Source organism: Delphinus delphis, chromosome 16, assembly GCF_949987515.2.
Source record: "Delphinus delphis chromosome 16, mDelDel1.2, whole genome shotgun sequence".
NCBI classification, from domain to species: Eukaryota; Metazoa; Chordata; class Mammalia; order Artiodactyla; family Delphinidae; genus Delphinus; species Delphinus delphis.
The window spans coordinates 74,442,268-74,514,356 of record NC_082698.1 but is presented as its reverse complement, the minus strand read 5'-3'; the positions used below and the strand labels follow the sequence as shown (position 1 = coordinate 74,514,356).

The following is a 72,089-nucleotide window of genomic DNA, read 5'->3' as shown; positions in this document are numbered from 1 at the left end:
ATAAGTGGTGCTGGGAAAACTGGACAGGTACATGTAAAAGAATGAAATTAGAACACTCCCTAACACCATACACAAAAATAAACTCAAAATGGATTAGAGACCTAAATTTAAGACTGGACACTATAAAACTCTTAGAGGAAAACGTAGGAAGAACACTCTTTGACATAAATCACAGCAAGATCTTTTTTGACCCACCTCCTAGAGAAATGGAAATAAAAACAAAAATAAACAAATGGGACCTAATTAAACTTCAAAGCTTTTGCACAGCAAAGGAAACCATAAACAAGACCAAAAGACAACCCTCAGAATGGGAGAAAATATTTGCAAACAAATCAACAGACAAAGGATTAATCTCCAAAATATATAAACAGCTCATGCAGCTCAATATAAAAGAAACAACCCAATCCAAAAATGGGCAGAAGTCCTAAATAGACATTTCTCCAAAGAAGACATACAGATGGCCAAGAAGCACATGAAAAGATGCTCAACATCACTAATTATTAGAGAAATGCAAATCAAAACTACAGCGAGGTATCACCTCACACCAGTTACAATGGGCATCATCAGAAAATCTACAAACAACAAATGCTGGAGAGGGTGTGGAGAAAAAGGAACCCTCTTGCACTGTTGGTGGGAAAGTAAATTGATACAGCCCTATGGAGAACAGTATGGAGGTTCCTTAAAGAACTAAAAATAGAATTACCATATGATCCAGCAATCCCACTACTGGGCATATACCCAGAGAAAACCATAATTCAAAAAGACACATGCACCCCAATGTTCATTGCAGCACTATTTACAATAGCCAGGTCATGGAAGCAACCTAAATGCCCATCGACAGACGAATGGATAAAGAAGATGTGGTACATATATACAATGGAATATTACTCAGCCATAAAAAGGGACGAAATTGGGTCATTTGTTGAGACGTGGATGGATCTAGAGACTGTCATACAGAGTGAAGTAAGTCAGAAAGAGAAAAACAAATATCATATATTAACACATATATGTGGAACCTAGAAAAATGGTACAGATGAACCAGTTTGCAGGGCAGAAATTGAGACACAGATGTAGAGAACAAACGTATGGACACCAAGGGGGGAAAGCGGCAGGGAGGTGGGGATGGTGGTGTGATGAATCGGGCGATTGGGATTGACATGTATACACCGATGTATAAAAAATGGATAACTGGGCTTCCCTGGTGGCGCAGTGGTTGGGAGTCCGCCCGCCGAGGCAGGGGACATGGGTTTGTGCCCCGGTCCGGGAAGATCCCGCGTGCCGCGGAGCGGCTGGGCCCGTGAGCCATGGCCGCTGAGCCTGCACATCCGGAGCCTGTGCTCCGCAACGGGAGAGGCCACAACAGTGAGAGGCCCACGTGCCAAAAAAAAAAAAAAAAAAGGATAACTAATAAGAACCTACTGTATAAAAGTAAATAAATTAAATTAAATTTTAAAAAATAACTACCTTCTTTTTTAAAATTTGTATTTTAAAAAGATGGCAGAGGTAAGGGTTTCTGAGAAGATCAGATAGGACATTTGTATCTCAAAGATACAGGCAAGTTTTTCCTCAGATGACTGTTTCCCCTTTGTTTAATATTTACAAGCCTCTTAAGATCACCTGTATCTATTAGAAAAGCAATCAACTCGTTCCCCACTGTCAATGTTACCCTGGCTCCTGTGGGGAAATCAGAATCGGACGCCTCAAGTGCACGGAAGTCCCCTGGCCTCTTACAGGATATCGGGGCAAGGGAAATTGCCCTGCTCAGAAGTGGCTCCCGGTCCAAACTGGGTGCCCTGTCAGGTCTTACGTGGTGATACTAAACCAGGTCCCTGTGCCCCAGAGGTTACCATAGAAACTTCTATTTGATCCCCATGGGTAGGGGAAACAGAAGGCGGGGAATATGTTGGCAGCGTGTGGAACAACTGCCGGTGCAGCCTGCTCGGCCACTGGGGGAGCTGGATAGGCTGGAGGGGGGGGTGAAGTTTTGAAATGACATGTCCCCATTCTCATTTTCTCCCTCTTCCCTTGTAGAACAGGTTTTCCTCCGTGTTTCCTTTCAGATTGCTGCACCATAAGGGGGCAGCCCTCTGACTCCTTTCCCCCTCATGCAACAGCATAAATACTCCTACATATGGGAAACTTATCTCTTTTCCCTGCTCTTCTGCAGAACATTTCTAACTGGAAGATTGTATAGTAGTTGAGTGAGCCATTCAGGGGCCATCGTTCTTCTGATCCTAACATATATTGGGTCCACACCCTATTACAATAGTATATCACGTCTTTCTTAGTCATAGGCTCATGGCTACGTTTTGCTCATTTATAATATATTCCCCAAAAGGCTCTCCTTCAGGATAGATGGAGTATTTTCCATTTTCAAAAGTTTGATAACACCAAGACACAAAAGGCGCAAATTCCAACACAAAAGGCACAAACAAACTCTAGCACTGATGCACAAAAAAACAAGACAAAACCAAAGAACCAGTTCCTAGATCAGGTAGACTTACCCTACAGAACCAATGAACTCGTTCCCAGCGAACCGGTTCCCAGAATCAGGTAGAGTCTAACAACGATTCTCCCCTGCAGCAGGGTACCCAACCAGACTGGCTCGTCCCGTAAAGGCAAAGCCCAGATCGAGGGGGGAATATGTTCCCGGCGTGCACGCCGGAGTGACTTACCCTCCAGAATCAAATCGAGTCCGTCAACTCGTAGCCCCAAATGGGAGTTGGTCGGTTCCTGGCCTCAATCGCTAAGCGCTGGGGTAGCTGGTGCCGCTTCAGGGAACTCTGAAGGGAAGGTCCTCAGGACAAACTGTCCTGGCAGCTGCTAGCGCCTTGCCCCAATATTCCCTGCTGGGGGCCGGCTAGCCAAGAGCAGCAGGCCTCCTGCTGGCTAAGCCGAGTGCGTTACTGAGTCCAAGGTCGCTCTGCTCGCCACACAACAGGCCAATGAATCGGAGACGAGGTGTTGAGGCAGGGAGTAAGACTTTGTTCGAGAAGATGGCGGACTACTGTCTCTGAAAAACCAACTTCTCGGGGTTTGGATGCCGGTTTCTTTTGTAGAACAGAGAGAGGGAGGAGATGAGGAAGTAAAGTAAAAAGGCCATAAGATTTGCAAATGTCCCCAGGAATGGCCAGCCTCGGGAGGGGATGTGTTAATGTCTTCTTTCTTGCAGCCAGCCACAGGCGGTCAGGGTCAGGAAGCACAAAGGCACTTTGGTTTAACATTCAGGCAGAGGGGCAGGGTTCCCTGAGGCAGAACATTCTGTATTATTATAATAACAAAAGCAATGAAAAGCAAAGGTTAAAGTCAAAGAAACAGATCAGACTTGGAGTCTGATTTAGCTCTTCCCTGTTACAGGGGTGGGGAGCTTTGTCAGGGCCTGATGGAGGAACCAGGCACAAGATCGGGCTTGGGCCAGGGCTGTGGGTGTAGAGGAGAATTAGCCTGGGGACTGGCCACAGACTCTGGAGGACGAGCTGACAGTCACTGGGGCACAAAGAGAGTGGGAGCCAGGGAGGCGCCAGTGTTGCCAAACCAAACTTGGTTCCACGCACCCATGCGTGGTAAAGCCAGTCTACTGACACCAGGTTGTGGTGAAGGGAAGTGCAATGTTAATTGTAAAAGCGCCAACACATGGAGGACGGGCAGCTTGCTCTAAAAACCGAACTCCCTGAAGGGTTTCAGCAAAGCAATTTTAAAGGCCAGGTGAGGGAAGGGGGTCGCAGGGTAACTGATCATCTGGTGCACAATTCTCTGGCTGATGGTGAGGTAACAAGGCGGTTAACATTATAAAGTCTTAGGCACGAGCAGCTCTGGGGCTACGTGTTCATGATCATCAAGTAGTTAATTTCTTCCATTTGGTGGTGGTTTTAGTATCAGTGAAACTCTGGAAGTGTGCATCAGATACTATTATCTAGGTACTTCATAGAGGAGTTACAACAAAGGATATGAAGGAGGGGTCTGTCCCAGGAAGGCCCCATAGGGTCCTGCCTGGTTAGACACCTGCAGGACCCCATAGGGTCCTGCCTGGTTAGACACCTGCAGGTGTCTGGGCTCAGCAGCCAGGGGAGGTGGGGCTCCCTCGTGGGTTGGGGAGCTGCAGGATCACAGTCCTCTGAGGGGCCTGTTAGCCCCCAAGGTGAGATGGGGATGCAATGGCTGGACAGCGGCATGTGGCCTGGAAGAGGGGTCCAGGCTGGAAACGTCCCTGGAATCATCGCAGGGAGAAAGAGGAAAGGCCAGGTGGAAGCAGGTGGGTCACAGCAGACTATGTACAGGTGACTGCGGTCCTGATAGAAGCAACTCAGAGCCAGAAAGGAGTGGCCATCAGGGGTTCAGCTTCATTCTCTTGTTCCTTTGTAAAACTGCTATGACAGTTTGAAACACCACCAGGAGACGTCTGGGCCCAGTGCTGCCATGGCTTCATCAAAGGGGCCCGGGTGGAAAACAAAACCACTGCAGGCCCTGCTCGTGTCCACACTGGGAATGAATCCCATCAGGGCACCAGGGCTCACAGACTTCAGTGAACCTCTGCCCTCAGGACTGGTCTTCCTCCTTGCTCTCACCTGCGGTCAGAGGCCCAGGAACCCACATCCTGGCTCCGCCCCACCCCCAGGACTGAGTAGTATTCCATTGCATATCTGTACAACATCTTCATTCTTCTGTCAGTGGACAATTTGGTTTCTCTGTCTTGGCTTGTAACTAGTGCTGCCTTGAAAACAGGGGTACACTTGTCCTTTCCAATTATGATTTTCTATGGATCTAAGCCCAGGAGTGGGACTGCCGGATCCAATGGGAATTCTATGTTTTGGTTTTTAAGGAACCTCCATACTGTTCTCTACAGTGACTGCACCAACTTGGATCCCCACCAACAGTGTAGGAGGGTTCCCTTTTCCATATGCCCGGTCCACCATTTATTCTTCGTAGATTTTTGTTGGCGATGGCCCTTCTGACCAGTGTGAGGTGATACCTCATTGTAGTTTTGATTTTCATTTCTTTAATAATCAGTGATGCTGGATGTCTTTCCATGTGCTTGTTTTCTATACAGTGTGAATACAATTTTCCTCTTGCAGTTGCTTTTTGTAAGTCGGTCCTGTTTTGAATTCTTTTCCGATGATTTACCCCAGGGCATTTCTTGAGGGCAGGTGACATTTGGAGCCCTGCAAGGCCTTGTGAAGATTAAGTGCCCATCAGCACCGGTTTTAAAGTTGTTGTTATGGGAAATGGCCACAAGGCGGCAGCATTTATCATGCCCAACTCTGGTTACTCGGGCAACCAGAGACTGAGGGAAAGTCGGCTTCCAGGATTGTCAATTAGGGTGGAACGTGCCTGAAGAAACACCCGAAGCTTGTGTCTCATTGTTTCTTCCCCCTTACCTTTTATCCCCGGGACAAATCCCAACTCCTGAAACACCACTCTGCTGAGGGTGCTGTCATCCATAGGTGGGGCGACCCTAAGGAAGGAGGCTGGAGGTGGGAACCCCACCACCAGGAGACGTGGAGCCCAGGAAACCTTTCAAAGCTCTTCCAGCCCCGAGGCTCCATCATCCTTTGGGTGCACTAGGCTTGCTTTCGCTGTAGGAGGGCCCACCTGGATCTGGAGACTGTGGGCTCACGCAGAGGGGAACAGGAACTCCAGGGGCTCAGTGGCTCACTGGCATCCTCACTGGCTCACTGGCACGTCTTCCCCAGCTCCCTCAGCCCCACGACAGTCCAGCTTTGGAACACAAGCCTGCCCAGGCTCCAGGGATGTGACATCAGCCCAGATCACCAAGGACTGACGGGAATAGGGTCAGCATTTCTTTCTTTTCTTTCTTTCTTTTAATGTTTATTTTGAATTGGAGTATATAGGTGGTTTACAATGTTGTGGGGGTTTTTTAAAGTGTACGGCCACTTGATTCACTTATACATAGACATATATGTGTTTCTTTTTGGGTTCTTTTCCCGTATTGCTTATTACAGAGTGTTGAGTAGGGTTCCCTGTGCTATACAGTGGGTCCTCGTTGATTATTTTATAAATAGTAGTGTGCATATGTTAATCTCAACCTGCTAATTTCTCCCCGCCCCGCACCTTTCCCTTTTGGTAACCATGAGTTTTCTTTCTAAGTCTGTGAGGTTGTCTCTGTTTTGTGAAGAAGTTCACTTGTATTCATTTTTACGTTCCACCTAGTAGTGATATCATATGATACTTGTCTTTCCCTGTCTCACTTACTTCATTTAGTATGATCATCTCTACTTCCTTCCCTGTGGCTGGAAATGGCATTATTTCATGCTTTTTTATGGCTGAGTAATATTCCATTCTGTTTATGTACCACATCTTCTTTATCCATTCATTTGTCCTTCTACCCTTAGGTTGCTTTCTTGTCTTGGCTATTGTACCTAGTGCTGCCATGATCGTGGTGGTGCAGGTGTCTTAAAATTTTGGTTTTCTCCGAATCTATGCTCAGCTGTGGTTTTGATGGGTCACGTGGTACTTCTATGTTTAGTTTCTTAAAGAACCTCCATACTGTTCTCCATAGCGGCTGTACCAGTTTACATTCCCACCAACAGTGAAGGAGGGTTCCCTCCTCTCCACACCCTCTCCAGCATCTATTGTAGATTTTTTGATGATGGCCATTCTGACCAGTGAGAAGCGATACTTCATTGTTGCTTTGATCTCTATTTCTCTAATAATTAGTGATGCTGAGCATCTTTTCATGTGCTTTCTGGCCATCTGTATGCCTTCTTTGGAGAAATGTCCATTTAGATCCTTGGCCCATGTTTTTATTCAGTTGTTTGTCTTTTTGATATTGAGCTGCTTGAGCTGTTTGTACTTTTCAGAGATGAATTCCTTGGGGGTATCTTCCTTTGCAAATAATTTTTCCCATTCTGAGGGTTGTCTTTTTTGTTTGTTTATGATTTCCTTTGCGGTGCAACCACTTTGAAGTTTAATTAGGTCCCATTTGTTTATTTTTGTTTTATTTTTCATTATTCTAGGAGGTGTATCATAAAAGAATTTGCTGCGATTTCTGTCAAAGAGTGTTCTGCCTATATTTTCCTCAAGAGTTTTATAGTATCCGTCCTTACTTTTAGATCTTTAATCTATTTGGAGTTTATTTTTGTGGGGGGGGCGGTTAGGGAGTATTCTAATTTCATTCTCTTTTTAATTGTTTAAGGAGCCTCCACACTGTCTGCCACAGTGGCTTTTACCAATTTATATTCCCAGCATCAGTGTAGAAGGGTTCCCTTTTCTCCACACCCCCTCTAGCATTTCTTGTTTGTAGACTTTTTGACAATGGCCATTCTGAGCGGTAACCTCCTTGCAGTTTTGATTTCCACTTCTCTAATCTTTAGCGATGTTGAAAACTTTTCATGTGATTTTTTTTTTTTTAAAGAGTGTGAGTAAAAGTTACCTCTTTCAATTGGCTTCTTGAACATCTGCCCTGTTTTGAATTCTTTTTTGATGACCTACCCCAGGACGTTTCTTGAGGGCAGGTGCTTTTTTAACTTACAGCCCCGCAGGCCTTGTGAATATTAAGCGCCCATCAGCACAGGTTTTAAAGTTGGTGTTACAGGATAACGGCCACAAAGCAGAAGCATTACTTCAGGCCCAACATTTTTTTTCTTTTGTAATTTCATTTTTATTTTATATTGGAGTAGAGTTGATTTCTGATGTTGTGTTCATCTTAGGTGTCCAGAACCTTGCTTCAGTTATACATAGACATATATGTATTTTTTTCAGGTTCTTTTCCCATATAGGATATTACAGTGTTTTCAGTAGAGTTCCTTATGCTATTCTATAGGTCCTTTTTGATTATCTGTTTGATATATGTTAGTGTGCATCTGTTAATCCCAACCTCCTAATTTATCCCTCTCCCTACCTTTCCTTTTTGATCATCAGAAGTTAGTTTTCTAAGTCTGTATCTGTTCTGTAAAGTAGTTCATTTGCAGGAATTTATAGATTCCACCTGTAAGTGACATCTTAGGATATTTGTCTTTCTCTTGCTGACTTACTAAACCTACTATGATTATCTCTAGGTCCATAGGTGACCGCAAAAGGCATTATTTCATTTTTTTCATGGCTGAGTCATATTCCATGTGTACATGTCTCATTTCTTTATCCATTCATCTGTCGACGGACATGTTGTCTGCTTCCATGCCTTGGCTATTGTAAATAGTGAAGTGCACACTTGGGTGCACGTGCCTTTTCGAATTCTGCTTTTCAACGCATATACTCTTAAACCTGGGACTGCCGGATCATACGGTAGCTCTCTTTTCACCTTTTAAAGGCATGTCCATAGTGTTCTCTATAGTGGCTGTTACCAATTACATGCCACTAGCACCATAGGAGGGTCCCCTTTTCTTAACCCCTACTTTAGCACTTATTGTCTATAGTCTTTTTGATAATGGCCATTTTCACTGGTGCATGGCGGTGTCTCTTGGTAGTTTTGATTGGCGAGTCTCTAGTAATTTGCCATGATGAGCATCATTTCATGTGTTTTTTTTAAAATGGTGTGAGTTGTACATAGTTGTTGATATTTTCTTCTTGATAGTTTGCCCTGTTTTTAATTATTTTCAATTACTTGCGACTGGAAATTTTTTGAGGGCAGGTATAATTTAAAGCCCAGCAGTCCTTGTGAATATTAAGCGCCCATAAGCAATAGTTTTCAGATTGCTGTGGCCGGAAATGTCAACAAGATGGCAGGATTTCTTTGTTCCGAACTCTGGTTAGTCCGTCTCCTGGAGCCTTAGTAGAAATCCTGCTTTGGGGCTGTAATTTGAGTGGAAATTTCCAGAACAAACACCCAATAGCTCGGGTCTCATCAGGTCTTCTTTTTATTAATTTCTATTTTTCATTGGAGTAACACTGATATGCAATGTTGTCTCTGTTGTAGGTGTACACAAACTTTCTCATTTATACACACACACATATCATCTCTGGATTCTTTCCATATAGATTATTATAGAGTGTTAACAGACATCCCTTGGTATATATAGGTCCTTGTTGATTATCTATTTTCTATGAAAGAGTTTGTGTTTCTTAATCCAATCTTCAGAATGTATCAATTGCCCCCTTCTTTAAACTTAGGTAACTTTTTTTTAAGTCTCTGAGACTCTTTATGATTTCTCAATTATTTTATTCATGTGCATTTTAAGATTCCTCCTATAAGTGACACCTTCTGATATCTGTCTTTCTTGTTCCGACTTACTTCACTAGTTTAATTATCTCTAGGTTTCTCTATGTTCCTGCAAACGGCATTATTTCATTCTTTTTCATGGCTGAGCCATACTCCATGTGTACAGGCACCACTTCTTCTCTATCCATCCATCTGTCCATGGACATTTTGTGTGCCTCCACGTCTTGGCTCTTGTAAATGGTGCTACAGTGCACGCTTGGGTGCATGTGTCTTTTCGAATTCCGGCATTCTCTGCATATAGTCTCAGGGGTAGTACTGCCGGATCATACGGTAGCTCTCTTTTACCTCTTAAGGGCACTTCCGTAATGTTCTCTAGAGTGGCTGCTACCATTTACATCCATAAAAGGGTTCCCTTTACTCCATGCCCTCTCCACCATATATTCATTGCAGATTTTTGATGATGGCGTTGCACTCTTGCCAGTGGAACCCTCGTTGTAGTTCTGATTAGCACATGTCTGCTAACTGCTATTTTGAGCATGTTCTTATGGGCCATTTTTACTCATAATCAGTGTGAGTAGAATTTACCTGTTGAAATTGCCTTCTTGAAAGTGTGCCCTGTTTTCAAATATTTTTGAACACTTAGGCCTGGACATTTTTAGAGGGCAAGTATCATTTAGAGCCCAGCAGTCCTTGTGAATACTAAGTGCCCAGAAGCAATCGTCTGGAGGTTGCTTTTGAGGGAAATGCTCATAAGGCGCAGTATTTCCTCGGGCCCAACTCTGGTTAACTCGGCAACCAGAGCCTTAGCGGAAATCTTTTTGGGGTTGTAAATTTGAGTGGAATGTGCCAGAACAAACAGGCAAATCTTGTGTTTCATTACCAATTCTTTAATTAGATTAATTTTTAGTTTTTTATGGCAGTAACATTGATATACAATGTTGTATATGCTGTAGGTATAGAGGATCATTTTCAGTTATACATATACAGATATCTAAGCATGTTCGGCTTTTTTCCCCATATAGGTTATTAGAGAGTGTCGATAGACTTCCCAGGTATAAATAGGTCCTTGTTGATTATCTATTTTATATGAAAACAGTTTGTATTGGTTAAGCACTAAATCCTCCTAATTTATCCCTTGACCCCTTAAGTACCCTTTGGTAAACACAGGATTACTTTCTAAGTCCCTGAGTCTGTTTATGTGTTCTCAATTATTTCAATGGTGGGTATTTTTAGATTCCACCTGTAAATGATATCATATATGTGTCTTTCTGATTCTGACTTACTTTACCTGGTATGATTATCTCTAGTTTTCTGTATGTTCCTGCCAATGGCATTATTTCATTCTTTTACGTGGCAGAGCCATACACCATTGTGTACATGTATCACTTTTTTTTAATCCATTCATCTGTCCATGGACATTTTGAATGTCTGCACATCTTTTGTATCAGTGCACGCATGGGTCCATGTGTCTTTTCGAATTCTGGTATTTTCTACATATAGTCTTAGGCACTACCTAAGTAGCACTGCCAGATCACGTGGTGGCTCTATTTTTAACTTTTAAAGGCACTTCCGTAATGTTCTCTATTGAGGCTGTTACCATTTACATCCCACCAGGACCATAAAGTATCTCCTTTCCTCCTTGCTCTCTCCACCGTTTATTTATTCATTATCGATTTTTGATGATGGCCTTCCCAATCGGTGCAAAGTTATGTCTCGTTGTAGTTCTGACTTGCATGTCTCTGCTAATTTCTATGTTGAGCATGTTCTTATGGGCTGTTTTTATTCATAATCAGTGTGAGTACAATTTACCTGTTGAAACTGCCTTCTTGAAAGTGTGCCCTGTGTTCAATTATTTTTGAACACTTAGGCCTGGACATTCTTTGAGGCCAAGTATCATTTAGAGCTCAGCAGTTCTTGTGAATATTAAGTGCCCATAATCAATCGTTTTGAGTTTGATTATCCAGATTTCCTCCGGCCCAACATCTTGCCCAGCAAACAGAGCCTTAGGGCAAATGCTGTTTGTGGCTTGTAAACTGAAGAGGAGTGAGCCAGAACAAACACCCAAATCTCGTGTCAATTTTTAAATTAGATTAATTTTAGATTAATTAATTTTAGAATAATTTTTAGTTTTTATTGGAGTAACAGTGATATACAATGTTGTGTATGTTGTAGGTATAGGGAATCATTTTTTTGTTATACATATAGAGATATATATGCATGTTTGGCTTCTTTTCTCATATATATTATTAGAGAGTTGATAGCCCTACCTTGGTATACGTACATCCTTGTTGAATATCTGTTTTATATGAAATAGTTTGTATTTGTTAATCCCATCCTCCTAATTTTTCCCTTGTCCCCTTCTGTCCCCTTTGGTATCCATGGTGTTTTTTTAAGTCCTTGAGTTTGTTTATGTTTTCTCAATTATTTCAATGGTGTGTATTTTAAGATTCCACCTATTAGTGATATCATATAATATTTGTCTTTCTGATTCTGACTTACGTTACTTACTATGATTATCTCTAGTTTTCTCTATGTTCCTGCAAATCGCATTATTTCATTCTTTTACATGGCAGAGTCATATACCATTGTGTACATGTATCACTTTAAAAAAATTTGTTCATCTGGTCATGGACATTTTGTTTGTCTCCATGTCTTTGTAATCAAATTTACTCTGATAAAAATACAAATTTAATTTTAAAAATTCAAATGAGAACTAATGAGATGTAAGCTTTTGGGGGTTTGTCCTGGCTGATTCCACTCTAATTTACAACCTAGGAACAGGACTTCCAGGAAGGGTCTGTTGCCATAGTAACCAGAGCTGGGAATGGAGAAATTGTGCAAACTTGTGGCTGTTTAGCAGCTTTCAATCCAGTGCTAATGGTCACTTAATATTCACAAGGACTGTAGGGCTGTAAATGACACCTGCCCTCAAAAAACATCCTGAGGTCTGGAATTGACAAAAAATTTCCAAACAGGGCAAACTTTCAAGCACATAATTTCAAGAGGTAAATTTTTCTCGCTGTAATTTTTAAAGAAAAAAAAGGACATGGAAAAATGGTCAATATAACGAATAATTAGAGTCATGCAAATCCAAACAACAAAGAGGTATCACCTCACAGCAGGCAGAATGGCAATCAGCAAAAAGGCTACAAACAATAAATGCTGAAGGGGTTGTGTAGAAATGCGTGCCCTCCTATGCTGCTGGGGATATGTAAACTGGTAATAGCAACTAATGAGAAAAGAACGGAGCTGCCTTTAAGAGGTAAAAATTGAGCTACCATATGATCCAGCAGACCTATTACTGGGCCTATAACCCGAGAAGACCAGAATGGATAAGGCAGAGGCACCCAAAAGAGCACTGCAGCCATATGTACAATAGCCAAGACTTGGAAGCAAGCAAAATGTCCATCGACACATGAATGGACAAAGAATAAGTGGTACAGGTACACAGTGGAATATTAGCTACAAAAAAGAATGAAACATAGCCCTTTGCAGCACCATAGATGAACCTAGAGATAATCATAGTACGTGAAGTAAGTCAGAAAGAGAAAGACGAACATAATAGGATATCATTTGTAGGTGTTATCGAAAAATTGATACCAATGAACATATTTCCATAGAGAAAGACACTCACAGGCTTAGAAGACAAACTTATGGTTAACCAAAAAGAAAGGTGGGAGGAATGGATAAATTAGGATACTGGAGTTAACATACATATACTAATACATGTAAAATATATAATCACCAAAGACCACCTTGTACCAAGGAATGTCTACTCAACACTCTGTAATAACCTACATGGGAACAGGATCTGAAGATGAATAGGTATATGTATATGTATAAATAAACCAAATTCTGCACACCTAAAACAAATACAGCATTGTAATCAAATTTACTCCGATAGAAAATAAAAATTAAATTAAAAAAAAGAAACAACAAGTCATGAGACATAAGATTGGGGTTTTGTCCTGCCACATTCCACTTCAATTTATAACCTACGAACATGAATTCCAGGAAGGCTCTCTTGCCGTGGTGACCAGAGTGGGGAATGGAAAAATCCTGTCACCTTGTGGCGGTTTCCCACAACAGCAGTTTTAAACCCAGTGCCAACAGTCAGTTAATATTCACAAAGACTGCAGGGCTTTAGAAGACAACAGCACTCAAAAATGTCCTGGCATCGGGAATTTACAAAAACTTTCAAATCAGGGCAAACTTTCAAGAAGATGATTTCAAGAGGTAAATTTTTCTCACTGTAATTTTTAAACAAACAAACAAAAAATGACAGAAAAATGCTCAACATCATGTATCATTAGAGACATGGAAATTTAAACTAGAAAAAAAATATCACCTCACATCAGTCAGAATGGCCATCAGCAAAAATCTACAAACATTAAATACTGAAGTGGTTTTGGAGAAAAGCATAACCTCTATGCTGTTTGTGGGATGTAGTCTGGTAACGGCCACCAAAGAGAACAGAATGGAGGTGCCGTTAAAGGTAAAAATTGCGCTACCATATGATCTGGCCGACCCACTACTGGGCCTGTAACTGGAGAAGACCAGAATCGAATAGGCAGAGACACCCCAATGGGCACTGAAGCAATATTTACAATAGCCAAGACATGGAAGCAAACAAAATGTCCATTGACACATGAATGTACAAAGAAGCGGTACATGTACACAGTGGAATATTAGCCCCTAAAAAGGATGAAATGATGTACTTTTCAGCACATAGATGAGCCTAGAGATAATCATACTATGTGAAATCAGTCATAAAGAGAAAGACAAATATCTTATGACATCATTTATAGGTGTTATCTAAAAATTGATACCAATGAATACATTTCCACAGATATTTACTCTGTTAAATAAAAATTAAATTTAAAAAAAAGCAAGCAAGAAGTAAGGAGACATAAGCTTTTGGGGGTTTGTCCTGGCACTTTACACTCCAATTTACAACCTCGGAACACAACTTCCAGGAAAGTTCTTTTTCCCTAATAGCTAGAGTTGGGAATGTAGTAATCCTGCCGCTTTGTGGTCATTTCCCGCAACAGCAGCTTTAAACCTAGTGCTAACAGTCACTTCATATTTCCAAGGACTGCTGGGTAATAAATGATACCTGCCCTCAAAAAGTGTCCTTAAGTCGGTAATGGAAAAAAAATTCAAAACAGGTCAAATTTTCAAGAAGAAAATTTTAAGATGTAAATTTTACTCACACTTTAAAAAAAAAAAGGACATGGCAAAATGCTCAATATCACGAATTATTAGAGACATGCAAATCCTAACTACAAAAAGGAGGGGAGAAGGAATGATACACATGCCCTGGGGTGTTTGTCCAGGCACATTCCACTCTAATTTCCAACCAGGAGAAGGACTTTCCCTAAGGCTCGGTTTGTTCCAATTACCAGAGTGGGGCATGAAGAAATCCGGCAGGTTTGTGGCTGATTCCCGAAACAACAACATGAAAACTGGTGCTTGGGGGTCCTGCATATTCACAAGGCCCTCAAGGCTGTAAATTACACCTGTGCCTTAGGGTTAGTTTTGGAAAACAAATTCAAAAGGAGGCAGAATTTCAGGAACCAGATATCAAGATGTAAATTTCCCTCACAGTGATTTTATATTTTTTTAAAAAAAGCACACCAGAAGCTACTCAACATCAGAAATTATATGCTAGTGCAAAAAAGACTACAACGAGGTATCACCTCTCACCAGTCAGAATGACCATCACCACAAAGTCTCTGGAGAGAGCGTGAAGAAAAGGGAACCATGTTACACTGCTGCTGGGAATGAAATATGCTAACATGCGCTAAAAGGCACTCTGGAGAACAGTATGAAGGGTCCTTAAAAACAGAAAAATAGAGCTACCTTAGGATCCATCAAAACCACTCCTGGGTGTAAATCTGGGGAAACCCAGAAATCGACAAGACACACGGACCACAATGCTCACTGCAGCCCTGCTTACAAGAGCCTAGACTTGGAAGCAATGAAAGTGTCCATCAAAGGACGAATGGATAAAAAACATGTTGTACATATATACAATGGAATATTACTCAACTATGAAATGAATGAAATAAGGTCATTTGCAGCAACTCGGATGGACCTTGATACACATACTAAGTGACATAAATCAAACAGAGAAAGGTAAATTTCATATGATATCACTTATAGGTGGAATCTAAAAATTGATACAAATGAACTAACTTACAAAACAGAAACAGAGGCACAGACTTAGAAAACAAACTTTTGGCTGCCAAGGAGAAAGGTGGGGGGAGGGAGGCTTAAATTAGGAGGTTTTAATTAGCATACATACCCTTACAGAGAGAAAACAGATAATCAATAAGGACCTACTGTATAGCACAGGGAACTCGACTTAACACATTATAATTTCGTCAACGGAAAAGGAATCGGAAAAAGAATATATAGATGTCTCCGTGTAAGTGACTCCAGCTGCTGTACAACAAAAAGCACAACACTGTAAATCAGCTGTATCCTGTTATATGATTAACATTAAATTAGCAAAACAAACAAACAACAACAACAAAAAGAGAAATGGTTACTAAATTGGTTCAGGCCCAGTGACCCAACACAGCCTCACATCCCTGGAGCAAGCGCTGGCTTGGCTCTCAAGGCTGAGTTGCCAAGGGGCTTAGGGAGCTGGTGAGGATGTGCCAGCCAATGCAGCCCCACGGGAGTTGTACTGCCTGATCCCCACTCCATGCGTCCAAAATCTCCAGGTGCAGCGGAGCCAACCTACAGCTAAACATGCCTGGGACACCCAAAGGATGGTGCACCCTCTGGGCAGGAAGAGATATGAAAAGTCACCTAATCTCCACATCTCCTGGTGGTGGGGTTCCCACCTCCAGCCTCTTTCCTTAGAGTCTCCCCACCTGGGGAAGACAGCACCCTCCAACAGCCAGTTTTGCACAGATTGGTATTTGTCCGGGGTTGAAGGGTAAGGGGGGGGGGAGGAATGAGACACAAGTCCTGGGGTTTTTGGACAGGCACAGGCCACTCTAATGTCCAGTCAGGAAGAGGACTTTCTCGAAGGCTCAGGTTGCCCCAGTAACCCGAGTGGGGCTTGAAGAAATCCTGTCCCCTTATGGCCATTTCCTGAAACAACAACTTGAAAACCGGTGCTCAGGGACATTGCCGCTCACAAGGCCTGCAGGGTTGTAAAGGACACCTGCCCTCGAAAAATGTCTTTGGGTAAGTAATCAAAAAGGACTTGAAAACAAGGCAGAATTGCAGGAACCGGATTTCAAGAGGTAGATTGGACTCGACATTAAAGTCAAGTCACTGGACATCGCCAATGACTGGGTTGGCCCTAATGGGCATTGGGGTTTTTCCGTAACACCTTATGGAAAAACCCCAACGCCCTTTATGGCCAACCAAATATTCGCGAAATGCAAATCAACACTACAAACAGGTATCACCTCGCACCACTCAGAATGACCATCATCACAAAGTCTAAAAACAGAAATGCAGAGAGGGCGTGGAGAAAAGGGAACCCTGCTACGCTGATGGTGGGAATGTAAAATGCTACCAGCCACTCTGGAGAACAGTATGCAGTTTCCTTAAAAATCTAAAAAACAGAGCTACAGAGGATATGGCAATCACAACATTGTAAATCTGGTATACTCCATTATAGAAATAAAGTAGCCTAACGTGAAGTATTTAGGTATGAAATTCTTCATTATTTTTTATTTTTTTAATTTTAATTTTTTCTAATTTTTTTTTATTTGCTTGACAGGGTCTATTTCCAAATCGAAAAACAAGACTGTCCTTTTCCAAAAAGCAGCCTTTAATTGTATCTGTCAAGCATAGTGTTTGCTCTACAATTGGTTATTTTAGGTTTTCCATTTTAAATTCGTCCTCCATTTCCATTGTTTAAAATTTTGTCTTCCATTCCTAGGTTCAATGTATGTTTTTTGTAATTAATACTTGTAATTTAAAACTTCAAGTTTTTACTGAAAAAAATAAAGCACAGCTGCCATAAGTGAAAAAAGACACAAGAAATGAAGTTATAGTAAGTGATAGATGGAAGAATATATTTTCCCCATAGATAAGACAAAGAGTTAAAATCAATTACATACAAAGTTACCACAAATTAAGAAAAAAGAATAGAAAATCTGACAAAGGGCATAACAAAAACTCACATCTAAGGAATTGCAATTGTCAGTGAATTTCAAATTTATCCCTGACCTTAGCTAGCCATGAGAAAAGAGCATTTTAAATGACTTCCAATCACTACTTTTATACAAATTTTTAAAAATTGCAGCATGCTTTACCTGGCACGAAATGCACCTCTTTCACAACAGAAACAAGCAAATACCCTTCAAGATGAAAGGCTAAGCACACCTCTTTGTGCTTCTTTCACAGGTTATAGGGTCTTGATTGGATAACTGCAATAGCACAGATTCTATGGAGGAGCCATTTCACCCATCAGCTTACCTTTTTCCCAATTAATCAAATGATCTAAGATGCTGGGGGGCTGAGAAGACTCCTTCAAGGAGAGACTGGTAACAAACCTTCGTTATATGTTAGTTAACCATCATGTACTGGTGTGAAACACTAGGAAACAGAAGACTTGTGTTCCCCTGGCTGTTGATGGCGGAGTTTTCGTTAGGAGGGAAGGCCCCTTCTCAGCTATCACCCACTTCATACCAGTGTTTCCCAATTTCCCTGAGCATGAGAGTTCCTGGGAGCCTTGTTCGAAGCAGAGTTCACCTGGTGCTTCACGGAAGCCTCAGCAGCAGGACCAGGAGCATGGACTTTTCACAGCACGAGGGGCTTCTTAACATCAACAAAGACTGGGGAAACACTCTTCAAATCATTCACTCTGTGCTGCTTTATCGACAGCTTCATGGGTGTACCAATGAGGTACAAAAAACTGCACATATTTAAAGTATACACTTCAATGAGTTTTGTCATATGTATATACACAGTAAAGCATCAGCCTAATTAAGATAAAAAACATACCCATTGCCCCCAAAAGTTTCCTCATGTCCCTTTGTAATCCACACCTCCCTCCTTCCCATCCCCAGGCAACCACTAATCTGATTTCTTCTACTAGAGATAACACTGCATTTTATATGAATGACATCTTTCTGTATCTGGCTGCTTTCTCATAGCCATAAATATTTTGAGATTTACAAGGAAATAAATAAATAGCTACAAGGATACACTGTACAACACAGGGAATACAGCCAGTATTCTAAATAACTTTTTCTTTCTTCTTCTTTTTTTTTTTTTTGGCTGAACCACACGGGATCTTAGCTCCCCGACCAGGGACTGAACCCATGCCCCCTGCAGTGGAAGTCAGGAGTCTTAAACCACTGGCCCAGCAGAAAAGTCCTAAATAACTTTTAATGCTGCATAATCTATAAAATTTTGAGTCACTATGTTGTACACCTGAAACTAGGATAATATTGTAAATCAACTATACCTTAATTTAAAAAAAAGGAACACCATTGTGACCACCATCCAGGTGAAAATTTTACTTTTCCATCCATGGCAGAATACCCTCCCTGTGCCCCATCCCAATCTCAACCACCTCCCTACTTCCAAAAGGACTCACTGTCCTGATTTTTATAGTCATTACTCTCCTTGAGTTTCTTTTAGTTTTTTATCACCCAAGTGTGCTCTCTAGAACCTACAGTTTAGTCTTGCTCACGTTGTTGATGTCTTTTAATCCTCTCTTAGCCACTAAGTTCCTTCTCCATCCCTTTCTCTTTCTTACACTGTATCCATGGAAGAACCCTAGCCCTGCCCCCATGGGATTTTCCAGTAAGAATTTTGTAGACTGTGTTCTCAGGATGCAGTTCAACACATCCCTCTGTTCTCTATTTCCTGCAAATTTTCAACTGTATTCAGAGGCTTGACCAGACTCGAATAAATATTTTTGATGAGACTCTAGGTATTGATGTGCTCTTTCATCAAGGGGCACATAATCTCAGGTTGTCTGTCTTTACTGAGATGTCAGCAGGGATGATTTTCAATGCTTACATTCATTAATCCATTGGGGGTGGAAAATTATGATATTCTAATTACATCATTTTTTTATTTATCAGCTGGATTAATCTAATAAACAAATACTTCCCTTCATCTACTATTTCATCACCCAGTAGAACCATTCATAAAGGAAAGGCAGATTAGATGCTTCTTTCATTTATTTATCCGTTACCAAGATAATAAATTTCTACCCTGTCATACTCCAAAGATGATGAATTAATTTAAACACACCGGGATGAAGTGAAGAATTAAAACATATGTGACAGATTTCAATACATGGCCGTTATTATATCTGTTGATGTTCACATTGTCCCATCTTTTACATGGTGGACCCTCTTCAGGTTAACTCTTAAGTCCTTTTGACATGCCCCTAATAGTCTGAATACTTCCATGATATCTCGTTTGGCAAGATGTTTCAAGTTCATCTTGTATATTTCCTTCCCAGGACTAGAATCAGTCATTTCTCCAAGAAGCCTTTGTTTCCTTTAGTGGGAAATAATATTGAATATTAAATACTGAACACTGTGAAGTTAGGAATTCTCTTTGCTTCTGGTCTGATCACTGTTTCTAGTCTTTTCAGTGGGAAGAGATAGATTTTACACATATGAGACAATACTCTGGTAGGTTATACAGATATACCCAATTCAAATTGAGAACTGTAAGGTTTTTACTTAACCTCTTCTGTGACATCTGTATTTCCTTTCCTCCACACTGGGAAATCTGGTTCTCAAGGACACAGTGGAATAACTGAATTAGAATATCCAATTAGTCATTTGTTTCATCTCAACTGATGCACACACAAGTTCAGATTAACAGTATCCATAATAGCATACAAGACACAGATGAAAGAAGTTGAAGAAGACATCACTAAATGGGAAGATATTCCACCTCATGGATTGGAAGAATCAATACTGTTAAAATAACCATGCTACCCAAAGCAATCTAAAGATTTAATGCGATCCTTATCAAAATTCCAACGGAATTTTTCACAGAAATAGAAGAAACAATCCTAAAATTCTATAGAACCACAAAGGTCACCCAATAGCCAAAGCGATCTTGAGAAAGAATAACAAAGCTGAAGGATTTACACTCCCTAATTTCAAACTATATTACAAAGCTATAGTAAGCAAAACTCTATGGTGTTGGCATAGAAACAAACATATAGATGAATGGAACAGCGGGGAGAGCCTAGAAATCAACCCATGCTTATATGGTCAGTTAATTTATCACAAATAGCTAAGAATATACAATGGGAAAAAGGACAATCTCTTCAGTAAATGGTGATGGGAAAACTCGACAGCCCCATGCAAAGGAATGAAACTGGACCACTATCTTACAACAAACACAAAAGTTAATGGATGAAAGCCTTGAGTGGAAAACCTGAAATCACAAAAAAAACAGGCAGTAAGCTCCTTGACTTCAGTTTTGGTGATGATTTTTTGGATCTGACTCCAAAACAAAGGGAAAAAAAGCAAAAATTAATAAGTGGAACTACATCTAACTAAAAAGCTTCGGGACTTCCCTGGTGGTCCAGTGGGTAAAACTCCGCGCTCCCAATGCAAGGGGCCTGGGTTCGATCCCTGGTCCAGGAACTAGATCCCACATGCATGCCGCAACTAAGAAGCCTGCATGCCCCAACTAAAGATCCCACATGCTGCAAAGAAGATCCCACGTGCTGCAACTAAGACTGGGTGCAGCCTAAATAAATATTAAAAAACAAAAACTAAAACTAAAATGCTTCTGCACTGCAAAGAAAACCATCAACAAAGTGAAAAGGCCCATTGGAATGGGAGAAAATATTTGCAAATCATGTATCTGATAAGTGGTTAATATCCAAAATATATAAAGCACTCATACCACTCAAGAGCAAACAAAGAGGCACTCTGATTTTAAAAAATGGGCAGAAGAGCTGAAGAAACATTTTTCCAAAGAAGATACACAGGTGGCCAATAGGTATTTACGTGAAAAGATGCTCAACATCATTAATCCTCAGGGAAATGCTAATCAAAACCACGAGATGTCACCTGTCACCAATTAGAAAGGCTATTATCAAAAAAGACAAGAAATAACAAATGTTGGAGAGGATGTTGAGAAAAGGGAACCCTTGTGAGGTGTTGGTGGGAATGGAAATTGGTGCAGCCACTATGGAATATGGTATAGCATTTTCTCACAAAATTAACAGTGGAACTACCATATGGCCCAGCAATCCCACTTCTGGTATTTATCCAAAGAAAAGGAAAACACTAATTTGAAAAGATATATGCACCACTATGCTCACGGCAGCACTATTTACAATAGCCAAGATAGGGAAACAACCCATTGTTCAAAGACGGATGACTGGATAAAGAAACTGTGGTATAGATAGATATACAATGGAATATTATTCAGCCAAATAAAAAAATGAAATCTTGCCATGTGATAACATGAAAGGACCTTGAGGACATTATGCTAAGTGAAATAACTCAGAGAGAGAAAGACAAATACTGCATGATCTCCCTTACACGTGGAATCTTTAAGAAAAAAAACAAAAATCCTAGCTCATACATAGAACAGACTGGTGGATGCCAGAGTTAGGAGGTGGGTGGGGTGAAATGACTGAGGGTGAAAAGGTACAAACTTCCAGCTATAAATAAGTCATGAGATGTAAGAAACATCATGCTGACCATAGATAATAATATTATATCGAATACATGAAAGTTGCTAAGAGAGTCGACCTTAAAAATTCTCATGAAAGAAAAAAAAATGTACTTATATATGGTGACAGATTTCATCTAGACTTATTGTGGTGATTATTTCACAATATATACAAATAACGAATCCTTATGTTGTACAGCTGAAAGTACCATAATGTTATATGTCACCTATACCTGAAAAAAATAATATCCTTAGAACAATAAAATATCAGAACTAGTTGTGACTTCTGAAAACAGTTAAAACTTTTTTTGCATGAAATTCTCTCCTTCCCTTCCCCATTTCTTTGTTTGTACCATATCTATATTCTTAGATCATAAAGCCATTATGAGATGGGTTGGGACATGGGACCCTCTACCTGAGCGCTTGTACCTGCACCTGGACAAACGTCTCCTCCAGCAACAGAATAGAAGGCAACTATAAGGGACTAAAAATAGCTTCATGCCAGCCAGGTAGAGGCAATTAGGAACGATAAGATACTAAAAGGCCACAAACCAACCACCACTTCTGAGGTGCCAGGAGCAAAGGCAGGGTACTGCACATGATCATTGCACACAGCACCACAAAGGGGGTGGACAGGATACCTAATCCACACCTCAGTCCGACTTACCAATCCTCCCCCACCCTCATCCCATTGAAGGAATTGGCCCCCCACTGGAGAGCTGGCAAGGGCACCTGTTACTTGTTTTTATCCCTTGTGCTTCAGCATGAGTCCCAATAAAGGCTTGCCTGAATTCCTTGTCTGGCCTCTTATCAATTTATGTTGATTGAAGAGTCCAAGGGCCCAAATCTGTATCAGTTACATAGTATAACCTCTTCTTTTTAACCCGCATTTAATCTTACTTCTAGAGGTAACTATATATTTACTGCTCACACTAATCCTTATTGCAATGTCTCTTTAGTTATTGTGGTTTCTGAAGCTGGTTCTTCAGTAGATTCCTCAAGGAGGGCTCCTGGAACACTCTCCTGAAACTGTAATAAAGACAGGGTCAGTATTACTGGCACTTCCTTTTGCCTCCAGTTCCAATATGGCTCAATATGGGACTTTTAATGATTCTATCTTTATTTCAAAGTTTGATATTTTGTTCATCAAGGACTTTTTGGCATTGAATTTGGTTTTCGAAAAATTATTGCATTAAAATTTCAGTTATCTTGATTACTGAGTTGTTTGGTGTCCCTGAAACTTTGTGCCCAATGCCAGTGCCTTTCTCACCTCACCCTGGCTCAAGCATTGAGTTGAGCTTCTCTGTCCTTCCTCTTTACTGTTTCCATCGTACTTATTTTGATTACACACCTTATAATGGATGTCAATTGTGGGGTGCAGTCCCAGTGGAGCCCTGGGGGATCAGTGGGAGAAGTCAAGGACTTTCATGCCTTACCTTAGACCTCTGCCTCACTCACTGGTGGAGTGAACCTAGTCCTTCCAGTCTCAGCTGCGGCTCCCGGCCTGGCTCCTGCTCTGCACAAGCTCAAGGCTCTGCGGCGGGTCCTCATTTAGCTCCTGCACCGCGCATGCGTGGGGCTCTCCTGGGAAGGGGGCGGATGCGGGCGCACCTGCTCCTGTACTGAGCATGCGCAGGGCCCTCAGGCGTCCAGTTACGCTGTTGCTTCCTTCTGCTTTCCCAACACTCATGGTGATATTGCGCAGGTCTCATGGCTGTTGTTCACTTGTATTTTGTGGTAACAGGGGGATACCTTGTCATCTAGTCTTGTTGTAAATATTGCCCATGGGTTTTGTTTTTAATACCGCTCTGTGTTTATGTGGGGATTCTGGAAGACAAAGACTATGCTTCCACGACAATTGCCATCTTCCCAGAATTCTTAAATTAATTTTATTTTTAAAAGGATACTTTAAAAGAAAGCAATGGAGAACCAGAATTATTTTCTACACACAGAAAGCTTAAAAAAAAAACAAACTACATAAAAAAATCCACAAGAGTATTGTTAGCTAAAGGCCTACACATGTTCTCATTGTTAACAAGGGGGACTGCAGCTGCCAAGGATGTGACAGCTCCTGGTCCAGGAAAGATGCAGACCACACAGTCCAAACACCCTTGTGCTACAAACACCCAGTCGTGTGATGGCCTGGCCAAGCTCAGAAGAGAGCAAGGGAAAGGCTCTGGGAGTGAAGAGAGAAAGGAAAGCTGGGTGCAAGTTTGTGATCTAATGTTTCAGCTGCCAGGTGAGGTTCCTGCTACTGGTCCACAGAACCAGGTGAGGGACTGAGTTTCACTGCCTTTTGGTGGGAGAGGAGGCAGGGATCAGGGATGGACACACACAGAAAGCCAGGTCTGCTGGTGGACTGTGCCCCTAACAGAAGGGGGACTAGAAAACATTCTACTCACTGAGGAAGCTTTACTGTCTGGGCTCTGGGTGAGCAAGAAAGAGACCCCCCTGAGGGGAAAGCTACTAGGCCTTTGCTATGGACTGAATATTTATGTCCCCCCAAGTACATATGCTGAAAACTTAACCTCTAAGCTGATGATATTAGGAGGTAGGGCCTCTGGGAGGTGATGAGGTCAGAAGGCAGAGCCCCGATGAATGGAATGAGTGCCCTTGTAAAAAAGGCCTGAGAGAGCCCCCTGGCTCCTTCTCACATGTGACAACACAGCAAAAAGAGGGCCACCTATAAACCAGAGGACGGTCACTCACCAGACACTACATCGGCAGACACCTTGATCTTGGACATTCCAGCACCTAAAACTGCAAGAAATAAATTTCTATTGTTTATGTGCCACCCAGTCTCTTTGTATTTGTTATAGCAGCCCAAACAGAATAAGACAGCCCATGATTCAGGCAGCCAGTGTCTGATTATAAGGCCAGCGTCTGAACATAAGTAAACGGAGGAACAGGGTGGAGGTGGGGAGTGAGGGACATTTTGTTTTACTGAGGTGATAAGTGAGGTCCATGTACTTTTCATTCTAAACTATCGCTCAAGAATAAAAGCAAAATAAGAACATCTTCAGATAAAAAAGACTAAGAGTCTGCCTCTCTCAGGCTCTCACTGAGCGTGAGGAAAGATGTATTGAAGGAAGAAGTGAGTGAATCCCAGAAGGAAGGAGTAGAGTCTGAGAGACGGAGGCAGGAGATGGGGGGAAGCAGGTCTCAGTCAGACAGTCATTGACTGTGTGAAACAACAGTCATGGATTAGTAATAACAATAATCACGACTAATTAGAGGCATAAACTTCTGTGGTTCAGTGCTGTGTCCTGGCCATCACCTGCCACTCTACCAGGACTCGGGAAGGCTGAGCTGAGGTTGGGAGCACACATACATCTATTTATATAATAATCAGTTATAATTACTTTGTAATAAGAATACATACCATGAACAAGTGGGATTTATTCCTGGAATACAAGAATGTTTCAACCTAAGAAAATGTACCAGTGTAATGCACTACATTAACAGAATGAAGTAAAAAACATGATCATCTCAGTTAATGCAGAAAAAGCAACTGAAAAAAATTCAACACACTTTCATGAGAAAAAACGCTCTAAAACTACGTTTGTAGGAAATTACCACAACATAATTCAAGCCATATATGTAAAACGCACAGCCAACATCACACTCAATGGTAAAAGACTGAAAACTTTTCCTTTGAGATCAGGAAGCATGTACGAATGCTGTGTTTTATCAACTCTGTTCAACATTGCACTAGTATTTTTAGCCACAGCAGTTAAGAAAGATAGATAAATACATTAATTAATTAATAAATGAATAAATCACTGACATCCACATTTGAAAGGAGGAAGCAGAATTATCTCTGTTCACACATGACATGATTTCATATGGAGTAATTTTAAGGATGCCACAAAAATCATGTTAGAATATATGAATTCAGCAAAGTAACAGGATACAAAGTCAATGTTAAAAATCATGTGCATTCCTGTACACTAACATGATCCCCAAGGGAATCAGAGGCATCCCCTGAGCCCTGGAGTGGACAGCCACACAGTAGGACAATCAAGGAGGCCAAAGTGAGGAAGAGAAGTCAGCAGATGGTGAGATTTGATCTACGAGATACCTGGGATCAGCTGGGTCCTGGCTGAAGGGTGCTATGAGAAGGCCAGCAGGTGTAAAGGGCCTGGCAGGTGAGGTGGCAGCCGATTTACGATGACCTCCTGTCAGGACGGCTCTGGGAGAGTCCTGATTTCAAATACATTCTCAAACCTGTCAGATCTTGCTTCCCAAATGTATTCATTCAGCAGTATTGGCCTGTCTTCTTTGCCAAGTGCAGGGCTGGCGGTCTGTAATATACTGAAACCAAGGTGTAGACTCTGCTGCCAGAAGGTTGAGCATCAGTTGTAATGTAATACAGTGAAGGCTGTTGTAGGCAGAGTACCAGGTAATTAGAATCATAACCCATCTCTCTCCCATAATTATTTTTTTTAATTAATTAATTTATTTTTTTGGCTGCGTTGGGTCTGCGTTGCTGTGCACAGGCTTTCTCTAGTTGCAGCGAGCAGGGGCTACTCTTTGTGGCGGTGCACAGGCTTCTCACTGCGGTGGCTTCTCTTGTTGCAGAGCACGGGCTCTAGGCGTGCGGGCTCAGTAGCTGTGGCGTGTGGGCTCAGTAGTTGTGCCTTGCGGGCTCTAGAGTGCAGGTTCAGTGGCTCACGGGCTTAGTTGCTCCGCGGCATGTGGGATCTTCCCAGACCAGGGCTTGAACCCATGTCCCCTGCACTGGCAGGTGGATTCTTAACCACTGTGCCACCAGGGAAGTCCCTCTCTCCCATAATTATTATAACCATTATAATAATGACCTTGATGCTCCTTTAGGATAGACAGGATTTTAGCAAAGTTCCCCAGGGGGAAAGCAGACAGTGCTTTGGGGATAGGAGACATGTGGACCCGATCTTCGCTGTGCTGAGTAGGAGATCTCCACTTTTGACCGACTCCACTGAGACCTACTGCCCACCTTCAATTGTCTCCTAGGGCATCAGGGACATTCTCACTGTCTTACAAGCAGACAACGTGCCACCCAAAGATTCACAGCACAAAGAAGGGGCAATGTGATTGAAAAATATCTCTAATATGTTACATAGATGATGTTTTACATAAACAGATGTTTATAGATGGTTGGAGGGAGAGAGGAAGGTCCAGAGGTGGACAGACATGGGGAGGAATTGGACACATACTTTTTTTTTTTTTTTACACTAGGCCACCAGGGAACTCCCTTTGGCATTATTTTTTTTAACATCTTTATTGTAGTATAATTGCTTTACAATGGTGTGTTAGTTTCTGCTTTATAACAAAGTGAATCAGCTATATGTATACATATATCCCCATATCTCCTCCCTCTTGCATCTCCCTCCCACCCTCCCTATCCCACCCCTCTAGGTGATCACAAAGCACAGAGCTGATCTCCTTATGCTATGCAGCTGCTTCCCACTAGCTATCTATTTTACATTTGGTAGTATATATAAGTCCATGCCACTCTCTCACTTCGTCCCAGCTTACCCTTCTCCCTCCCAGTGTCCTCAAGTCCATTCTCTACATCTGCATCTTTATTCCTGTCCTGCCCCTAGGCCCTCCAGAACCTTTTTTTTTTTTTAGATTCCATATATATGGACACATACTTTTAAATGCCTGTTAAGATCACAAGGGACAACATCCAGTCAGTGGCTCACCTTATATTTGTTACTTTTAGTGGATTTTCACTAGTTTCCAAATGAGATTGGAGAAGAAAAGCAAGCAAATATACCTTAAAGAATTCCTCTAAGTTTATAAAACACATTCTGATGAAGGCTAACTTGGAAATGACTGCTTTTGAAGGGGGCAGTGTGTTTGTCAGAAGCAGCTACACACCGCCCGCTGGTGGCCTTGTGAGAAATGGGAAGAGTGCTGCAGGGCTCTATAGTTCTGTCAGCACAAGTCAATCACACTTACCCACCTTCACAGTCCTGCTGTTAGAGCAAACCAAATTCTGTAGATTCAGTGTTTCTGAGGGGTGCCTTCTAGTGGAAGTCCTTGTCTGGACTATGACACAATAGGCCAATGAGCCCCTGAGTCAGGCGGCCCTGGGTCCACAGCAGAGAATAGAGATGAGGTCGATGCCTCACAGGGAGAGGACCTGCAGGGAAAGGGTGAGAAAGTGCTGGCGTTCACTTGTCTACATCCCAGCTGTGTGTGTCTGGTTTGGAGGAATTAGTCTATCCAACCAATGTAATTTATGGCACTTTTCTGTTTAAATTAACCATAAAAAATTTTAGAAGACTGTCACTCAACATATCTATATAATTCCATCCAAATTTATATAGAGTTAAAAAATGAGATTAGCTTATTTACTGGTCACGTTTTCATTTAACATTAGTAATTATTCCATCCATTTAAAATTTTAGAAAATATGAATTTAATGGCTGCATTATATTCCTTATGACACCTTGTACTTAAAAGACCTGCTTCTACAGCTCCTGCTGCATCTTCCTCCACACCCGTATCTTGCTCATCTCTGAAAGTGGAGTCCAAATCCTATCATCTCCAGGCAGCTTCCAAATCTAAAATCATCCCCCGAACTTCCAGATCAGGTTGTCTTTATCCTTTTCTCCCAGGATGGCAGTCACTTTATACCATGTCCTCTCTGCTTCTATGGATTCAGAGCTTCTCCCCGACCAAGATGCTGCTCAATCAATTCTCAGTTTAAACCCACAGAATGGGAGAAAATATTTGCAAATGATGCAACTGACAAAGAATTAGTCTCCAAAATTTACAAACAGCTCATGCAACTCAATACCATAAAAACAAATAACCCAATCAAAAAATGGGCAGAAGACCTAAATAGACATTTCTCCAAAGAAGACACAGATGGCCAAGAGGCACATGAAAAGCTGTTCAACGTCGCTAATTATTAGAGACACTCAAATCAAGACTACAATGAGATATCACCTCACACCAGTCAAAATGGCCATCATCAAAAAATCTACAAACATGGGGACTTCCCTGGCGGTCCAGTGGTTAAGACTCCACGCTTTCGTTGCAGGGGGCACGGGTTCCATCCCTGGTTGGAAAACTAAGATCCTACACAGCTAAAAAATAAATTTTAAAAAATTTACAAATAACAAATGTTGGTGAGGATGTGGAGAAAAGGGGACTCTCCTACACTGTTGGTGGGAATGTGAATTGGTACAGCCACTATGGAGAACAGTACGGAGGTTCCTTAAAAAACTAAAAATAGAGCTACCATATGATCCAGCAATCCCACTCTTGAGCATATATCCAGAGAAAAACTTGGTTCAAAAGTATACATGCACCCCAATGCCCACTGCAGCCCTCTTTACAATAGCCAAGACATGGAAGCAACCTAAATGTCCATCGACAAATGAATGGATAAAGAATATGTGGTACATGTATACAATGGAATATTACTCGGCCATAAAAAGAGAATGAAATAATGCCATTTTTCTAAAAATTTGTTAAATTTATTTATTTTTGTATGCGTTGGGTCTTCGTTGCTGCGCGCAGGCTTTCTCTAGTTGCGGTGAGCAAGGACTCCTCATCGTGGTGGCTTCTCTTGTTGCGGAGCACAGGCTCTAAGTGGATGGGCTTCAGTAGCTGTGACTCGTGGGCTCTAGAGTGTAGGCTCAGTAGTTGTGGCACACGGGTTTAGTTGCTCCGCGGCATGTGGGATCTTCCCAGACCAGGGCTGGAACCCGTGTCCCGTGCATTGGCAGGCGGATTCTTAACCACTGTGCCACCAGGGAAGCCCCTGAAATAATGCCATTTGCAGCAACATAGATGGACCTGGAGATTATCATACTGAGGGAAGTCAGACAGACAAAGACAAATATATCATATGATATCACTTACATCGGGAATCTAAAAAAAGAAAAAAGTGATACAAATGAACTTATCTACGAAACAGAAACAGACTCATAGACTTAGAGAATGAACTTATGGTTACCAGAGGGGAAGGGTGCTGGGGCGGAGGGACAGACTGGGAGTTTGGGATTGACATGTACATCTGCAATATTTAAAAAAGATAACCAACAAGGACCTACTGTATAGAACAGGGAACTCTGCTCAATATTCTGTAATAACCTAAATGGGAAACGAATTCGAAAAAGGAATAATTTTTTTTTTTTTTTTTTTTGTGGTATGCGGGCCTCTCACCGTTGTGGCCTCTCCTGTTGCGGAGCACAGGCTCCGGACGCGCAGGCTCAGCGGCCATGGCTCACGGGCCCAGCCGCTCCGCGGCATGTGGGATCTTCCCGGACCGGGGCACGAACCCGTGTCCCCTGCATCGGCAGGCGGACTCTCAACCACTGTGCCACCAGGGAGGCCCTAAAAAAAAATTTTAATGAAATTAAATTTAAAAAAATAAACCTAGGTGCAATAAAAGTATTATACTTAAAGAAAAATCAAATCTCATTCTACTCTCCACACAGTGCTTGGTGTATGATAAATACTCAATATAGATTTGAAAACACAGTAAATCTAATGAATTACTCCTGTTGCTGACAACTTTGTCTATAGAAATCCATGCTCCCCTTCTTGGGGCACACAGCTGGAAGATTTCCCAGCCTCCTTTGTGGCCACAGGACCACTTTGTTGTCAATGGAGCAGGAGAGGAACTGATGTGTGTCCCTCCAGACCTGGCCCTTTTAACCTCCCACATGCATTTCTCCTGGTTCTTGGCCCTTCTGCTCATGGAGGTCCTAGGGATGGTAGAGGCACAAGATGGGAGACTCTGGGATCCTGAACGACCACGTGAAGGAGTGCAGCCTCCTCAAAGTGAACACCCACCCAGCGCTGAGATGTGGGAAATAGAGAGTGATATGCTGCTGAAATTTTGAGTTATTTGGTAATTCAGCATAAACTACTATACCCACAAAAATTTTAATCATAGAATCAACTTAAATAGCCATCGATCTAATACATTTAAAATGACAAAAGTCAATTTTGTATTTTTAATAGTTTTGCCCTCCAATTTAACCCTGCTCTTCTGACCCAGTGATCTGACCTCAGAGAACTTAAATTCCTCAACAATTTTTACTGAGTTTAATAAACACTGCAATCAGCATTATAATAATATTTGAAAAATAGTGTTGAGAAAGACATTTTAATTCCTTGATTCTGCTTTGAAAACACAGCATAGTAAATTATTTATAGTTTATCCATGTTTATTTTTAATAAACTGAAAATATTTTGGTTGGGATCTATTTTTAACAAATAAACGACAGGATTCTTGTCCACATCACAGCTGAATGACTATAAATTCTCTCTTTGGAAGTTCTGTCTACTAATCATTATTTGTACTCAGTCGATTGGCCTAGGTCAAATATCAGACATCAAAATTCTTCAAAATGTTATTTTTCTTTCATCAATATTCAGTCAATAATTCATTTGATGAGGTGGATTTTTATATGGTGTGGATTATTTCTCCATGACGTTGCAAGTGACCTTAAGTTCGAAATGCTGGGGTCTAGTCAGTCCATTTCTTTGAAGACAGCAATTCACTTTTGGTCCAGCTTTTAAAACACTTGCCCCAAAAGGGTCCACCACCCTCCCATTCTGCCCACCTCATTAGAGAAGAGCATTTTCTCAGAGCTACTTAGAAGGACAGGCAGATGAAAGCTACACAACAGATTCTGTCACCTGTCTAGGAACTGAAAGAATCTTCCCACTCAAATATCCTGGTGAGGAAACCACGTTTCTAATTTCCCTGGGAATCAAGAAACACCAAAAAGAAAGTATGTGGTTGGTAAATGAATGCCCATTTCATCTGAAAATCACTCCATCTCCTCCCCTTCTTCTTGTTGTTCAGTGTAGGGAAAGAGCCCTGGTCATCACCAGGTGGTTCTCGTTCTTTTTCCCTTAGAAGAGAAACTCAGTTTTATTGAGGCCGCCAATTCACCAAACTCAATGCTCCAATTCCTCTTGTTACCAGATCCCCATCTTTGAAATGTGTGTCATTATTTTCAACAGTGAAAACATGTGCTTGCTTCCTCATTACCAGAGACGGAACTGAAGTGTTTTTAAAAGTCATTCCTGAGTGTTTTGTGTGGAAAATGTGCTAAGTCAAGAAAAAATTTCAATAGAGAAAGGCAACCTATCTCTCTTAACAAAGCACTGTACCTTACATCAACCACTACTTCTGACTACATTCTATTATGATTTGAAGCTAGCTAATTAGGTAGATTGGTACCAACAAAATACTACAAAAAAAACCCCCACAGAACAAAAAACAAACTGTTCTCAAACAAATTATGCATTTGCTGGGGACAATCGAGATTCACCCACTGTTAGATACTCAAAATTGCAATAGTGCTGCATGGCAGAATATCATGAAATAAACGTTTCTCATGGTTCAGAAATCTTCCCTTCCTCATGCAACATTTACCAAAAAGCCCCCCAAAACAACCAAGCCCTTTTTAGTAGCTAGAATTTTCAAATATTTGAGCATCTATGATAACTACTCAAAAATGAAATTTTAAATGCTCATTTAACACAAACCAGAGAAACATACTGGTCAAAAAGCCCTCCATACGCAAAAAGCCCAGAATTTCCTTATTTCAAACTTTGGTTAGATGTTATTATGTCCCACGTCACCCTCCAGAGAGCGCTCTGCGAGTCAGGTACGAGTCATTTCAGTTAATCAAGGGTGAAAACGCTGAAAGCGAACCTTCAGCCTTTGGAGCTGACCCTCCTGAGGGCTTCAGGAAAGGGCACAGAGGCCCCCGTCTGAACACCAATCCTGGCGGCCGGGGGTCCAGGATCCCCGAGCTGTGCGTGCGCCCATCACCCGCCCGCGTCCCGAGAGCAGAGGCCCCTGCACCGCTCCGGACACACCGCGCCCGACACGCCCGCCCCGCGGCCCCGTCTTCGGGCTCCTCTGCGCCGCCTCCCCGTCCAGGCCCCGCGAGCCCGCGGTGACGGGGCCGAGTCCGGCGTCCGCAGACCCAGAGGCCAGCCCCCCCGGGCGCGTGGGGACAGCCCCGCCGCGAGGAGGCCCGAGGGGCGCCGAGGAGGGAGGGCTGCGAGCGCGCGGGGCGCCCACCGCTGAACGGCCGCCTTCGTGGCGCCGGCCCGGCGTCCTCACCCTGCGGCCGGTGGCGGCGGCCCCGGGGCCGAGGAGCGAGGGAGGCTCGCGCCCCTCGGGGCTGGAGGGGTCGGGCCCCTGGCTGTTGGTTAGGCGGGGGGCGGCGGCCGGGGGGCGCGCGGTGAGGGGCTGCGGGTAGAGCTGTACTTACTCGTCTCTGCACTGCTACCTCGCCGGGAGCGTCACAGTATGGGGACCGACTCGGTCTCCAACTTCCCTTTCCTCGGGACGCGGTCCTTCAGGAGCCCCAGCATCCCAGCGGCGCAGCCCTCTCACCTGCCTCCGCTCACGCCTGCGCACTCTCCTCGGGAGGGAGGGGGTGGGGCGGGGCGCCTCCCGGCCTCAGGACCCCAGGTCTGCATACCCGTGTTTATTTTTAATTTCCTGAAAGTGTTTTACTTGAAATTAATTTTAAAAAAATAAATGACACATTTTCTTGTCCAAATCATAATTTACTGACTACAGAGTCTGCCTTTGTAAGATTTCTTTAGGGGATCTTAACTGGTTCTCGGTCAAATAACCTGAGTCAAATAACGGGTATCAAAAAAATTTTAAATCATATTCTCCTTCCATCAGTTTTCAGTCACTAATAAGTTTTACCATGTGGGGTTTTATTGGGTGGGGGATTATTTTTACTAATAATCAAAACGATGGTCCATGGGTTCCTAGTGTCAAAATGGCGATGTCTGATAGTTCTACTTCCTTGATCAAAGAGATCTTTTTTTGGACAGATACTGAATTTTGATCCAGCTTTTTGAACATGCTGCTTCCCCCAAAGACACCACCCTCCATGTCTCTCCACCTCATTAGAGAACAGAAGAGGAATTTCTCTGAGCTGCTTTCAAGGTACAGGCAAACGAAAGCTACCAAAAGTTTCCAGTCACCAGCAGGAATTGAAAGAATCTTTAATACTCGAATATCCTGGTTAGAAACCACATCTCTAATTTCTCTGGGAATGAAGAAACAACAAGGAGAGACTGCTGTGGGGAAATGAATGAACAACTCATCTGAAGAGTATTCCATCTTTAACTCTTCATCCTGCTGTTTACTGTAGGAAAAGAGTACTAGTCATCAACACTTGGTTTTCATTCTTTTATTGAGGACAGCAGTTCACCAAATTCAAGGCTCTAATTTCTAACCTCTCTAGCAGCTCAGAGTGGCCAAACTTCAGGCAAATCAGTTGTGAATAGAAAGATTACCTGGAGCTTTGGGGACTGCTTAGACAGTGCAGACACAGCTGTGTGGGAGCTATGGCCCTTCATCTTGGCTCCGTCCTGCCTCAGAAATGAAGACATGGTGGCTGGTCTAGGCTGGTGCTCCAGCAGCCATTTTGGGGTAGGAGACTAACTTGAGGATTGACACTACGTAAAAGCTGCTGGAACAGAAAGACAGATGATGGCTGACTATAATCATGTGCATTTCAGGGTCAGCAAGGACTGTCCAAGTTCATAGATCTTTTTACATGAGAAAGGAGAAACTCTGCCTCTTGTCTAAGCCTGTATTGTTCTGGGTTTTCTGTTATATTACGGAAATCTAATATTAAGGAAACTATTGGTTTTGCACTGAAATACGGTGTGAACTTTGACGTGACAATCCCCATCTCAGAAACGTCCTCGTAGGTACCATGGCAGTCGCAAGGTTGAAGGTGGCTCATCTATTCTGAAGATCCCATTCCTTGGCCTGGTCCGCATCCATGTCATCTTCTATTACTTACAGTGCCTCAGCACATCTTGGGGAACTGTCCCTTGTTCCTCAGTGCACAAGGTTAATTGAGGCTGAAACCCCTTCCTGGCTGCAGGTCAGAGGGACCCAAGAGCCACTGGGGTAACTCCAACCTGTAAGGAATGCCTGAGGGTACTTGTATCACCAAGACATACCCAGCCCAGGGATGTGGAAGGCTAGTCAGACTGTGTGCAGGCTTTAGAACGTCTTTTTTTTTTAACCCATCATTGTACAATTGGAAAACTGAGGGCCAGAAGGGGGCAGGGAAAACCCAGGGCACTGGGCAGGGGCAGAGTCTTGAGATGAAGGGAGAGTTTGGACCTCCTAGGCTAGGGCTGCCTCCTCCCACAGGGCTTGCTTTGGAATTAGAACTCCTAGGACCCCAGAACATGTGGAGTAGATTCCTCTGCATGTCCACACAAGTGTACACCGACACTCACACATTATAGGAAGGGACCATGGGGCATGGGGTCAGGGAAGGAGTGGACCTTTGGATGGTGAAAAATGGAAAAGAAGAAAGACAATAACTGAAACCTGGATCACTCTTCCTTGGATTAAAAGAAATTCCCCCTTGTTAGACCATCAGGGTCCTCATTTGAAATTGAGGCAAGAACCGCTGCACTGGCTGTGCTGAGGAGTCCTTGTAAGGGAACTGGACACCACAGGGCCAATGTGGACAAGAGGGCCCCTTTCCGGGGGCGGGGGGCCCAACATGCCGGGGCCCAAGGAAAGTTGATGCCCTGAAGTCTCTGAAACAAAGGTATGTTTTGTGCTGTGGCTTCCCTGCTTGGTGTGTAGTATGGGTGGTTCCCATCAGGGGGAATGATGTGTCCAGTGTGCTCTACTGGAGCAACTGGGGCCAGGAGAGTGTCCCCTGGACTCCTGAACATTCCCCTGCCCCTGACCTGGCCTGTACCTCCTCTTATTAGCATCCATCTCTAACATCTGAGCTTGTCAGTGGCAGGATGGAGCCTCTTATCTACTCACCAGCTGTGCCCTGAGCCCTCAAATGGGGCCATGATGAAAAGAACCACCAGGGTCCCTGCCCTCTAGCAGCTCACAGTCTGGAAGGGAAAATAGACAAAACCAAGAATACAGAAACAAAAGAAAGAAAACAGCAAGTTCTATATCGAAAAACAGCAGGGTGCCACAACGGGGTCCTGGAGTCCACTAGGTGAGGGGATCTGGAAAGGCTGCATTGAGGTGACATGTCTGTTCCCAGCAGTGAGACGAGAAGGAGCCGGCCCTGCACACATCTGGGGAGAATTAGCCTAGAAGAAGGCACGAAACATAGAAGCTGAATGTGTTTGGCCAGAGAGGGAGTCAGAAGGGGGCCAGTGTGGCTGGTGGGAGCTTGGGAGGACAGTAGGGGACAGTAGGGAGGCCAGGGCCAGGGCCTGGTGCTTGATGGCCGTGTGAGTGATCCACTGTGTGCGACAGCATTAGCCACTCTTAGTGGCTTAAGCAACAAACATTATCTCACACTATCTGTAGGCCAGGAATTGAACAGGACTCAGCTGGAGGCCTCTGCCAGTGTCTCCCAGGGGTTTGGGGCTGTGGACTCGAGTCAGGACCCAGGTGCTCCTCTGTCTGCTGGTCTCCCTCGGTGCCAGGCCACGGGGACCTCTTCAGTCAGCAACTCAAAATGTACAGGCTTCTTCCCCAGAGTGAGGGACCTGGGAGAGAGAAAGAGAGAGAGAGAGAGAGAGAGAGAGAGAGAGAGAGAGAGAGAGAGAGGAAATTGCAACATAGATGAAGCAGTGAATAGTACACCTAAATTCTGGGGGATTGTCAAATTGTAAAAACCACTGTATACAAGACTTGAGCAGATCCTCAAAAGGACAGGCATACAGTTTTCAGTCAACCCCAAAATTCCACTCCTAGATCAATCAATACCCAAAAGAAGTGAATACAGACACTCAAATGCTGGTACACAAGTATTCAGAGCAGCACTATTCACAAGAGCCCAAAGGTAAAACCGTCCTAATGTCCATCAACAGATGTAAGGAAAACCAACTGTGGTGTGTTTCTGGAATGAAAATTATTCAGCGACCAAAAGGGTACAAGTGTTCTCGAATAGATGTTAGAGGGGGTTATGTAACACTGTGAATGTACTTACTGCCATTTACATGTACAATTTAAAATAATCAAACTATTAAATTTTATTTTAAGTGAACTTCATATCATAGAATAAACAATTTAGTATATGTAATAAAAAATATTAAAAATGGACTTGCACCACTGCTGAGCACCACTGCTAACCAGATCCATCAAACAGTGAGCTGGATGCTCTCCACATCTTGTGTTCTGGGTCCCAGAATGGGGGGTGGAGGCAGGGCTGGGATGGAGAGGGGACGGGTGTGCACTCTCTTAGGGGCTGACTCTGGCCTCTGACCTCCCGAATGCTCCTCACGGCACCCCAGCCCCGTCCGCAGCACTCTTGGACTCCTTTCCTCTTTTCCAGGAGAAGCCCTCGGACCTCTGCCCTCAGCACGAAGCATCAGATGAGTGGGATCCAGGGTTCTGCCAGCCCTGCCCATCTACAGACCCCACATCTCCATGCAGTTCTTTGGAGAAGGGAGTCCCTCCCTCTTGAACCAAAGCCCACTCACAGGGCTTCCCTGGTGGCGCAGTGGTTGAGAGTCCGCCTGCCAATGCAGGGGACGCGGGTTCGTGCCCCGGTCCGGGAAGGTCCCACATGCCGCGGAGCGGCTGGGCCCGTGAGCCATGGCCGCTGAGCCTGCGCGTCCGGAGCCTGCGCTCCGCAACGGGAGAGGCCACAGCTGTGAGAGGCCCGCGTACCGCAAAAAAAAAAAAAAAAAAAAAAAAAAGCATACATACAAAGCCCACTCACATTTTCAGCTGGTGCAGGGGTCCACCGTCCTCATCAGAGTAAGGGAGGATGCATCCATAACTAGAGGAGGCCAGGAAGGCGTCAAAGGCGTCACAGGGACTGTCCTGAGGACACACCTGGATGTGATGCCTAGTGTGACAGTGTGACCCCCGGTAGAACGGAAGCCCTGAGGGGCAGGACTGATGTCTGCTCGATGCGTTAAATGATGGGTGTTCCTAGAAAAGCGCCTGCACCTAGTGGGCCTTCCTCTATATGTGAAGAATGAATGAGCCCCACCAGCCCCATCGCATACATCTGAGTGGCCTGGGGCCCCATTGCCCACTCCCAGGAACCCTTGCTCTCACCCACCCAGGACAGGGCACCCCTAATGGAATCACCCATCACTATTCAACTGGGAAGAGTTCATCCCAAGGTGAGAGGCACAGTGACAACTGAGGCAGAGGCTTCCTCGTGGGGAGGAGGGACATGATGAATTAGCACAACCACGGCCCCTCCAGCAGACCTTTCCACAGGCCAGGCCCGCAGAAAGCACTTTCCGTGAAGGACCCGCTGGTCTCTACAGTCACCGTAGGGGGCTGGTCCTCCCTTTACGCTAGTGTGCAGAGGGGCCAGCTGAGGCTCCGAGAGGTGGAGTGACATTCCCACATGTCACAGCTAGAAGGTGGCCGAGTCACCAATGTCCCATAAGGAGCAGAGTGCTCACCTTGTGAAGAGAAGGTCCAGCATCTACTGGGTGGTAGGGAAAGCCCTGTAGGTGCCCAGGAATGTGGGGAGGTCGGAGGGGGCCCCGCCCAGGAAGGCAGGCACCAGGTTTCCCACCAGCTTCTCCAGCCTGCCTGCCTGGACGCTCCACACCATGCAGGTCTCATTCCTGTCCCCTGTGGACACGTTTTCCCCCTGGGGTGGAACAGAGCAGGGACATGAGTCAGAGGCAGCGTCAAGGACACCAGGAGGGCTGGGGCTGGAGCTGAGACTGAATCCCCAAGCCTCAGGGACTCGAGGCAAGAGGTGGGACAGGAGTGCCCTCAGCAGAATAAACGTTCTGGCTTCACAAGTGAATTGGCGGTGGGCGATGGTTACATGTGTTACTATCTCAGGGCAGTTTGTAGCACAGTATTGACAGCTCCCCCTGTATTAACTGCATCATCCCTGTGATTGTTATCAAAACATCCCATTCTGGGGATGAGAACACAGAGTCTCCCTGGGGCGGGAGGGATCAGGTTAGTCAGGCCAACATGGACACCTGAGGATGGAGTTAAAAGAGGAAAATCTGTAGAAAAATGCAGAAACAAAGTTGACGTAACATTAAGTGGGGGCTTCCCTGGTGGCGCAGTGGTTAAGAATCCGCCTGCCAATGCAGGGGACACGGGTTTGAGCCCTGGTCCGGGAAGATCCCACATGCCGTGGAGCAACTAAGCCCGTGCGCCACAACTACTGAGCCTGTGCTTTAGAGCCCGCGAGCACTGCAACGAAGAGTAGCCCCTGCTCTCTGCAACTAGAGAAAGCCCACGCGCAGCAACGAAGACCCACCGCAGCCAAAATAAAAAAATGAAGTGGAATCCTATGAAAGTCTCTTTCTGAGATTCCCACATATATGTGGATAGTGACTTTATAGCTGGACCGGGCAGGGCCTGGGCTGTGAGGGCGGGCGGGAGAGGAGATGGGGGCCCAGATTCCTTTGGGAGCAGGACGCCAGGAGGGACCCAGGGGAGGGGCAGGGCGGCTCTGGGGCTTCCTGGGTGTGCAGTCTCCTCCTCGCTGGCACTCACCCTGAGTCTGCCCTGGGCTCTGTTGCTGGTGTGGGGCTCCTGCCCCTCCTGCAGGGAGATGGAGCAGGGGGCGCCATGGACCGGCTCCTGTGCGATCTCCTGTGTGGAGCCCTGGAAGCCTCAGAGCCCTGCCTGCCGCCTTCGCTGCCCCTCAGACCCACCAGCCATGTCCACTGCAGACACACACACACCACTCTCTGCACAGACCTCCTCCAAGGAGGGGAAAATGATGACAACCTGAGGGCCTTGGATCCACGTTGGCACAGATAAAAGGCACCTCAGGAATCCTCTCTCACCCTTGTGCTTGAGTGTGATCATGACGGGACCACCAGCTGACCACGTTCCCATCCACCCGTTCCTGCCCAGAGGGGAAACCTCCCCTCAAGTCCCCCTTCCCCCCACATGGAGATGCGGGGACGTGAGGCTGCCCGGGGAGGGCTCCCAGACGCGGCCGGGCCTGGACTGGCCTGCTCTCGGCCACCTCGTGTTCCCTTAGGGACCTCCTGGTAAAGGACCAGAGTCGTCCAGGTTAAGTATTGAACCGTCTAACGCATCTGAGAAACCTCCCACTCAGGGGTTTCCTGAAGCAGAAACCCTGGGAAGTCAGGACACAGCAGGAGAACATCTGTCTCTGTGAAGCGTCTCCAGCCAAGTGAGCCGGCTGTGGGGCTGTCGCTAGAACGTGTGTGCCTGGCTCCCGGGACTCAGAGTTCTGTTGGGGTCTGTTGCCAAGGAGGTGACTTCACTTCCTGGGGGCCCCTTACTTGAATCCCCTCCTCAGACAACACCGCTACACACAGCCCTCTGGGCTGCCGACGGCTCACCCCTCCTCCACGCAACCCCATATCTCACACAGTCACACCTCACAGCCCTCTCCACCGCTCCCGGAGAGGGTCTGTGCGCAGCTCTGAGGAGGCAGACCTGGGTTCCAGACTCAATTCCCCATTTTACCTGTTCTCCATCCTGGATAATTCCTAGTGTAATAGCGTGCTGCAGTGTGCATGCCTAGGCCATTGCCGCGAGCTTTACCCACCTCCCCCACGCTGTTACCAGGCAACAGTTACCGGGAGACCATTAATGCCGGACGGTTAGAGCCGGGTTAGAGGTCCTGCTCAGCCATTGGTCCGCGCTACAGTGGGCCCCGCCCCCAAGTGAGCAACTGTCAATGAGCGACCCTTAGGGGGGGCATTGAGCCAGTGTTCGGGGGGAGTGGTGGTCGTCAGGTGGAGAGTGAGGTAAGAGGCAGATCCCGGCCTTCTTTCTCCCTGGGGCCCTCCAGCTCCCCGGCTTCGGGCTGGTGGGTGAGCTGGGGGCCCAGGGAACAGGCTAGGGGTGTGTCCTTCAGGGCTCCAGAGCCCTCGCCACGAGTCCACTGGCCGGGCCCAGGCCCTGAGGCGGCGGTGAACCAACCTCTCCCCCATCCCTGCCTCTGCGACCTAATGGCAGCGGCAGGCTGCATGGGACACAGTCTGAGCGACCGGGCCCCCACCGTTTGGACAGCCTGAGGAGCCTGAGGGCCAGCTGGGTGCTGGATGCCTGGCTCCCTCAGCGATGACGGCTGGGCAGGGTCTTGGGACCCGGCCCTGAGGGAGCCACCAACTGAGATCTGCCTCTTCAGCCAGGCCTGGGCACTGGCGGGAGGACCCAGACTGGGGGCTGGACGAACGCTGTGGGGCAGGGTAACCTGCTCCCCGCTCCCCGCGCAGGGACCCCCTTCTCTCAGCCAGGCCTGGACCTCGAAGGGTGAAAGCCGTGCCTTGCGACCTTCCCTTTCTTGTAGAACAGAGTAATATTTGTTTCGGTGGAGGTTTAAAGGAACATCGTGACCTATGACCTGACTTCAGGAACAAAGGATCTGACACCAAGAAGTCTGCAACAGCTAACCACGCCCCTTCCTCACCTTTCCTGTAAAAGGGCTTTGCTGAAACTTTCAGGGAGTTCGGCGTTTTTTTTTTTAAGGCATGAACCACCCGTCTCCTTGCTTGGTCCTGCAATAAACCTTTCTCTGTTCCTAACTCCGGCGTTTTGGTATTGTTTGGCCTCACTGTGCGTTGGGCACATGGACTTGCGTTTCGGTAACACTTGGGTCTCTCAAGGCCTGTCTCTCTCCCCCCACCTGCCCAGTGGGGATGATTCTAGTGTGTATTTCTAGGGATGTCCTCAGGCATGTCCTTTTCTGATCCCACCCCATAGTTCCTTATTTAACGTCACTCTGCAGGTGTGCGTGTCTGTGCGTACACAACAATAAGCACACAGCCCTCTGTTAGCGCGCGCGTGCGTACACAACAATGAGCACTCTCTGGGAAGCCAGAAGAAAACTGCCCCCACATAGGGAGGGATGTGCAAAAACTTCCTAAGAGCTTATGGTTTCTAATTTCCAAAGCAATCCCAATGAGAGGTGTCCAATCCTTGGCCTAGATCAGGACACAGTGACACAAGGCCATACAGGTAGCAGGAGCTGGAGTTGGGATAACAGACTCAGACACTGGCTCCACCGTCCACACCCATAACCACAGTGCTGGGTGCAGCAAGACAGCCACCTTCAGCAGGGACCCATCCTGGCAGGCTTGGCTACTCTGGCTGGACACATAGTGGCCCAGGGTCAGACTGGAAAATGATGGGCTGCTGTCACCAGACAGACTTGACAATCTTATTTGCTTCTGCCTTCATGTTCCTGTCCTTAAATACCTCTCCTCAGTACTGAGGGTGGCTGACACCTTTTACCCAGGCCCAACCTCAGTATAAACTGAGTCAACTTCACCAGGATCAAGAGGATTTTTTAGTCAGCCTCGCTGGAAATCCCCGGATAAGCAGTTTTCCCAGTGACTTCATTAGGAGTCGGGCACCAGAGGTAGTCACTGAGATGGGGAAAAATCACATGCTCAAATTTATAAATATTCTCTCATAAAATCATCTCATTATTAATAATGTCTTACCTGATTAAGGACTTCACGTGTCCTGTCAGATAATATATGCCTACATACTCACATAAAATGCTGCACATTTCCACACTGCATGTTTTATTCAAATATGGCATACATACACACACACACCAAATCCACTCAGAATATAGTTACAGTAGCTATTTGTACTACTCCTTTCCTTTAACTTCTATATATTTGAGGGGGTAACAGACAATCCTAATACAGAGTTACAGTTTTCTAAGTTTATTTTCACCTTTACCAGTGTCCTGTGTATTTTCATATGTTTTCACGTTGCTGATTAGCATCTTTTCATTTCAGCTTGAAGGACTCCTTTCAAGGCAGGCAGTGTCCTATAATTGGCCCATCTGGGTTATGCATCAGCAGAATAATGTGGACAGGAATGCAGAGCCTAAAAATACAATAGCCACTTCAAAGGGTAATTCTGCATACATTTTTTTAAACATCTTTATTTATTTATTTATTTATTTATTTTTATATTTATTTTTGGCTGTGTTGGGTCTTCGTTTCTGTGCGAGGGCTTTCTCCAGTCGCGGCGAGCGGGGGCCACTCCTCATCGTGGTGCGCGGGCCACTCCTCATCGTGGTGCGCGGGCCTCTCACTATCACGGCCTCTCTTGTTGTGGAGCACAGGCTCCAGACGCGCAGGCTCAGTTGTTGTGGCGCACGGGCTTAGTTGCTCCGCGGCATGTGGGATCCTCCCAGACCAGGGCTCGAACCCATGTCCCCTGCATTGGCAGGCAGACTCTCAACCACTGCGCCACCAGGGAAGTCCTGCATACAATTTAAAAACGGGTTTCAAATCAGTGAAATAGGGTGAATAAATCAAACGGTGAGAGATCAACTGGCTATTCATCTGGAAAAAAACAAAGTTGGGTCTTTACTTTGCACCATATTTAATCAAGCAGTAAGAGAAGGGGGTCAGTTGATCATTCAATTTAACTTAAAACATATTTGTTTCATATGTTTTAAAGAGAAGACACCTGACAAAATGGAAAGTTCTAAAAAGAATCTTCTTGTATCAACAAATAGAAATTCCTTTCAAACAATGGAATGATAGACAATTTTATTTCTAAAGTTCAAGTTCTGAACATAAATGCCTTTGGCTATAACAGAACACTCCAAGTCAAACTATTCAGTATCTGTGAAGTAGGTAATAGTATCTCCATTTTGCAAATGAGGAAACTGAGGCACAGAGAGATTAAATCACTACATAGGTCACACAAATGATAAGTGGCAGAAATAGAACAGCTTGTCTGAGAAAACAATGCCATGTCACATAATTCAAGGAAGAAAACTGTGGCATTCTACCACACTAAATACAAACACAGATAGTTCTTAGCTCACATAAAATCTGGGCTTCACACCTAAATTTATGTAAGCATATCACTTAGACATATAAAAAATATAAAATGGGGGTAACTTCTTCAACAAGTGCTGTTTTTAATCTGTAAAGTATAAGTACTAATGTTCAAGGCTACTTTTGAACATTGACTCAGATGTGTGTTATAAACAATTGTGTACTGGTTCATTGCATACTTTAAGTAAACCTTGATTCTATTAAACATTGTTTGGGTCATTTACTGAAAGGACAGTTTGGTAACAATGTTTATACCCATTTATATATGTCACCAAAGAGTAAAGAACACAGGATATGTGGCATTTTATGCATTCAATGTGTCTTCCAAAGTATATGTTGTGTAAATATATGATGAAACAACAATAGTATTTCGTGTAAGAAACCCTGATATAAATAAAGTTATTTGGGTAAGCGTCATCATTCCACTACGATTATTTTGGGGTCTAAAACAAAAATCAAACATACATGAAATAAGTGTTAAAGAGCATAATTATGCGTATCAGCCTGACATAGCTCAGAGGCTATTTACATACACATTGAAAGCTGCTATTCTGATGCTTCAACTCATTTGTGCCTTTTTTAAAGCTACATATTCCATGGTGAGCATGACTAAGTAAACATACTGTGTTATATTTCTAATAAGATATTTGGTACTGCATCCAAAACCTTGCTTCTAGAATTAGATTATTTCCAGATGAAGATTCCCCCAACATTTTTTTAAATGAATTTATTTATTTTTGGCTACGTTGGGTCTTCGTTGCCGTGCACGGGCTTTCTCTAGTTGCGGTGAGCGGGGGCTACTCTTCGTTGCGGTGCACGGGCTTCTCATTGTCGTGGCTTCTCTTGTTGCGGAGCATAGGCTCTAGGCGCACAGGCTTCAGTAGTGTGGCACATGGGCTCGGTAGTTGTGGCTTGCGGGCTCTACAGCTCAGGCTCAGTAGTTGTGGCACACGGGCTTAGTTGCTCCACGGCATGTGGGATCTTCCCAGACCAGGGCTCGAACCTGCATCCCCTGCATTGGCAGGCGGATTCTTAACCACTGCACCACCAGGGAAGCCTCCCTGACATTTCTAAAGCTGACAATTTTCTTCTGTCACATATTCTCTGATATACAAATTTTGAAATGTGTTTTGAGATTATAAGGTTTTATTCTACTCTCAATTATCTGATGTTCAGTAAAATCTGTGTCTTTGTGAAAATCTTCCTACAGCCATTTCATCTTGGGGTTTTTCATGGTAAATATCTGATTTACAAAATGTTTGACTTGCTGATGAAGGGTTATTAAAATGCAGGATATTGACAGGGGTTTCTCTATTACTGAATTCTCTGACATACAGTGTTTCTCACTCCATCATTAGATTCACAGGCTATATGAAATACAGGATGGCTAAGATAAGCTATGACAACAAATAGACCTGAACATGTGATGGCTCAACACAATGCAAGTTTATTTCTTGTTCCTGAAAAGACTTAAGGGTCATGGTAGAGAAGGGAGGGCTCTGCTCAGGAAGTCATTCAGAGACCCTGGTTTCTTCCAACTTGTGAATCTGTAATCTCTAATGGCTCACTCCCAAGCTGTCCTGAGGATGATCTTTGACAGGGAAAGAGTGGGAAGTAGGAAGGATTCCAAATGAGGTCTTTCACGGGCTTGGAAATAATGTACATCACTTATGCCCACATTATGATACAGAGCTTGATCGCATAACCTCATGTGGATCAAGGGAAAGCTAGAAAATCTTAACTAGTTGTGTACCCACACAAAAAAGGAAATGAGTATTGGGAAAAACATAGCCAGTTTGTGTCACATGGGGTTTCTGCCCTATGTGAATTCCCTGATGATTAGTAAGGGTTGATTTCTGGCAGAAAGTTTTCCCACATTCTCCACATTTATAAGGTTTCTCCCCGAGTGAGTTCTCAAATGATTAGTGAGGGTAGATTTCTGACAGAAATTCTTCCCACGTGCATTACATTCATAGGGTTTTTCCCCTGTGTGAGTTCTCTGATGTTTAGTAAGAGTTGACTTCATATGAAGAGATTTCCCACATTCATTGCACTGGAAGGGTTTCTCTCCTGAGTGAGTTCTCTGATGTATATCAATGGCTGACTTCTGACAGAAAGTTTTACCACATTCATTACACTGAAAGGGTTTCTCTCCTGTGTGAGTTCTCTGATGTTGAATGAGAGCTGACTTCTGGCAGAAAGTTTTCCCATATTCATTACATTCATAGGGTTTTTCCCCTGTGTGAGTCCTCCCATGTTGAGTGAGGGATGACTTTCGGTAAAAGGACTTCCCACATTCATTGCATTTGTAGGATTTCTCTCCTGTGTGTGTTCTCTGATGGTCTGTGACGGCTGATTTGTGACTGAAGGTCTTCCCACATAAATTACATTCATAGAGTTTCTCTCCTGTGTGAACTCTCTGATGGACCATGTGCATTGACTTCTGTTGGAAGGACTTCCCACATTTAGTACATTCATCGCGCTTCTCCCCTGTATGTGTTCTCTGATGCACTGTGAGGTTTGACTTGTGATTGAATGTTTTCCCACATTCATTACATTTGAATAGCCTCTCTCCTCTCTGATTTTTCTGAAGTTGAGTGAAGTGTGACATTCTGCTGCAATTATTTTCAATTTGACTGCTTTCATGTTGCTTCATTTCCACGTAGATTCCATGACATTTCAAAAGAGAGGACTTCTCACAGAAACTTTCCTCATGTCCGTTATATTCACAGAGTTTCTCTCCTGTATGAATTTGCCTATGTGGGATTATCACAGTCTTCTTCTCTAAGGCTTTCCCACCATTATTATATTTAAACGTCTTCTCTGAAGTTTGGATGTTTAGGTGTTGAATAATACCATTATTACAATCAAGGGCTTTCTCATTTTGATTATTTTCATAAGAATTCCCTTGAGTATGAGACTTTTCCTCCTTAATAACAAATAATTTCTCATGTATATTTAACACATCAGGCTTCTTTCTTGAAAAGTTTCTATTACTACTAATTGATACTGAAGTATTTTTCAAACTTGTTCCATATAAGTCATATTTATAAGGCATTATTCTTGAAGAAACAAAGTTTGTGCTCATATTAGATGATTTTCCTAAAGCATTAACTTTCTCTGAAGTCAATGTTTTGTTGTTGAATGCAACTTGTGGCAAATATTTGTTTTGGTTGTCCTGGATTCTCTCTGTTAGGTCATGAGTTTTGCAGTCTTCTAGAAATGAAAATATTGAACACACCATAAGAATTTGAACAGATTTCTAATAGAATTGGACTAAGATACAAATGTCATACTATATATTTGACTTTTGGTTTCAGGAGTCTCTCAAGATCAAAGTGACTCTTCCCCATCTAGTTTGTTTGGGAAAACAAATGTGGAGAAAAGCTAATAATAGGCAGACGTAATGATTCAGCATTTTACAAACAGAAATTTCAAAGTGGGTAGAAATGAAAATGTAAACTCAAGAAACAGCAAATAGAGGATGGAAGATTTTACAGAAGTGGTAGCTTCGGGTAGGAGGAAAATCACAGAGACTGGGATGGGTACAACTGAGCTAATGAAGAGTAATTTCAGTGACAAGGAAAACAAGTAGATAAACGTGTTAATGGGGAAAATAAAGAGATGGACTACAGAGTAGGTCTAATACCCTCAAATCTACATTGTTTTTAATAACATTGTGACAAGTTTTCATGCTCCAGTTGAACTTCCCTTATTTCCATTCTACACATAACAGCAAAGTAAATCTCTGAATGCACCAATTGCCTCATGTTTGAGGGAAGAGTTATTAGATTGCACTCTAATTTTCCTTCTAGCCATGATTCACAGGAATGTACAAAAGAAAGTACAAAACAATGGCAGACTAAGTCACCTGTGGCAATCTAGTTCTGACTATTTTGGCTGTGATACCTTAATATTGATCTATCATAGTTGTTTGACAGGTAAACTACCATGATAATCACATTTACTTTCACTTACTTTTCCTTAAAACCTTGCCTGTGCCACAATACTAACACTTAATTTTGCTTTATATCTCACATCTCACATTTCTACATTTCAGGCTTCTACATATTATTAGAATTTAAGGGACATATTTTTCAATCCAGTCTTAGAAAATGAGTAACAATCATGTTTATTTACCATTTAGAAAGTCTTGTTCACATTTGTTATCCAGTGCAACGAAGTCTATCCCAAGCTGAAAAACCACTGACCAAGTACCACATAGAAAACGATTACAAGTCATCATTCTAGCAAACAAAATTTACACCAACTAAATGCCCATCAGATTTTCAAGCTACCAATCTACAGCTCCATAATCAATAACCCCTGCCCCAGTCTAGTCAGTTCTTTGTCTCATTGAACTGTCCACTCTTCACAACAAGCTGAAAATGTGTTCTCTCACTCAGCCTTGGCTCTATTTAGTATCTAGAAAAAAAATGTCATAATGATACTATTACTCCAAATCTCCACAAATGCCATCTCAAATCTTCCTACTTTCTAAACTTTCAAAAGTTACATTTACTCTAAATCTAAAAGTAGTTCCTGTCTAGACCACATGAATAGCATCATTCTACAAATTTATTCTACTGTCATTTCCTGGGACCAGTCAAATAGAAATCACTTGGATAAGTGGTATGAAGAAAATAAAATTGGGGAAAATTCTAGGTGGGGTTTTAGTTAAGGCAGTACATTTGAAAGGAAATGAAATTTGAAATACTGTAGACAAAATAGTGTCTCATGTTTGTTTTAATATTTCTTTGATTTCTAGTGATGTTACATATTTTTCATATACTTAGTGACTAGTTGTACTTTCTTTTTTAGTATTTACTTAAAAATTTTGGGGGGCTGCATTGGGTCTTAGTTGTGGTAGGTGGGATCTTTCATTGCGGTATGTGGACTTCTCTCTAGTTGTGGCGCACGGGTTCCAGAGTGCATGGGTTCTGTAGTTGTGGCACGCGGGCTCTCTAGTTGTGATGCACGGGCTCAGTAGTTATGGCACCTGGGCTTAGTTGCCCTGCGGCATGTGAGATCATAGTTCCCCGACCAGGGATTGAACCCGTGTCCCCTGCACTGGAAGGCAGATTCATAACCACTGGACCCTCCAGGGAAGTCCCTGTACTTTCTCTTTTATAATTACATTTCAATATTTCTAAGACATGCATTTTTTCTCGTATTTTAACAGCTCTGAAATTGGATCTTGTAATGCATCTTAAAGTAAATGGTATGTCATAGTTTAATTGTCCACATATTTTCTTTTGCAATAGTAAATAGAATATTGAGGCATCTGGCAGTCCACTGCATTGTAGATTGAATGAAAAGCTGCAGCAGGATATTCTTTTTCTATTTTTATTGCATGTTAGATGTTCATCTTTCAACTGATTTGTAAGAGCAGTTTATCAAGAGTGTGAAATCTGTGTCTCGTAATTATTAAATATATTTTCTCAGTTTGTGTTTTAACTTTCTGTTATATCCTTTCTGGTTTCTGCCTTTTGTTTCATGCTATATCAAATTATGTTCTTTAAAATCTTTTATTTATATTCTAGGTAATTGATGGTTTACTTTTTAAATTCACATGCTGAATTCATGTACCATTAACCTTATTTTCTCAAATCATTAACTGAACATTCCAAACTATCTCCATTGTTTGAAATAACAATTAAAAAATAAATTTATGTATTCATTTATTTTTGGGTGCATTGGGTCTTCGTTACTGCACGCGGGCTTTTCTCTAGTTGCGGCCAGCGGGGGCTACTCTTCATTGTGGTGCACGGGCTTCTCATTGCGGTGACTTCTTTTGTTGCAGAGCACAGGCTCTAGGCACGCAGCTTCAGTAGTTGTGGCTCGCAGGCTCTAGAGCGCAGGCTCAGTAGTTGTGGCGCACAGGCTTAGTTGCTCTGCGGCATGTGGGATCTTCCCGGACCAGGGCTCGAAACTGTGTCCCCTGCATTGGCAGGCGAATTCTCAACCACTGCTCTACCAGGGAAGCCCTGAAATAACTATTTTAACATATACTCAATTCTTATGTATTTGGATCTGTTTCCGTTCTTCTTTGAAGCCAGCACCAAACTTTTAAATTATGTTTATAATAATATGCATTTCCAATAAAATTTCCTCCCTATTCTCTGAGGTTATATATTTCCTGATGAAGTTTAAAATTATTTGTCAAGGAAAACGAAACCAAACTCTCAGAAAAAAATTGTCATTTTGATTTAAATTGTTAAGCTTTATAGTTTCCTGTAAGAGTAAATACAAATATTTAAAAATTGAATTTTCCCTGGTTCAAAAAGGGGAAAAGATTTTCCTCCCCTCTTTTCTTAGAGCATTTCCTTGAGAAAACTTGTAACTGAAATCCTTTTTTCTGTCCCTTTGAGATGCATGCAAATGTTTTTAAAAGTAAATAAACTTCTTGTTAGTTTTACAACCCAGGATTATCTTTGTTAAAGGCCTTGGAGCTATGTCTTTGAAATGCAAATAAACATCAAGGAAGATAGCACCCCATCTCCCTGTGTCTGTGGTAAACTCCTAGGCTTTTGGCTACAAGTTGTAGCTACTTGCTTGTCATAGAGATGCAAGAAGCTTTACTTTTCATTTGGATAAAGGCAATTAACTAATAGAAATGGCCACCCAATTACCGTGTGAATTTAGGATGAACAGTGTGTAGTAAATGGTGTTGTCAAGTTCTCTTAGTACATAGAAAGGGTTGTATCTGCCTGGTTACATAAAAGTGTGATATTTCTGTCTGCAAACTCATTAGCAGATTGCCTGGAATGCGCATTGCAGTCTAGTTTAGTGCTTAGTTCATTAATAAAATAATTAATAATAATTAATAATTTTTTCTTTCTCCATTTCTGGAGAGGATTTTCTGGGTTGGCAAGAGACTATTTTTAATCATTTCCCCAACACCTCCCACCCAGGATATTGGGGTGTGTATGTGTGTGTGTGTGTATACAGCTATGCACACATGTGCACACATTATTCAGATATGTATATATATTTTCTCTATATGGATTCCACGTTTTTTAAGTTAATTTTATTATAAAAATTTAGTATTTTTGTAATTACTTTGAGAGGAAACATTTCTATTGTTGGACCAGAGTAAACTGATGTCATAAAGTTAGATCAGAAAATCAGCATACATTCAGTATATATTCCTTAGTGAAGTGATAGTCAAAATATACCATTAGCGTAAAATTTGAGTAAAAATCTCAGAAGAGTGTGCACCTAACATTAAGCGAGGTTTTTTCCTTTTGTAAAGTGGCATGTGTGCGACTCGTCTTCTGTTTTAGCTTATTCATGTTTTCATCACGTTTCATGTGTCATTTCCATAATTCTGAAAGCTAATACTCCTAAAATAAAGTCAGCTGTTACAGGGTGTTATTCTTTGAATGTACTACTGTACTTAATTCCGAGTACTACCTTTCGATTACTATCGATATTCATCGCACTACCTCAAGGTAGCTTCCTGCTTTCAAGCGGGTGGCCAGTTCTAATCCGTTACCGCTGCGAGTGAGGAAAGGACCGGGCCAGCAGAAACACTCGGACCGCGGGAAGAACCCGACCCTCGTGACGTCATCCGAAGTGGAGGCGCCGGGAGGCTCCCGGGACGCGCAGTGCCTGCGTGGGGCGCGGGAGTGTTCCGCGCATGAGCAAATCCACCTCCCCTCAGCAGCCGCCATTCTCCGTCTCGCTCCCCGGCGGGGAGAGGACTCAGGCGCCTCCAGTCTGCTCGGCGCCGCGGAGGGCGGGGCCTGGAACCTGCGCGGGCCGGGAGCTGAGGCCGAGCCCCTGCAGGTGTGTCGGAGGCTTCGGTGCGGGCGCTAGGCCGGGGGCGGGGGGAAGCCGGTCTCCACGGCCGCGCCGAGTCGGAGGCCCTGGCAGCCGCCGCCCCCCACCCCCACTCTGAGCGCCGGACTGGCCTCCGAGGAGGTCTGGGGAAGAGGCCAGGCAGGGGGCCTGGCGGGGAGGCTGGCTGTCCGCAGTGCGGTTCCTCCCCAGAAGCCTTGTTTCTCGACCTGCGTGAAAGGGGCGGCTAGAGGAGGCCTGGGGCGCCGGGCTTATAGCGGGACGTACGCGCGCGAGAACAGCCGTTTGTGACGTGGATGCCAAACCCGTCACGTCGGCGCTGGCGCGTGGGCGGCGCAGGCTGTTGGAGACGTGGGTTGTAAAGCCTGAGGGGCCCGGGCTTAAGGCCAGCGCCCGCCGGTAAATGGGCAGGTTAATCTGGGTACGACTCGGATACTCATCTGTAAAATTATAATAGGCTTTAGGGTCGTTTTTTGTATTGAATAGGGTAGTGTATATAAAGTACGTTAAGGATTCAATAAAGGTGAGCTGCTTTTCTCATTAAAAGGTATGCTGTTCTTTTCATTATTGGCTCATTTAATCATCTTAATCATCATAACCATCCTTTGAATCCGTATTTACCACCTCCATTTTAATAAATACAAGTACCAAGGTTCAAAGAGATAACTGGCTTAGCCATCATTAGCAGGGATTTGTTTTACTCTGTATCTCATGCTGTTTTCCACCCTAAAATCCACAGGCTTGGGTTGTATTTAATCCAGTGATTGTCCCTAAGCACCACAGAGTACAGTGTAGTGGACCTAATCGTACAATGTAGTATTCTATTTTCAAAAATTCTTGAGGCTTCCTTAAAACTCCTGTGTAAAGGTTAATTAAGGCCCTTCCTGCATTCTCTAACCTGTCTCGATACCCAGACGACTGTTACACATGTGAATTTAAACCATAGTTGAAACCCTGAATTTTAAGTTTTACTGGAGAAGATGAGAATCCTATCCAGGCCAGAGGGGAAATGGGACAGACTTTTTTAAAGATGAAAACAGCGATTTCATCCATGCTCCATATTATGAAGGTGATATCATAATGCCTCTTATTGGATGGTGTATCTAGGCTTTAGTAAGTAGGCATCATGTAAGCACCAGGGAAGTGGTTTCTTCTGCATATGAGAAGGACCTCGGCATTTGGCACCTTTTGCTCCCCATGTGAAGTGCCTATTTTGGGATTATGGTGCCAAATTGTTATTTTAGAAGTTATATTTGTGTTAGTGTCAACAGTTTAGATGGCCATGTCAGAATTCATCAAGGCCTAATTACATTTTACTCTAGGCCCCAGCCCAGGGTTGGAGGGGACAGTGAATTCTGGGGTTCTGTTGGATTTGTGGTACTGAATGAAGACTTATAGAATCAGAATAGTACATGATTGTTTAAAATTACCTAACTCCTTCTCATGTTAAAGATAATAGCATAAGTGGGAAGCAGCCACATAGCACAGGGAGATCAGCTCGGTGCTTTGTGACCACCTAGAGGGGTGGGATAGGGAGGGTGGGAGGGAGATACAAGAGGGAAGAGATATGGACATATATGTGTATGTATAGCTGATTCACTTTGTTGTACAACAGAAACTAACACACCATTGTAAAGCAATTATACTCCAATAAATATGTTAAAAAAAGATAATAACATAGAAACTAAGATAGTCACTAGGTTTGTTAATAGCAGAGCTTAGCATAGAACTGAAGCCTCCCTGTCACTGTACCATATTTTAGTCAAAATAGGGTTTTTGGAGAAGTGATTCTGGAGAAACTGAAATGTAGAGAGATGAAACATCTTATTTTCGAGAGCTCTGAAGACTTTCTAACCTTGTGGGGTTTATAGTATCAATAGGAAAAATTGTTATGACATGTAACTTAAAAGATTTTCCATATCAATAGATGTTTCTCTTCAACATCATTTGTGATGTCAGCATAGGGTTCCATACTTTGGATATATATTATATACCTTGCTTAACTAATCTGTTATTATTGGACATTTAAGTTTTATATTCTTTTGTGTTATTTAGTAATGGACATATAATTTTCAAAACAGCCAATAGGAAAGAAATGTTTAGATTCAAAAATGTCCCAGATTCATCAAGATTATATGAGAGTCACCAGTGGACAGGTGGGTACTCCTTTCTCATGGTCCTTCCTATTCCTTCTCATGTCTCAAAGAGACATTTTCCCAGAGGTTTATCTTTTACTAAAATGTTGTATGTAAATTTCTCACAGGTGATTCCTGACGGCAAGATAAGGTCTCTTATGACTTCTGTCTTCCAACTTTCCCTGTTCTGACTTCATAGTTTCTATACTTTCCAATAGCAGCAGAAAATGAACAAGTTCCGGGTGAGTCATTTATTTACCTCTTAACTTTATTTCACTCTGTGTGTGTGTGTTTTCAGTGAATTTTATGAAAGAGAGCCCATATATTAAATTAGAAAAGTGGAAATCACTAAAAATCACCTTCAGGGAAAATACTGTTTGAATACAACAGCAGTTCCAAGGTGTAGTCTGGGAGCCCCAAGACCCTTTCCGAGGGTTTGTGAAGTCAAAACATAATACCAGGATGCAAATTGCCTTTTACACTGACGACATTAGCACTGATGGTGTAAAAGCAATAGATTGCTGCCTATCTGGCATACATCAGGATGATGACACCAATGACATTGTCTTCCTCTGCAGTAGTAAAAAAACTGCCACCTTTACTTAAGGATATCTTTGATGAAACAGTAAAAGTTAGTAATGTTATTAAATCTTGACCCTTGAGTACACATCTTTTTAATATTCAGTGGGATGAAATGGCAAGTTCAGCTAAAGTACTTTTGCGGCATACTGAAGTATGATGGTTGGTTGTCTTGAGGAAAAGCACTTGTGTGATTGATTTGTGAGCTCACCTAGCCACTTTTTTTCATGGAATATCATTTTTATGTAAAAGAGCAACTGGCAGACAAACTACGGTATTCACATGGTATGCAAACATTTTCTCAACAATGAGTGATGTGAGCCTGTCATTTCAAGGAAAATAACTTAGTATTTGTTGCTAATATTAAAAGTTGAGCTTTCAAGTGAAAATTAGAATGTTGGAAAACTTGTGAAGTTAACAAATGCTGATACTTAAAGACTTTTCTGATGAGATTGGTAAGGATATTAACAAATGTGATTCTTTATTAAATAATAAAATGTGTCAACACTTGAGTAATATTTCTGATGTATCTGCTCAGAGGCAAACTCAAGCAGTTTAAGAGGACAGAGTGTTAGAAGTGAGGAACAGGGAATAAGTTGGTTAGGGAATGCCACTCTAAAAGGTAATATTTGAGGAATATCTTGAATTAAATGAGAGACAGCCAGGTAGAAATCTGGAGGAAGAGCATACTACATAGAAGGAATAGCAAATGCATACACCCTGAGGCATGTTCCAGAAACAGTATTTAGGATACTGAAACTAGAGAGAAGTGAACTTGGGGGAGAACAGTAAGAGGTAAGATCTAAGAGGTAGAAGGGAGTAGAATGTATATGACTTTGTAGGCTGTAGAAGACATGAATTTTGATTTTATTGGTTCATTAAATATTTAAAAAATCATACTTTATGCAAGTAATGTACATAATGTATATGTATAATTTAGGGAATACTGATTAAGTAACACCACTGTATCCCATATCTGGCTTAAGCAATGAAAATTACTAGTACTTTTGAAGCCCCTGTATGCCCTTCCTTAATCTCATCCCACCATTACCCAGAGAAAAGGAATCCTGAATTCTGTGGTAACCATTTCTTTGCTTTTTAAACTTAATTTTTAAAAACAAAATAGCATATTTAGCAATTAATTAAATGCCCAGCCCTTTGGTAAGCCCTTGACGTAGTTTATCTTACATAATTCTCACAGCCAACTTTTGAAGTGTTATTATTACTATAACATAAATTTTCAGTGTGGACATTATTATTAATTAGAGATCATAGCCTTTAGGCCTGATGGTGGAAAGAAAGAGACTCTAGAAAAATTTAACCTATTCTACGGTTCTGCTTTGGTCAGTCTTGAACACATTTATACCTTATATATGAAAATTTCCTTATCCGGCATTTGTTCAGGTGTGGCACATGATGTTTTTCTTACCTTATGCTCTGTAATTAACTGCTGAGTGGTCAGTCTGGAACAAAAGAAATAACTAGTGAGCCTTTTTGTTTTTTGAAGTAGTTTTAAGTACAGTCATCACTACCTACTCTTGGAAAAATTTATTTTGTGCAGATAATTGGATTTTTAAAGGCATTTTGGCCAGATTAGAAAGTCTTTTTTATTCCTTCTTGCATCTGTCAAGTTCTGCTGCCATCAATTTCTGTTTGAAAACATCCTTTATAGTTATTGTTTTTATTCTGCTTGCTTGTTGTTTTAGTGAGGGTCTGCTGGTGGAAAATTCTCAGTTTTCTTTATATGAAATATCCACGAAGAGCTTTTTCACTGTGTATAGAAATACTGGTTGACAGTTCTTACCTTTTAAAACACTGAAAAGCATTCATTGTCTTCTACTACTGGTACTATTGAAAATTCACCTGTTAACTTGTCACACCTTTGAAATAAATTTGTGTTTTGGGCTAGCTGCTTTTTAAGATATCTTTTATCCTAGTATGTTTATATCTATATTTCTTTTTATCCTAATTAGATTTACTGTACTTCCCTTGGGTTGAATATTTGAGTATTTTGTGTATTACACTGTATCTCCTTTATTGACTTTGAAGCTTTATTTTTGTGTGTTATTTTGTTTATTGCTGAATCTGGAGATTACAACATGCACCATTAAAATAATGGTGTCTTCAAATACTGTATTCATGAACAGTGTAATAAACTTTTATCAGTATAATTCTCTTTACAGCCTCCTCACCCTGTGGTCCTTGTCTTATATCTCACTTATACATATATTTTTAACCCCCAATACTTGTTATTTTTGCTTTAAACAGTATTCATCTTTTAAAGAAATGTGTGTGTGTGTGTGTGTGTGTAAATAAAACTCTTTTGTGTTTATATACGTATCTGCTTTGGGAGCTCTTTATTCCTTCCTACAGGTCTGGGGTTCTCTCTGATATCTTTTCCCTTCAGCCTAAGCAACTCATTTTATTATTTCATGTATTATTTCAGCACTGATGGTGACAAATTTACTTGGCTGGTCTTTCTGAAAATGTCTTTATTTCACCTTGGTTTTTGAAGGATATTTTGCCGGGTATAGAACTTTATCGAGAGTTTTCTTTGTATCTGCATTTCTAGGATGTCTTTGTCTTCTGGCTTCTATTGTTTCTGATGAGAAGCTAGTCTTCATCTTACTGTTATCCACCTGAATATAATGTGTTCTTTTCCTCTGTGCTTAAGATTTTCATTTTATCTTTAGTTTTCAATAGTTAGACCATGATGCACACAGGCATGATTTGTTTTGCATTTATCCCTTTTGAAGGATGACAAAGATTTGTGGGTTGTTGCCTTTTTTTTTTTTTAACATCTTCATTGGAGTATAATTGCTTTACAATGGTGTGTTAATTTCTGTTGTATAACAAAGTGAATCAGCTATACATAAACATATATCTCCATATCTCTTCCCTCTTGCTTGTCCCTCCCTCCCACCCTCCCTATCCCACCCCTCTAGGTGGTCACAAAGCACCAAGCTGATCTCCCTGTGCTATGCGGCTGCTTCCCACTAGCTATCTATTTTATGTTTGGTAGTGTATATATGTCCATGCCACTCTCTCACTTTGTCCCAGCTTACCCTTCCCCCTCCCCGTATCCTCAAGTCCATTCTCTAGTTGGTCTGCATCTTTATTCCCGTCTTGCTCCTAGGTTCTTCTGACCATTTTTTTCCCTTTTTTTTTAGATTCCATATATATGCGTTAGCATACGTTATTTGGGTTTTTTTCTGACTTACTTCAGTCTGTATGAGAGTCTCTAGGTCCATCCACCTCACTACAAATAACTCAGTTTCGTTCCTTTTTATGGCTGAGTAATATTCCATTGTATATATGTGCCACATCTTCTTTATCCATTCATCTGTTGATGGACACTTAGGTTGCTTCCATGTCCTGGCTGTTGGAAACAGAGCTGCAGTGAACATTTTGGTACATGACTCCTTTTGAATTACGGTTTTCTCAGGGTATATGCCCAGTAGGTTGTTGCCTTTTATCATTTTTTTAAATTCTTGGAACTCACTCTTCAGATAGTTTCTTTGCATCATTCTCTTTTTCTTTCTAAAATCCCAATTACACAGTGTTGAAATATGTACATATTGTCCTAAATGTTCAGATGCTCTGTTCAGTTTGGTTGTTTTTTTTTGTGTGTGTCCTTTAGTTTGGATATTTCTGTTGAGCTGACTGTTTTCAAGTTCATGGCATCCTTCTTTTGCTCTGTCAGTTCTCTTCACTCATAAGCCTGTAGAATCCACTTCTGATATTGTATCATTCAGTTCTAAAAATTCCTGTTTTTTCTTTTGTTTTTCTTTCTCTGCTAAGATTTCGCATCATTTCATTTATATTCTCAATTTTTTTCACTAGGTCATTTAGTTTTATTTATTTAGTTTTAGGGTAATTACTTTAAAATCCTTATCTGCTAATCCCAACATCGAGGTTAATCTGTAGGTCTGTTTCAATAGGCTCCTTTCTTCAGTATGAATCAAAATTTTCTACTTCTTTGCATGTCTCCTATTTCTTTATTATTGCTAGACATTATATATAAAAGTACAGTAGGGATTGAAGTAAATAATACCTCCAGAAAAAGTCACGTCCCTTCCTCTGTCTGCTCGCTAAGTCAGATACGTAGCTGAGATGGCCCTGGGCTTTAGTGAGGTACTGTTCACCACCAAGCTTCACATGATTGAGGGCAGTATCAAGGCTTTCCCTTCAGGGGGCTTGGGTTGTGAACACCACCAGAGCTCCACTGATGTGCTTTTAGCTTAGCCACCAGCTTTTCTTTTGGATGACTGAGGAGTTGCTGCCCTGTAGAGCTTTAAGCACCAGAGACATCTCTTCCTGCCCTGGTGCTCTGCTCCCAGCCTTTGGAGGGTTGTGGCCATGCACTCAGTAAAGGCCTGTGGGGGGAAAATGGTGAGTGTTTGTATTTCAGAGCATCCATATAAATTATGGAGCTTTCCTTTGGTTCCAGAAACTGCTTCCCCAACTTAAAATAAACTGACCACTTTGAGACATTTGATAGGAAGTAAAAAAGTTCTACAGAGGGGGCTTCCCTGGTGGCGCAGTGGTTGAGAGTCCGCCTGCCGATGCAGGGGACAAGGGTTCGTGCCCCAGTCCGGGAGGATCCCATATGCTGCGGAGTGGCTAGGCCCATGAGCCATGGCCGCTGAGCCTGTGCATGCAGAGCCTGTGCTCCGCAACAGGAGAGGCCACAGCAGTGAGAGACCCGCATACCACCACCACCACAACAAAAAAAAAGTTCTACAAATACTAAGCTTATGTTTGGGGACCTCTTGAATATGAAACTCCCACTCAGTCACCAGGTAGTATCAAAAGGCAAGTTGGTGTTGACTTGCTTTGTGACCAGGGGTCTTAGGGATGCTAATACATCACACAAGACCATAAGCAAACATTAAAAGTTTGTTAAAAGTTGAACCAGTTTCCTCTCTTCCCTACTTGCCCCCAAGAAAGAAATAAGTTGTGGTTTTCTGTTGTCTTTTGAAATATTTGTCTCTTCTGAATTTTATCTTTTGTTCACCTTTGGATTCTCAGATCTCTGATTTTAGAAAACACTAGGTTAGAGGCTTGTTCTCGTTAAGGTTAAGATCAACTTCTCCTTTGCTTCTCAGAATTTGTTTCTATTCAGAATTTCTTTCTTTATGCTTATTTTAGAGATGCTGGCTCTGAGCTGCTTTCTGCTCTACATTTTTGCCCTGGCTATGAAATTGGAAAATGCCCTGAAAATGCTAACCAGAGGTATAAGACTCATCATAATTAATTTCACTTTTTTCTTGGATCTTTACCTCTCAAATTCTAGTGCTTAAGTTAATATTTGATGCTTTTGTACAGCTGTTTTTAGTGTTTTGTTGTTTTTTTTATTTATTTTTCTTTTTTAAAATTAAAGTATAGTTGACTTATTTTTAATTGTAGTAAAATACACATAACAAAATTTACCATCATAACCAATTTTAAATGTATAGCTCTGTGGCATTAAGTACATTCACATTGTTGTGCAACCATCACCACCATCCATCTCCAGAACTCTTTTCATCATCCTACACTGAAACTCCGCACAAATTAAACACTAACTCCCCACTCCCCCCATACGTTGGGAACCACCATTCTACTCATTTGTTCCAGCACTAGTTTTTTGAAAAGACTATCCTTAATCCACTGAATTTCTTTTGAACCTTTGTCAAAATTATATGTGTGGTTCTATTACTAGACACTGTTTTTGTTCCAATGATCTGTGTGTTTATCCTTTTGCTAGTAACACAATTGATATAGCTTTGCAATAAGTCTTGAAATCAGGTAGTGGATTTGCTGATATTTTGTTGACGATTTTTGTACTTATAACCATGAAAGATATTGGTTGGTAGTCACTATGGTGGTAAATGTTTAATCAGATTTTGGGGACTGGGAGAGAAATCTGGTTTGTACTGTTTACCAATTTCTATGGTATAAATACCCCTGCCAGGGCTAATTTCAAGCTACAAAATGATGTTAATCAATTGCCCAAAATTTGACAATCAGCACTCTTGATCTGGTACAAACAGGTGCAAGCCACCACTGTAGTTTTCTGATAATCCTTTTGTTAGGTTTGGGTATCAGGGTAACGTCGGCTTCATAAAATGAGTTGAGAACGGTTCTCTCCTCTTTGTTTTATGGAAGAGATTGCATATAATTGGTATTGTTTCTGCCTTAAATGTTTGGTGGAATTCACCACTGAAATGTTTGGTGGAATTCACCACTGAGACCTGAAGATTTCTTTGTTAGAAGGTTTTGTTGGTTTAAATGAAGTGAAATTCACATAATATTGACCATTTTAAAGCGTACAGTTAGGTGACATTTAGCACATCCACAATGTTGTGGGACCACTACAACATATAGTTCCAAAACATTTTTGCCATCCCCAAAGAAAACCCCATTCCCATTAAGCAATCATTACCTAGTCCCTCTCCCTTTAGCCTCTGGCAATTACCAATCTACTTTCCGTCTCTGTGCATTTACTTATTCTGGATATTTCATATAAGTGGAATCATATAATATGTACTTTTTCTATTTGGCTTCTTTCACTTAGCATAATGTTTTCCAAGTTCATTCACCCTATACCATGTATCAATACTTCATTTTTATGGCAAAATAATATTCCATTGTATGTTTATACCACAATTGTTTATCTGTTCATCCACTGATGGGCATTTAGGTGGTTTTCACTTTTTGGCTGTTGTGAATAGTGCCACTATGAACTTTTGTGTACAAGTATGCTGGGTTGTATGGTATTTGTATGTTTAACTTGCTGAGCAACTGCCAAACTTTTCCACAGCAGCTGTACCGTTTTACATTCCCACAAGCAATATATAAGGGTTACAGTTTCTCCACAACCTCTCCATCACCTGTTATTTTCTGTTGTTTTGTTTTTTTTTAAAAAAAAACACCCATCATAGTAAATATGAAGTGGTATAATTGTGGTTTTGATTTGAATTTCCCCTAAGGACTAATGATGCTGAGCATCTTTTCATGTGCTCATTTGTATAACTTAAAGAAATGTCTGTTCAATTTCTTTGCCCATTTTCTGGCTGGGTTATCTTTTCTGTTATTGAATTGTAAGTATATTTTATATATTCTGGATAATAACACCTTTATCAGATACGCGATTTGCAAATATTATATTACATTCTGTGAGTTGTCGTTTTCCTATTTTGGTAATATCCTATGATGCATACAAGTTATATATATATATATATACATAAAATTTCCTTGGCTGCCACGCCACATGGCATGTGGGATCTTAGGTCCCTGACCAGGGATCAAACCTGCGCCCCTTGCATTGGAAGCGTGGATTCTTTACCGCTGGACCGCCAGGGAAGTCCCCATAAAAATTTTAAAGTTTGATAAAGTCAGCTTATTTTTATTTTACTGCTTGTACTTTTGGTGTCATATCTAGAATCCATTGCCAAATTCAAGGTAAGGAAATTTATTCCTATGTTTTCTTCTGAGTTTTATAGTTTTAGCTCTTAATATTTAGGTCAGTGATCTATTTCGAGTTAATTTTTTTTTTATATGGGGTGAAGTAGAGGTCAGGTTTCGTTCTTATGCATGTGGACATTTGGTTGTCGCAGTGCCATTTGTTGAAGAAACTATTCTTTCTCCATTGAATGGTCTTGTCTTCCTTGTTGAAAATCAGGTGGCCATAGATGTATGGTTTTATTTCTAGACTCTCATTTCTATCCCATTGCACAATATGTCTATCTTTATGCCAATCACACTGTTTTGATACTGTAGCTTTATAGTAAGATTTGAAATAAGTGTGAGTCCTCCAACTTTGTTTCTTTCCCAATTTTGTTTTGGCTATTAGGGACTTCTTGCAATTCCATATGAATTTGCGGATTGGCTTTTCCATTTCTGTGCAGAAGTCATTGGGATTTTATTAGGGATTGCACTGAACTTGTAGATTCCTTGGAGTAGTACTGTCACTTGAACTATATTAAATCTTATAGTCTATGAACATAGAATATCATTTCTTTTATTTAGGTCTTCTTTAATACTTCCAGCAATGTTTTGCAGTTTTCAGTGTATAAGTCTTACACCTCCTTGAGTAAATGTATCCCTAGGTATTTTATTCTTTTTGGTGCTACATTAAATGGAATTGTCTTAATTTCTCTTTTGGATTTTCATTACTGGTATATAGAAACACTACCAATTTTTGTGGGTTGATCTTATAATTCTGCAACATGCCGACTTTGTTTATGAGCTCTATTAGTTTTCGTTTTTGTGGATTCTTTGGGATATTCTATATGTAGATTAATGTCATCTGCAAATATAGTTTTTTTTTTTTCCTTTCCAGTTTGGGTGCCTTTATATCCTTTTCTTGTAAAACTGCTCTGGCTAGAACTTCCAGTACAGTGTGGATTAGAAGTGGCAGAAGCAGGCATCCTTGACTTGTTCCTGGTCATAAGGAGAAAGTTTTCAGTCTTTCACTACTGAGTATGATATTACCTGGGGTAGAGGTGGATTAAAATGTTGTTTATCATTTTGAGGAATTTCCTTCTATTTCTAGTTTACTGAGTGTTTTTATCATGAAAGAGTGTTGAAGTTTGTCAAACACTTTTTGTGCGTCAATTAAAATGATCTTCTACTTTTTCCCCTTTGCTCTATTACTGTAATTGATTGACTTTTGTATGTTGAACCACTCTTGCATTCCTGGGGTAAATCACACAAGGTCATGGTATAGATTATAATCTATTTTTTTTATTTTGTTGGATTTGATTTACTAGTAATATGTTAAAGGTTTTCGTCTTTATATTCATAAAAGATATTTTAACTCTTTATAGGGTAGAATGCTTATCTCCACTTCATTTAATTCTTTTTCTGAGGTTTTGTCTTGTTCTTTTGTTTGGAACATATTCCTCTGTCTCCTCCTTTTGCCTAATCCTCTGTTTTTATTTCCATGCATTTGGTAGGTTGGTTACATTTCTCAATCTTAGAAAAGTAATCGTATGTAGGAGATGTCCTCTGAGGCCCAGCAGTATATTCCCCTCTGATCACCAGAGCTATAAGCTCTATGGGTTCCCTATATGTGGGCTACATGAATCCTTCCTTGTTGTGGGGCCGACTATTGTGGGCACACTGGTAGGTAGGGCTGACCCTCAGCCCTGTTGGAAGCCAGGCCCTGCCTCATCCAGTGGCTCCCGGCCCACTGTTGGGAGGGTCTGGGTCCCTGCCTGGCTAGCTGCACGGCCTGTGGGGTGCCTGGAATGGGACCCAACGTGGCTGGCTGCATGGCCTGAAGTGTCCTGGGATTGGTGATGACCCATTGGTGGGCATGGAAGCCTCCAGCACTAATAGGCTAGAGGGAGGACTCCAGAATGGTCCCTATTAGCTCCAGTGTCCTCACGGTAGAACAGGCTCCCAAAATGGCTGCTGCCAGTGTCTATGTCTCCAGGGGGAGTTCCAGTTGCCTCCTCCCTCTCCAGGAGGCTCTCCAAGGTCAGCAAGTGGGTCTGAGGTAGGCTCCTTTCAAATTACTCCCTCTGCACTGTGACTTGGAACGTGTCAGATTTTTGCATGCACCCTTTAAGAGTGGAGTCTCTGTTTTCTACAGTCCTCTGGCTCTCAAGCCGCACTGGCCTTCAAAGCCAGACGTTCTGGGGGTTCGTCTTCCTGGTGCAGGACCCCCAGGCAGGGGAGCCCAATGTGGGGCTCGGACCCCTTACTCCTTGGGGACAACCTCTACAATTTTGGTTATCCTCCCATCTGTGGGTCACCTACATGGGCGTGTGGGTCTTGACTATACCGTGTCTCTTTCCCTCCTACCCATGTCACTGTGGTTCCTTCTTTGTATCTTTAGTTGTGGGGAATATTTTCTGCTACTCTTCAGATAATTTTCAGAGATTGTTGCTCTGTGAATAGTTGTAATTTCAGTGTGCCTGTGGGAGGAGCTCAGCTCAGAGTCTTCCTTCTCCACCATCTTGGCCATCCTTTGTGACCATCTTTCATCTTGTACATACTTTTGTCATAGCAACTGCTATGCATATTGCATTTAAGAATTTAATCTTTGCCTCCCTGTCAGCATGTAAGCTTCTTGATGACAAGAACAGTTGCTTTCGGGGCTTCCCTGGTGGCGTGGTGGTTGGGAGTCCGCCTGCCGATGCAGGGGACACGGGTTCGTGCCCCGGTCTGGGAAGATCCCACATGCCGCGGAGCAGCTGGGCCCGTGAGCCATGGCCGCTGAGCCTGCACGTCCAGAGCTTGTGCTCCGCAACGGGAGAGGCCACAACGGTGAGAGGCCCACGTACCGCAAAAAAAAAAAAAAAAAAAAAGAATTGCTTTCATTCATCTCTGTATCTCTGGCAGAGTTCCAGGCATGGAGTGATATCTGAGTAAATATATACTGAACAAATATTTTATATATGTATAAAGCAGGGTGGCAGTATATCTAACTCTCCAGAATAAATACTATAGTTAGCACATTAACAGTTCACATGTCTTTTTGATGGTACTGTATTTTGATCGCTTCAGTTTTAACTGAAATACGTTGTTTCAGGGACCAGTAACATTCAAGGATGTTACTGTGGAATTCACCCAGGAGGAGTGGCAGTTGCTGGATGCTGCTCAGAGGACCCTGTATAGGGAAGTGATGCAGGAGAACTATCGTCACCTCATCTCAGTGGGTGAGGAAATCTTCCCTATCTGTAACTCCCAGTGGTTTGCATTTCCTTTCTCAGTTACTGGAATTTGTTAAGTCCCCTATAGGGTTGAATATTAGCTTTGTTTTAGGGGTCAAAGTTGATGAATCCATTTTGGGTACCAGAAAAATATGTGTGTCCCCATGCACTCCACTGATACAATCTAAATTTGCCAAGCCTATGTGGAACCTTCCTTGTTCTGCTCCTAAACTGCACTTCCTTATCCTTCAGAGTTGCTGTATTCCAAGCAATTTGTATTGTTTTCTTTATCTTTCTATTAATAGGTTATTGTGTGAATAAGCCAAATGCAGTCTTCAAGTTGAAGCAAGGAAAAGAGCCATGGATATTAGAAGTAGAATTTCCACGTCAGAAGTACCCTGGTAAGTTAGAAATTATAACCTGTGAGGAGATTGGTGCCTTTGACTTTTGAAATTTTTTTTTTCAGGAATCTCTTTTTTAAATGCCCTGTACTTTTGGAAATGATTGAGGATACTTGATCTGCATATGTAAGCAACATAAATCACAATTCCAGTTTTCGTTCTCCATCTAAATTCCCTCTTTTGCTTGACATTTTTAAAATAGATTTACTTCTCTTCCCTATATACTAACTTTGACTTAAACTTTCATTTTGTCTTTTTTCTAGAATTCCCAGTTACTCCTTGCCATTAAAGTATGCAACTATAATCTTAAAATCTGTCTTATAAATTTTGTCAAATGCCATTTTCCTCCTTTCATTAACAACAAAATGCCTTAGTTTTTTCAGCACCCATTTTAATTTCCTATTCTCTCTTTAAACTCTGAAATCAGTTTACAAATCATTATGCCTTTCATTGGTTATATTATTTCGGAGTTGATACAAAATACACCTAATTTTCTGTCAAGAACTAGTCTGGCGCTTTATTGCCTACTGCATCTTGTTATTTATTTATGTATTTACTTTTGGCTGTGTTGGGTCTTGGTTGCTGCACGTGGGCTTTCTCTAGTTGCAGCGAGCGGGGGCTACTCTTGGTTGCAGTGCACAGGCTTCTCATTGTGGTGGCTTCTCTTGTTGCGGAGCACAGGCTTCTAGGTGCGCAGGCTTCAGTAGTTGTGGTTCGTGGGCTCTAGAGCGCAGGCTTGGTAGTTGTGCACAGGCTTAGTTGCTCCGTGGCATGTGGGATCTTCCCAGACCAGGGCTCGAACCTGTGTTCCCTGCATTGGCAGGCGGATTCTTAACCACTGGGCCACCAGGGAAGCCCTGATTCTTATTTTTCCTTGTGGCCCCAGAACACATGCTAATTTTCATTTCATCTGCTCTCTTAAATGTCTTTCATATGTAAGATCTTATTTCATGAGTATCCAAGTTAACCTTGCACATGTCCTTATCAAACAACTTTTTTTATGTTTTCCCCACAAATGCCATGAAATTCTAACCCCAAGCCTCTGCTCATAATCTTTCACTTTCTTTCAAGCATTTAAAGATGAATAAATATGAAGGTCCATAAAGATTTAGAACAATGTTGAATAATTACTCTTTAAAGATCAGGTAGCAAATTGAAGCAGACATGTGGGAGCTAAGATGTGAAAGCAGAATAAAACTAGTGTTGAGTCATAGGTAACTCTCTTTTGGAGATGCGGTATTTGGTGGTCAGCATTGAAAATCTCTGGTGCTACAACTGGGAATTTGTTCTGTTATAAGGATGGCTTGCACTCTGCTTTTCTTTAATCTTTCCTTTTGGATGTATGTGTTTCTGGGTCTTCTGAACCAGCAAAAATTAAGCCAACTAGACAGAGCGGAATTTTCCTCTAAACATTAGGAAATGGATGTTTTGAGAAAATCACTTTAGTGTTGACATCGAGATTGTTGTATTATGGGTAAAGAGAAATAAAGTGGAAGTTTATAGTCTACTGATTACTAGGAATCCTAACACAGTAAACTAGGTTTGAGTGGGTAAAGACCTATACTTTAGCTCCTTCATCCAGTTTAATCTTTCCTCTGATATTTCCAGTGAACACAGTTGTCTACTAATTTTTATTTTCACCCTACTTACTATTCATTGTCCTTAATGGACTCACAGCATTCTCTGTGTCTCACATTCCTATTCAGCAGCACTTTGAATGTCCTTTGTTCTCTGCTCCCAATTCTTTGTTTTTTTTTTTTTTTTTTTTGGCTTAACCTTCTCCAGGTTTTTAAGATCATATTTGTAGTGTCAAAGATACTTGGGTTTATAACCAGGTCCCTTCCCCTCTGCTATAGCAGTTTTTAGTGTTATTTATGTTTCTTCTAAACCACTGAGATAGAGGAAGTTTACACTTGAGAGTTCCTTCATTTGAGGATATTGGCCTGAAGCCTAAGAATCCACCCTATGACCATAATAATGTGTTAAGATTTATATGGTATTAAATTTTGGATTCCTTTTTAGAAGACCTATGGAATACTCATGACCAAGGAGCAAGATACCAGGAAAGCCAAGCTAAAAATTCAAGGCAAGTTCAAGAATTCAATTTTGAGATTAGAAGCTTCGTAAGAAAGGGTCTTGATGGGGGTACTAGAAGTGAGAGAGCACTAGTTAATAATAAATGTGAAAAAACTAACACTGGAGAAAATTCCAAAGAACATAATCCAAATGGGAAAGCCTTGTTTCATAATAGAGACCTTGTTTATAATTCAAGATCAGGAGATTACAACTTTGCAACAGTCCTTTGATTCTTCTTACTTACATGATAAGGGAGGCTTTATTACACAAAGTGGAGTTCAGGCAGTTAAGAGACCTATAATGCAAGTGAAATTCCTTCTACCAAATGTTAAGCCATAATGTATTTCAACATAGAATATTCACAATGGAGAAGCCCTATGAATCTAATGAATATTGCAAAAATCTCTAGAAATTGGTTCTCAGAGTTACTTAGAAAATATACACAGCAGACCAAAAAAAAAAAAAAAAGCCTTATACATTAATGAATCTGCAAATTTCTCTCTAGGAATGGAGAACTCACAAAACATCAGAAAACTCATACCAATGAGAAATCCTATAAATGCAATGAATGTGGAAAGTCCTTCTGCCAGAAGTCTGTCCTCATAATACATGAGCATACTCATTCAAAGGACAAACCCAGTGAATGTGGGAAATCTGTCTCTCGGAATGGAGACCTCACAAGACAACAGAAAACTACTAGAGAGAAGACCTATGAATGTAAAGAATGTAAGAAAACTTTCTACCACCTGTCATCTCTCAGTAGACATTTGAGAACTCATGCAGGAGAGAAACCCTATGAATGTAATCAGTGTGAGAAATCCTTCTACCAGAAGCCACACCTCATGGAACATCAGAAAACACACACAGGAGAGAAACCCTATGAATGTACTGAATGTGGGAAGTTCTTCTACGTTAAGGCATACCTCATGGTACATCAGAAAACACACACAGGGGAGAAACCATATGAATGTAAGGAATGTAGGAAATCCTTTTCCCAGAAATCACACCTCACAGTACATCAGAGAACACATACAGGGGAGAAACCCTATAAATGTAAGGAATGTGGGAAATTCTTCTCTAGAAATTCACACCTCAAAACTCATCAGAGAACTCACACGGGAGAGAAACCCTATGAATGTAGGGAATGTGGGAAATGCTTCTACCAGAAGTCAGCCCTAACAGTACATCAGCGAACTCACACAGGGGAGAAACCCTTTGAATGTAATAAATGTGGAAAAAACTTTTACTATAAATCAGACCTCACTAAACATCAGAGAAAACACACAGGGGAGAAGCCCTATGAATGTAATGAATGTGGTAAATCTTTCTCTGTGAATTCAGTCCTCAGATTACATCAAAGGACTCACACAGGAGAAAAACCCTATGAATGTAAAGAATGTGGGAAATCCTTCTCTCAGAAATCACATTTTGTCATACATCAGAGAAAACACACAGGAGAGAAACCCTATGAATGTCAGGAGTGTAAGGAAACTTTTTTCCAGAAATCAAAACTCACTGCACATCAGAAGACACACACAAAGGGAAAAGCTTATAAAGAGTATAAATTGGGAAGTTCTTCTCTCTGAATTTATCCTTCAGAATAATCAGATAATTTACATGAGACAAAAACCTTATGAAATACCAGTATGGGAAAATTTCAGCCACAGTCTTTCATCATGGAGAGAAAGTCTGTAAATATTTTAGGGAGAAATTTTTACCATATTTCAGACTTTTACTAAGTATCAGACAACTTAGATGGTAGAAACACTACAAATTGTAAAACATGAGGGAAACCTCTCTTTCAGAAGTCATACTTTATTGAACAGCATAGAAACCATATGAGAGAAATCCTGTAAGTAAATGAATGTAAGGAAATTTCTGTCAGGGTAGCCATCATTTAGACATCCAAAAGCTCACATGAGTGAGAGATTCCTATCAGTATCCTGACCATTCAGAAATCTTTTTATATCAGTTGGACTTAAAATACTGTAAAAGGGGATAATCACAAAGACTGAAACACATATGGAAGGCTTTATCAAGAAGTGATGTTTTGGTAAATGTCAGATCAGTGATAAAGTATAGAACCTTTATAAGTATTTAAATATGTGAAAGCTTTCAAACAAAAATTCCAAGAGAATCTGTACCTAGGGTAACACTTTTACTAGAAGCCATGTTGCAGAAATCTGATTACAAAATTGTTTTTCTTTTAAAGAAACCTGCAAATATCTAGATATATGGAGCTTCTTAAAAAGCACAAATAAATTGAATAACCAGGTGACATCATTAAACACATGTGAAGAGTCCTGTAGTATGTAGGACTTATGTGTGAATGTCAGTGTGCTACAGAACACAGATTGTGGATGTTTGATGTGCATGTGGACCCATCCATAACTGTACATAGGGAAATATGTAGCCTTATTTAGTTCAGTAACTTTTTTTTTTTGCGGTACACGGGCCTCTCACTGCTGTGGCCTCTCCTGTTGCGGAGCACAAGGCTCTGGACGTGCAGGCACCGTGGCCATGGCTCACGTGCCTAGCCGCTCCGCGGCATATGGGATCTTCCCGGACCGGGGCATGAACCCGTGTCCATTGCATCGGCAGGCGGACTCTCAACCACTGCGCCACCAGGGAAGCCCTTAGTTCAGTAACTTTTACGTATATGAAGATATTAAGTCTCAGCAGTGACTCTTGTTAATAGAATGTGTATTTAAGTGTAATACTCTTTTATAATTATAATGTATCTTTTCCTCCTATTTCTGAATGGATTTGGATTTTACTGAACTAATCTTTCAGAAAGAAGCTAAAAATGTTTTTGTAAATTTTTCAACTCATGGTCAGCCAAATTTTACATTAGGGATACATTTATAGGAAAAACCTAAGTTCATTTTAAAAAACAGCTGAAAACACCCTACACAATAAAAAAAAATGCTATGTAAAGAAACATCTGTCTTAGTGTTGTTTTAGCAGATTGCAGAGCTGTCTGAATTTGTATTTTGTATGAGAGTCCTAAACATTCTTCACTACCTTTTTCTTCCTGGTAGAAGCAACGTGATATAGAGGTTAAGAGTGTGGACTCTGGACTCCTACTGCCCAGGCTCAGTTTCCAGCATGAAGCATGCACTTAACCTCTCTGTGCCTCAGTTTCCTTTTCTATAAAAAAGAAGTGATAATGTGTTAGGATTGTTGTGAGGTGTAAAAAGTTAATATTTTTAAAGCACTTAGAATAGTGTCTGAGACACAGGAAGAGCTATATGTTAGATACTATCATCATTATAATTTGTATTTCTTGAATTATGTTGCAAAATAAATAAAAGGTTGACTACCAGCATTCATCCCTCACTTCATTGCTGTAGTGCCTTGGTTTGGTTTGGTTGTACATTTTTCCACAAGTGATTCAGATCTGGCCCACTGCCTGCAAGCTAAGAATGGTTTTACATTTCTGAATGGTAGAAAAATTAAAGAATATCTTGTGACATGTGAAAATTATATGATATTCAAACTTAAGTGTCTATAAATACAAATTTTATTACAACACTAATACAAAAACAAAGCAAAAAACATTCGTACCTGTTTTGCCTGTGGCTGCCTTCACATTACAGTAGCAGAGGTGAGTGTTATGCCTCACATGCCTAAGATGAGCCTAAGATAGTTACCATCTGGTGCTTTACAAATTTAAGTTTTCTTAGAGCTGAAAACATCACAGCCAATGTAAAGGTGTACTTTTATATATGGTATGTGTTTCAGAAATGATGAATATAGCAATCTATGGGTAGGTGGGGGTTTTTCCAATATATTATGTGCATTATATTTATATGTTACAAGACTAAGCATTAGAATTTATTTTCAAATGTGTTTTACCTGCTGGACTGTTGTAACATCAAAGCAAATTTCCTGATGGAATGTAGCAGTAAACATTGTCTAAATTAAATTAATTGATGCCTACTCACAGTATTCCTGTATTTTCTTCCATGTCAGTGGCCAGTTTTCCCTGTATCATTTTTAAAAATATATTTATTTATTTATTTTGGCTGAGCCAAAATAAGCCAGGTCTTAGTTGTGGCATGCGCACTTCTTAGTTGTGGCACACAGACTTCTTAGTCGCAGCATGCAGACTCTTAGTTGTGGCATGCGGGATCTAGTTCCCCGACCAGGGATCGAACCTGGGTCCCCTGCATTGGGAGTGCAGAGTCTTACCTCCTGGACCACCAGGGAAGTCCCCCTGTATCATTTTTTAATTTTCTCACTATCTCATAATAAATTACATCTTTATGTCATACTTAACTAATGCAACCCAATAACAAAAGCAAAATAGAATACCCAACTCCACCAGCTACATTACTAGTAAAATTATTTTATTGCCCACGCTTCATAGAATTGTTAAATGCTGCTCCAATCTAAATTCTGCCATCTTGGACCAATGCAGCCTGTGGTGGGGGCCTTGGAGGGCAGGGGACCCAGCCTGGGAGCCCAGCAGGCTTCCTGGGCCTGAGTGGGCAGAGCAAATGCCTTTTGCTGCTGCTCTCCTGCTCCTCTGGTCCTGGAGGGCCCCTCCTGCCTGCCTCTCCTGTTCCCCTCCGGCCTCCTTCCTATGCCCCCAGGATCAACATGGCCCGGAGGGGGCCTCTGGGGGCACAGGACCTGGCCTGAGAGCAGGGCAGACTTCCCTGGCCGGCTGGGCAGGGGAAATGCTCAGTGTGCTCCCCACTGATCTGAGCCCCAGAGGGTCCCCTGGGAACCCCTCCCCCTTCTCAGCCACCCCTCAGGGGTGCCAGTCCTGTCAGGCCTCCACTTCTCCACATCCCCCAGTCCCCGCACATCCTACTGGTTCATTTGGGGTTCCTCACATCTCCTTGGGCATTGAGGTCCCCCACCAGCATCTGGCAGGCACTGGTGTTGTGGGGAGACACTAACTCTGAGTCTTCCCATACCGCCATCTTGACTCTGCCTTGGG

At 42.2% G+C, this 72,089-nt stretch overlaps 2 protein-coding genes and 1 long non-coding RNA gene across 4 annotated transcripts; 1 reads left to right on the top strand and 2 right to left on the bottom strand.

Annotated features, from left to right (window-relative positions):
• Positions 1–29,258: 29,258 nt before the first annotated feature.
• On the bottom strand, positions 29,259–33,119 carry LOC132439474 (uncharacterized). Of its 2 annotated transcripts, none has more exons than XR_009522365.1 (3): positions 33,004–33,119; positions 29,924–30,094; positions 29,259–29,569 (listed from the first exon to the last, which is right to left on the bottom strand). It is a non-coding gene; the product is annotated as an uncharacterized lncRNA (long non-coding RNA). The 2 variants fall into 2 exon arrangements; XR_009522366.1 differs by having other exon boundaries at positions 29,259–29,554.
• Positions 33,120–40,416: 7,297 nt separating this feature from the next.
• On the bottom strand, positions 40,417–51,174 carry LOC132439222 (zinc finger protein ZFP2-like). The gene is given in 4 exon segments (XM_060033493.1): positions 40,417–41,031; positions 45,304–45,404; positions 45,407–46,427; positions 50,947–51,174. Coding segments are annotated over 4 exon segments (1,965 nt in total).
• On the top strand, positions 51,152–71,251 carry ZNF25 (zinc finger protein 25). The gene is made up of 6 exons (XM_060035002.1): positions 51,152–51,289; positions 53,565–53,678; positions 64,541–64,667; positions 64,967–65,062; positions 67,085–67,148; positions 67,644–71,251. The coding sequence occupies exons 2-6, from the start codon at positions 53,664–53,666 to the stop codon at positions 68,722–68,724; spliced, it is 1,383 nt and encodes a 460-aa protein (XP_059890985.1). The 5' UTR covers positions 51,152–51,289; positions 53,565–53,663; the 3' UTR covers positions 68,725–71,251.
• The last annotated feature ends 838 nt before the right edge of the window (positions 71,252–72,089 follow it).

Excerpts from the sequence above, each read along its gene's own strand:
- ZNF25 (XM_060035002.1), top strand. Across the intron at positions 64,668-64,966 it reads TCGTCACCTCATCTCAGTGG|GTTATTGTGTGAATAAGCCA; the intron begins GTGAGGAAATCT and ends TTCTATTAATAG. Across the intron at positions 67,149-67,643 it reads AGCCAAGCTAAAAATTCAAG|GAATGGAGAACTCACAAAAC; the intron begins GCAAGTTCAAGA and ends ATTTCTCTCTAG.